This window comes from Gambusia affinis, linkage group LG05 (assembly GCF_019740435.1).
Source record: "Gambusia affinis linkage group LG05, SWU_Gaff_1.0, whole genome shotgun sequence".
NCBI lineage: Eukaryota > Metazoa > Chordata > Actinopteri > Cyprinodontiformes > Poeciliidae > Gambusia > Gambusia affinis.
This window is the reverse complement of record NC_057872.1, coordinates 15924435-15996139: the sequence shown is the minus strand read 5'-3', so window position 1 is coordinate 15996139 and position 71705 is coordinate 15924435. Positions and strand designations below refer to the sequence as shown.

The window sequence follows — 71705 nt, the reverse complement described above, 5'->3', positions numbered from 1 at the left end:
CGGTAGAAAAAAAAAGAAATCAAAATCCATGACAGTATCCTTTATATCACTGGTGTTTCTACGTTTTGCAGGACATACGTAGTACGATGGAAAAATCATCATGGAAAGTTATCAAGGAAACCCTTCAACTCACTAAAATGCTCATCGTTAGGGGAAGCCTATGCACCTCTATCACTCTAACCCACAGGTGTTGAACTCCAGTCCTGGAGGGCCGCTGTCCTGCAACTTTTAGATGTGTCTCTGCTGCGCCACACCTGAATAGAATAATTAGGTCATTAGCAGGACTCTGGAGAACTGATCTACACAAAGAGGAGGTAATGAAGCCATTTCATTCCAGTGTTTTGTACCTGTGGCACATCTAAAAAAACTGCAGGACAGCGGCCCTTGAGGACTGGACTTTGACACCCCTGCTCTAACCTAAGACACAAAAACTCTCAGTCTCCTGTGGAAATGAGTGCAGCCATCTAAAGTGAAATCCTGAGCACTGTCAAACACTGATGGGGTACACAGCGTGCTCTCACACCACAGTGCACACCATCCAGTGTCCACCTCACTCCATCACTGTGACTGTGCCGACTTACACACATCATACACACATACATGCACAGAGACAGCCGTGCCAAGGTGGTAGACAGTCAGCAGGGAGATGGATGGAGGAGGTAAATAGGGGTGTCATGACAGTGTGATGGAATGAGGCAAAGGAGAATCCATCCCGTGTTTCCTGTAGCCTCTGTCCTGCTGCTGACAGCATCCTGAAATAGGGCCCTCTGTGTCTGTATATACCTTTGTGTGTGCATGTGTGTGTGAATGAGTGCATCTGTTTTTTTGTATGTTTCGACTCCTCTGTGAGTGTCTGTGTGTTGTGGGTATCCACAGCAATGGAAGCAGGATGAAAGCAGCCAATGTGGAAAGAGATAACAAAAAGAGGAGAGAAAAAGAAGGAGCTCCCTCGGGAAAATGAGACATCCTTTCTGTTTCGTTTTCATGTTCAGATCTGACTTGGAACTAAAACCCCAGTGGGGTCAGTAAAGTGGTATTAGAATCCATGGGGTATTTTTCTGTTTTCTGAGCTGGGAGTGCGTGGAGGTAATCATGTTAAGGATCTGGCTGCCAAACCCAAAAGGGACGCAGCTGTAAGTGTGTCGGAGATTTAGTGGACATTTATCCTTTATGTGCCGCCACTGAGACATGCTTGGAATAATGTGTTAAGAATGCAAAGAAATCTAAAACATTATTTGAGTTAGAACGCAGCGTTGCCATCATTTTTGTGCCTGTCCACCTTCTTCCGCTGTCTGAACAATATCTGTGGAAAACAGATTCATTTCTGCTGTGTGTTATTCTTTCCCTGACATCCTTTCCACTTTTATGACCAAGAATGACTGTGATGTTAATGAATTATTTGTGTTTGGCAGACATGCCTATGCCCTCTTGAAGTGTGCATGCCAAAAGCAGCATCAGTGAAGCAGAAAAAAGGATTTAATGGAGCAGCTAAAAAGTGCAGATGAGTGAGACACCCTGCAGAGGCAGAAGCAAAATTTGGCTTCGGGCAGTACTGTAGGAATCAATAAGAGATTACTTTGTTGTTCAGTGCTCTAAGCAAATGGGAAAAAATGCCCTGGAGGCACCGATGTGTAGGAGTTTTTGATCGTTCACAATGGGCACATTTAAAATTAACAGTAGAAATAATAGGGCTTTTGTTTTTCATATTTAGGAGGAAAATATGTAGTAATATGACCCAATATATATATATATATTTTCAGAGAGACTGCTACATTTAGTCCTTTACACAACATAGTTCAGTTATATGGCTGCAAAGACAAGCTACTTTCCAATCCACTTTTGCTCTCTGACCATCAGTCATTCAAACTATCCATGTTTCATAACACTGTGTGTGGGGAAAGAAAATCACAGAACCAGTGACTGACAGCAATGCCATTACCTCGTGTTGCAGGCTCTTTACCCCTCTTTTCACTTAGACCTCTTCATCAACTCCTTTATGTGGTTCCCAGTTTCTGTTTGCCGTTGACCTTGTGGCATGAGATCTTGCAATGTGAATATGCCGTTGAGAGACTTTTGTTATCAGAATGAAATATCAAAGTGAAACATTTTAGGTGAAAATACTTCTGAACCATGTCTGAATGGTCCATGTGAGTTTAATAGTGAAGCTTTTTCCAACATCTACAGTCGCTTTTAGATGTCTGATATTCCTCAATATAGGCCTGTTTAAGATGAAAATGAAGCATTTAAAAGAAAAAAATGCATCTGCCAGCACTTCGTGGCTCGTACCTAAATACATTTATCAGGTAAACCACAAGACTTTTTCAAATAATATCTACATTTAATATGTCAGTTTTTAAGACTTTTGGTGTAGTAGTTATAGTTTTATCATTGTCATGACTGACTTGAAGGCTAACTTGTACAATTAAACGTAATCTTTTTCTGAAATTGTTTGGAGATGCATCAGTGCTGCATAATTTCTAATTTACCAAGAAACTTTGTCACAGAATAGCTGGTGCTGTATGAGGAAATCACAGTTCATGCAGATCAGCTGAAAATGTTATTCGTATGAAAACAAACTGACCTTCATCTATGGTGGCATAAAAAAATAAGTATTTTCCTTCACTTTAGGTCAATAATAAGAACCGGTCATGTTTACTGCTATTCTCTCAGTTTTGAGGGTTGGCTTTGTCTTTATTTAGCCCAGCCAAAAATAAATGTTGAGCTTTTTAGCACAGTTGATTAACAGCTGCCAACTCACAACCATATTTACAGCTCAATGGATGATGGATCATATTTAACCTTTCACTGTCAACCACATTTTTATTGCTGTGAAAATAGGTGGCGCTATCTTAACAACTATTTCAATTCAATTCAGTTCAATTTTGTGTGGGGTTACATACCAAAATGCAAAACGCAAAAAGGTTTCAAGACTGATACTAAAGGGTTTTGTGAAAGCAGATTTTGTTGGAGCATGTCTGTCCTTTCTCTGTACCTGGAAAATCTCAACACACAAAAGAAGGAGAATAACGTGGAGAGATCAACAGAACCAACACTGGGACAGAAGACCAAAACACACAAACAGTCCTGAACATCACTCTACCAAATGAGAGTTTAGAGTATCCAATTAATCTAAACTGCAGTTTTTGGACAGAAGCCAGATAAGCAGACAAAACAGTAATTTACATTTTGTCTTCTTATTATAATCAGAAAAAAATCCATTAGAGTTCTTTTTTTCATCTCAGTTTACTTATAACCCTGTGTCATTTATATTTTTGCGTGATCTACTTTGCTGCCATGTCTTGCCAAATGACATAGGCTTCACAACTTTTAAATAGCACTTTGAGCTTGTCTGCTACGGTCATTTATAAATATAAGCATGCAAGCCTCTAACAGAAAAGTGCTGAAAGAGGAAGTGCACTTAACCCTCCTTTCACTCTTAACTTTTCTGCTCCTGCCTGCCTTTGTCTTCTGAGCTCTGAGCTTTTCCCACCCAGGGGATAAAGACCCGCCCAGTCTGCAGCTCACTGAAGCTTGTCTGGAGTAATTAGAATTAAAGTATTAGAGTTTAAAGGGAGGATTTGGGTGTAATTTTTATGAAGGAAAACTATATTCCAATAATGCCATGAATTTTGATGGTTTTCAAAGTGATTCTCCACCGCAGATATTTTAATTAAATTCTGTTTACTCATACAGGAAACAGGAAATCTCAGGAAACTTAAGAAAAAGTAAATAAATTAAATGTTAATCAAAATCTTACAAATCAGTCAATCTGTATCCCAATTTCACAGACATGTGTTTTTGTATTTTAGAGCCAGAAACCCTCAAAATATTAAAGGGATGAGACATAAATGTTTTGCAAAATATATATATATATATTTCTCTTGTTTTTCTAGCCTAATAAGTTATTTTAAAATGCACTTTGCTGACACAGAAATGGCTTTTTTAGTCACTCCCTTAAAACCATAAGTGCACTTATATATATGGCTGTCACTTTTTATAGCTGTGGACAAAAAAAATCTATATTTTTCCTTGTTAAGAATACATTTCTAAAAGGCAAATGTTGAACTGGATGTGTGACCATTTATTGACAACACACAAAAAAATGAACAGACAGAGCACTTCTGCTATAAAGTCCGCCTATTCAATAAATGGGGATGAGTTCTGTAGAAACAAAAAGGTGAAGTAGAAACATTTCTCCTGATGTTCCAAATAGGATACTGCCTGTGTTGGAAACTCTTTTGGGCTCACCATTATGGCCCAAAAGATTTTGAGTTAGAAATCTTGTAGGCCAGCGACATCGTTATCACTGAATGTTTTCTATGTGGAGATAGTTTTATGCACTGATGACTGAGTTCTGTTCATCAGCATTTTCTAAAACGAAAATGAATATAACTGGGAAATACAAGTCTAAAAGCAAATGAAAAAGAAATGTAAAAATTAAAATATACATTTTTAAATACTGTTAAGTCATTTAGATAATTTAGAAATGTTCAATGCCTTTCATGGGAACAGTTAAAGTATGAGCTGATTTTAATAGGATGTGAAAATGTGTTTGGTTTTCTGAAAAATACAGCTACTGTCCACAGGTTTGTACGGGAAGTGTTTCTGTGTGTAAGTGACAATATGTCCTCTTGCCTCTCTCTTGTCAGTAACCCTGACTTCTCCTCTCGATTAAAAATTAATTCACTCTTGTCTGCTGCCTGTCACTTTTCCATATCTCTTCTCTGGCTTCCTCCATTTTTTGTCGTTATTCATCTTATAGCCCTCTTATTTTCTTCAAGGTAGCTATATATATATATATATATATATATATATATATATATATATATATATATATATATATATATATATATATATATATATATATATATATATATATATATATATATATATATATATATATATATATATATATATATATATATATATATATATATATATATATATATATATATATATAAGGTCTCTTTATCTTATGTCACACACTTTTTACACATCAGCCCTTTCGGGCCCCTCTCCTCCCATCTCATTCTCAGTGACCTCTCCCCTCCTTTTGAACATCTTTCTTCAGACATTCTCCTCACAGGTAACGCTCACCAAGAGCTAATTAACTGTTGCTAAGTGAAGAAGACATGAAAGACCACACATCTTCAAACACACTACACGTGACACTGTGCGTGTGCAACCCCAACAGTTGAGAATCAAAGACAGGGGACGTTCCACATGGCTTATGTATTAATCTTAAATTGAGAAGAGTTGTAGCTATCTAATGATATCAAATTACAAGAGCTGACATGGGCCATTAAGCTGCCAATGTGTGCTTGTGCGAGTGCATTCTGTGTGTATGCTCATCCTCCTAAGTCTTTATCCTGTCCAGTAGCCATTCTAACCTGGTTTCTCTGCCCCCCTGATCGGTTTAACCACATTAGCTCCCATTAAGTTTTATTACCCTCCTCATTACAAACATTGCAATTTGCGTTTTCTTATATTCTAAATGGCAGGATAGGCATTAGGTCAAAGTCTGCTCTATCCTACCTAATTCGTTACCAGTAATTATGAGCTTTTGTATGTTTTATTGAGAAAAGGAAGAGATGTGAAAGCTGAGTTGCCACGGGAAAGCAATTGAGCCACCTGACAGCTCCAGCAAGACGAAAAGATAGCCTGTAATTCCAAAGAAAGCATTTTTCGAGGGCTGAAGGTCTGTATTTGAAAAAAAACCCCAAAAACTACCAGAGAGGGAGGCCCTGGAGTGACAGCATGACACAAAGTCAGCTATAATTATACACAACTTTCAGAGTGAAATATTCAGCAGTGTGTGGTCATGGACTGATAAATTATAGATTCTCTACCACCAGGACTTCTGTTCAAGAGCGGGATTTGATGTTTCAAGGGCCAAGACTGGATGGGATCTGGAACAAAACAGAGAGAGAAGCAGAAGAAGCACTGAATGGTGTTATTAAAGACAACAAGAGGGGGGCAGCAGATTGGTTTCAAGCAGCAGGAAGTGAAGTTTATTCTGAAACTCACTGAAGTCTGAAGCACCCAAGGTACATGAAAGATGGATGCTGCACACTCCTGGCTTACAACCTTAAAAATTTATTTTTTATTATTCCCTAATAAATGTTTTATTCTATAATTCAAAATGTAAAGGTTTTGGCCCGAATATAATTGAAGTCAGTCAGATTTAAGTGAAAAACTGTTGCTGATAAACTGTTTATGAAATGTATTTAAGGTTCTATCTTCATGTTTTTGTGCAGATTTAGACATTTGTTGTGCAGCTCTTTTAGTTCGGCTTTATTTTTGCCTTAAACCGTCTCACTACTGACCTCGTCGGTCAAACGGTTCTCAGGCGGTTGACTTTTTCTATTGGTTGCAGTAGTATAGCTTGGAACAACTTTATCTCTTCATGCATAAAAGCACTGCTCTTCCTCCCCAGGCCAGTGGTGAGTCAGGAGTTGGCGTATAGTGAGCATTGGTGATAGTGTTACTTAGCTTCACAAATGTGTGATTCATTTGCAATGTGAATATGTCTCCTCTGCTCTGACTGTTAGTGAAGGTATGGTGCTGTGTCAGACTGACTGCAGTGCTGAGGAAGCGGGAGAAGCTAGTAGCCCCGCTCTCTGCTCGCTCAGGACAGGCAGGTTGTCTGCAAAGCTGCAGAGCGCTGTCACCAGAAACGACTCCAACAACACAGAAGAGTTTCTCGATTTATCACTAGTTGAGTAGGAAAAATCTGGAAAAAATATTGATACAAAATAAATACAAAATGGATCAGTTCACGTTTATTCTAACAAGTAATAAATAACAGCAAGCAGTAGGGGGTCATGTAGACACCTATTCAGTTGAAATTTGGAAAATTTAAGTCCTTTCCTTTTAGGTCAGTTAAATTAAATTAGCTGTCCATTTATTTCATCTGAAATTAAATTTATTGAGTTGAAGTGAATAAAACCTGAGTAAATTTGAATTTAATAAAGTGAATTTAATTTTCTCTGGTTAAAATGTGAACTAAGTGTTTGCATTTCGAATCAGTTCACTTTGATTTAGTACCATTGAACTGCATTTACTGAATGTCATTTAACTGTGTCCAATGTTCTGAATTCAACTTATTTAAGTTTTTGTACCATTTTTGCAAATTTTCCATACAAAATATCTATTTAAAACTTGACATATTAACAATTTTTTAAACTGATTTGTTTTCTCCATTAAACGTTATGCTCAGAGCCTCCAAGTAAAGGTGGTGTAAGGATAAGAATTTGCAGTCAGAGCCCGTCTAGTATTACACATTTACAGTAAGTGCTATGAGGACGATAGCACAATCTTAAATTCTAGTTTTATTATTGTTGTGATTAGGACTCACATAAAGCTGAGACCATATCCTGATGATGCTCTGCATTGGGTGGAAACACAAGAGCCAGGATGAGTGTGATTGGAAGGATTCACATGTATGTATTAGAGAGACAAAGGTGACGTGTGCTACACGGAAAGATTGGATGTGATTTATTAACTTCACAGTCCATTCGTTGAGCACCAGAGCAGTTCGGGTCAGCAGGGAGGATTCACTGTAAATCTCTTCAACATCACGGTGCTGGACCAGAGTGGTGGGACAGAGAGTGTTTGCAGAGAGGAAAAGCACAGCTTGCAGTATCATTCCCAAGTCCTTCCAAAGCCATTTTAAGTTTCACTATCATATCATCTGCTGCAAACTAGACAGCTGGACTTTAATCCCTTCTGATATTAATGTTTACAAAAAGGGGCTTTGACAGCCTAATCATATCCTGGCAACATTATGAACGTGTTACTTGTTTGTTTTTCACCCTGATCTTGTGCTCCTGCCAAAAAAAATGATTCTAGACGTGGCCTTTCTGGCTGTGCTGGCTTATGGCCCAGAAAGCAAAACATGACCTAACATGAGCGTTGAGGAAGTTCATACGAGGACATTCAGCCCCTTAAGGGGAAAAGAACTCAAAAACAGCAGACATGTCATGCCTTCAGAGAGAAAGAGGGAGAGAGAACAAGAATACAACACATAGGATCTTAACAAACTGAAAAAAATAGTCATTAGGACAAGGATTATCATTTAAAACACATATAAAACACAATCTATGCATTTATATGTTTGCAAAGGTCAATTGAATTGCACTAATTGCTTTGTAGCATAGAATTTTTTCCTTAAAAATCTTGCTGGATGTATATTCATGCACCACCTATTTACCCAGAGCTCCACCTTGGTGCTTCAGTCTCCAAGCCAAGCCTTCCCCTCCCCACCAGATTAGCAACAACCGCAATTAGCAAACGCCTGGTAGAAATGCACGTCCACTGAGCTTATCATACAAACAACAACATTCCTATGAAGGTTGTAAACATCATCACAACACAGGCTGAAAAAAACATTGTTGTGATGATGTTCTGAGGGAAGAGTGTTGGAAACAGTAGGAGGCTCTGAAAGAGACAGAGGACTATTTCTTGGTGTCAGATATGGTTATGACGTGAAGTCCAATTTCTTTTAAGTTGTTTTCACACATACAGCATTTTCATAACAACTAAGAGCAACATGGCTGCTTTATTGTGCTAAATGGCACCAAATGACAGGGAACTACATATTACCCTCCCTTTGGGGCTGTTCCTGCAGCACTTGCAAGAAATCCCTTGTGTAAAAGCAGAGCAAGCCGGAAGCAAGCCTGCAATGAGCCCACATGTGGTTTTTTGTTGCCTGCGATTTGTGGTGGAGGAGAACAGTGTGCCCTGAGTACCAGGGTTGGCAACCTCTGATGGCAGGTGCAAAGCAATACATATCATATGGGAGACTTCAAAGAAGACTTCTTATGGCGTTTAGTCAATGGCAGCTTTCTTCTTGACACTTCTCAATGAAGACAAGTACATTACTGACAGTTGTCCTATCAAGCTATTTTCCCACCAGAGCTGTGGATCTCCACTTCTTGATTTTGTTGAGGGGTATTCAAATATAGAGAACAAGTGCTAAGAGGTCTCTTTATCTTAAAATTTTCAAAAAGTATTTGTCACTTTTGTTTTACTCCACAATTAAGCTCTACTTCCTGCTAGATTTTCAAATAAAATTTCTAAAACCAGATTTAAGTTTATGTTTGTAAATATGCCAAAATGTGAATGGAGGATTGATACTTTTGGAAGACAAGAACTATGTCCTTTTGCCCTCCCACGGAGCCATGGAAGAAATTGATACGCCATATATCCAAAGTAGGAATGCACAAAACAGATTAAAAATTTAGAAGAAACAGCTGAACTGGGAGTCTGTCTTACAGCAAAATTAGTCCTACTTCTTAAAAGGTGTTACTGAAACATGATAATGAATGGTAATCAATTCCTGTGTTGGTGTACAGGTCAAAGATATATAGAAAGCAGGACTTTACTGTAAGCCTCATTTCATGCACTAGAATGCATTAGCATCTGCTTTGTAGCTTTTATGCATTTTGCTTATACAACCAGTTACTGAGCCGTGTGAAGCCAATCAGGGTAATGGCTTGTGCCTGGGAAAACTGGACAGTCCAATCATCACTCTCGCCTGAGAAGGTCTGTTTCCATACTTGACATTTGATATTTGATTGCTGCCTCCTCTCACTTTTGTTTTGATAATCAAAAAAAATCCCACGCTGTTTTAGGCCAGATTGTTTAGAGTACTGCCGTGCAACTGTTATGCTTGCTGAAATCTTTTCTTGTTCAGGCCTGGTTGATCTTGTGAATGGCTTCATAAGCCAAGGAACTTTAGGTCATGACTGTATGTTTGCTCTATGTGGGGGAAAGTCATTGTACCATGTGCCAGACCAGCCTGATTTATTTCAAGAAACACAGTCCTTGTTGTGCTTCTCTTCTTCTTTATTGATGGAATAAGACGTTTTGTGGTTCTTGTTATTTTTGTGAGTTGTATTTAAAATGGAGACTGTTGAACCTTTTGTGTAAGGAAAATAATAACTAATAATATCTATTTCACTATTGCTACAAACAAAGCAAACAAAAAAATTATTGTTCACTAAAGAGCAAATATCAGAGCTGACTACTCTAACAAACAGATCCTTTGGAACCATGTTTATATCAAACAGAAAAGCGCGGCTATCGGGATGACAACATTGCGTGCGACAACAAAACACATCTACAAAAATAAATTGATTTTTTTTTTGTCAAAAACACCTTTAAAATGGGAAAATGCTCATGGAAGATGTGGTCTCACATGGAAAAGAATGAAGTGAGCACTCTTAATTTTCCTTAAAGAGTCGTTGGAAACACTTTTGGTCCTAAAATAATGAAATGATTGGACACTTTGGTTTCAAGGAAAGGATCAATCTGAAACTAAGAGACAAGGACACAACATAGTGCATTTTAAAGTTTCAACACCATCACCAGCAGTCAGACCATCTGTTTACAGTTAAGAAGAAAAATGTGCAAGAAAATGTGTTTCCGATTAGTTACGACTGCATATCAGTACATCAGATGATTTCCAATGAGTCATGGGTTTGCAGTAAAAAAAATGTTGTTCCTTCTTGGAGTGTTAGCACATACAGAAGCACATTTGTGTCAGAAGCAGTCAAACGTTGACAGGGGTTGCCAGGGAGTGCTTTCAAATCCCTGGCTATGGTACTGTTCATAAGGTCAACAAGCCACTACTACCAAATTGTTTTCCTAAATTATCGGAAATGTTTTCTCTCTGTGAAGACAGATTGCAGTTGAAGATTAGCCTTCATGCGGACTTTGTATTAAGTATTATGTGTTATGAATTGATGCCCAAGTTGAGTGTTCATTCAGTCATTACTCTTCTACAACTCCCGTGAGCTTGCATAGCCTCCTTGTGTTTGTTTTGTGTCAATTATTTCCACATTTTCTGACTTTGGACTTCAATCCCAGCCATCACTGAAAAAAAAAAAAATTAAATGATGCCTTATGACTTTGTCAACATGTCTTTTAACTTCCACCAAATGTTTTGTGTTTTTTTTTTTTATTACACATGAACTTGCACAAATGTTTACTGGCCACTGAGTAAGACAACAGAGCACAAGGCCTAATTACAGTTTAGGGCAGATTACGAGATCTGTGGTTCACCTTGGCTCTGATCACCAGAGCTATTCTCATCCTCTGGGAGCAAAAGAAGGGTTTACGGCCATAGGCCAATTTGAGTTACAGGGTTAAGAACATTAATTACTCATAGAGGGCAACATAAAAGTGCAGATTAGATTGTAATTGGTGGGTTTTCCTGCAAACTCCATGATTCAGTGAGCACCTCTGCTGACCAATGCATCAGTGGCTGATTATAGGACTGGGTTCTTTTGCTCCAAGTGCTCCACAAATAACCTCTTGCTATCAAAAAATGTGTGCTATTTGTTTTGCCCTCTTGTCAAAGTAATTATGAGCTTGGGGCAGGCCATGTGGATTTCATGTTGAACTGAATCTACACAGAGAGGAAGGGCAGTTGCAAGCACCCCAGCACACTGTGTTTGCACACTGTGACCTGGAATTTGCTTTGATTGTATGTTTTTGAAGAGCTCAGTGTCACTGATCCACAGCCAGGGATGACAGGCAAACCCATTTTTGTCTGAACAACAGAGCTGCACTTACTTTCAAATTTGAACATGTTCAGAGCTCTGATTCATTCATACTTGACTTTTTTGACAGCTGCAAAAAACTGTTGCATTTTAAAATGTGCAAATATCTAAAAATCCCATCTTGCACTGATTTTTACCATCTAAACATGATCTATTTACAATAGTGATTTTGTAAAATTGGAAAGAACCAAAACATTTGGGCAAGTTGTTGGATGTTAAAGTGTTCTTTCCCAATGTTGCACAACAGCTCAGAGATCCTTTTGTCATTTCCCAGAAGAAGGCCACGACAGAAACATTTCCAGTTCTTTTGCTAAACAGAAACACACTTGCATGCATACAGAGAAAAAATAAAACACAACTCATAACGAAGAGTTTTGCCAGTACTTGCACAGATGGCTCCCACCTTAATCCGTGGAGTTTCCAGACTTTACACACTGCCCATTCTGAACTGGGAGGGGGGTGGGTAAGTACAAAAACTGCCTCAAGACCGAAAGTTCCTTCAGCTCCTGCACTTTTCCAAGACAAACACGGTAGGCTTCCAATTCAAAGGCACATTACATTTTTTCTACATCTGTCTTTAATACAGACACTTTACTGTCTCATATTTCAGTTCAGCCGACCCTGAAAGGAGAGACCCTAGTAGGAACAATTTGTTCTGTCAAATCCACACGACCGATCTGGTGTTAGATTGCTTCCACGTCGCCAGTCAGGCAGTGCAGCATGTCGGAGGAGGTGAAGCCAGAGAGCCTGTCGCTGTATCCTGCGAGTGCTGCAGCCACCCCTGAACAGGAGGCGGTGTGCATCTTTGGGACGGGAGACTTGGGGCGCTCTCTGGGTCAACGTCTGCTGCAGTGTGGGTTTAGGTTGGTGTATGGCAGCCGGAGACCTCACAGCTGCGGCCCCATTCCTCCAGGAGCTCAGGTATGTGCTACAATGTCTGGTGTGGACTGAGCAAAAAATATTATATAGTACTGTGTTTTGTTGAGGTTTTGTTTTTGGTAACAGCACGTTAAATTGTGAAATTTAAAGCGAAAGTCTCTTCTGTCTTTTCATTAACTAAACAATGTTACTGATTGGTTGTGTGTAGACAGGCATTAGCACAGATGATCCATGGGTGCAGTGTGGTGCAGACTGTTCCCATCTTTTATATTACATAAGGACACAATCATTTAAACTCGACACATTCTGGTGTGCTGAGAATGTAATTTTTTTTACAATTGTTTCCATAAAATTGTGTCGTAGTAAATACTAAGTCTTCCTTTTCAGTTTCTTGTTTTTCTCAGCCTAAAGAGGAAACATCTATCTGATCTTTTAATGGCAGGCTGAGCAGCATCAATCAGAACTATCAACTATCAATCGTCTATCAATCAGAACGAGGCTGTTCTGATTGATATGGGCTCATATGGACTCCTTAGCCAGATGTTTGATGTCTTTCAAAGTGACCTCAGTCTGACTGGTATACCACATTTCATCAAACCTGTATGCCACTGCATTTGACAGACTCATCATTTTGAGCCAAAGAAAGCAAGAAGTGGCCAGACTAATTGTAAACAAAGGTTCAAACAAGCATGGAGATGTGTTGACTGCCTGCACTGTTTAGTAATTCCTTTCACTCACTTTAACACTCCACTGCCACAACAGTATTTACAAATATTAAAGCAGACACACTAATGAGTTAGTCATAATTTTGTTGGCTCTGATGGCACAACAACTTCAGGGAGGACACACACATGCTGCAATGTGTAGCATCCTTGTTTATTTCCACAAATGCTGTGAGCTTCTGAAAATTAATTTCATGTATTCATATTCTGTGCATGTGAATCCCAGTAACGAGTGGTGAGATTTATGACTGGTGAGGCACTGACTACTCTGGAATGAAGCTCATATATTTGACTTTTAATTGTGATGTTTTTAAAACCTTTTTATGTTTAATTCCATTCTGTACAATTACTTACAATAATTAAACGTTTTCTTTGGCTAAGCTTTCTCTCTTTTTACTAAAATTGAAAATTGTGTATGATCTCACCTGCATTTGTATATCAAGTTCACCTATCACTTCCCATTAGCTACAGATTCATGCAGCACATTTATGGCTGACCAGACTAAATATGTCACATACATTTTTAAAAATATATTACATTGTGGAACATTAACATGTATAGTACATGTGTAATCACATATTGTACAGCAAAAGGTATGTGCCAACTGTTTAATTCACCCTGTGATAAAACGCCACCGGAGCTAAGACAGCATACTGCCTCATGTACTACATTATAATACATAAGTTAATTATTACATTATAGAAGTTCAGCAATTTTGACCATGAAAATGTAGAAATTATACAGGAAAGAAATTTACACAACAATGAAGTGGACAAATTGATTTTCACTTGTTGTTAAGAGAACAATGTCTATACTGGAGTCTGATGTTGAACAGAAATTTTAACCACTCTGGTGAATATGTCAGGGGCCATCTTCAAGATCCTGGTCTGATGATGCTTCAGGAATAAAAGCTCTGCAGGGAGGACTTCAGTTGAATTTATTTCACACTGCAGCCCAAGTCAGAACAAACAAATCATGAGAAAATCTTGGTTAAATTGTAGAAAATGATTTCCCAATCTCTAGACACAGTCCCTTTTAAAGGATTGTAAGCCACACATATTTAATGCCATATTTAATATTCCACATCAACTAACAGAGCATTTTCCACATTCACACTTTCCATGTGTGGTCCTCTTCAACTCCAGGTGTAAGCCATCTATTTATTGTGCAAGAGTTGATCAGTCCCAGAGCAAAACCTTTTGCTTAGAATATTCTTCAAGGACACCAAGAGTTCTCTGTATGATGAGACGCAGCCCCATAAACAAGCTGTTCCAAATCCTGGGAAGATTCAGAACGGTCTCTGGGGATGGGCTCATCAAACTGAATGCATTTTCCCAACCAATTTGGTTAATCACAGTTAATGACCTGAACAACAAAGAGTGAGGCTTATCATATTCACAAAAAAGTTATTTTTGTACGATTTGATTTAATATGTTTGATCATTATTCAAGTGTGACAAAAAAAAAAAAAAAAAAGCAAAAGCAAATGAAATCTGTAAGGAGGAAAACACTTTTTTGAGATGGACTGGCGACCCGTCCAGGGTGAACCCCGCCTCTCGCCTGAAATGTCTTCCTGGAGATAAGCACCAGCAACCCTCCTGATCCCACTAGGGACAAGAGTGTAAGAAAATGGATGGATGGAAAACACTTTTTCATAGCTCTGTAACTTCCAGCAGTAATTCATGACATTGAGAAGTTTATATTTGTGTTTGAACAACTCAGTTAATTCACTTCAGATAAATGACACCCACAAAACCAACAGAAGCACCACTTGCACCTCTGTACATGCAATTTTTTGTCCTTGACGGTCGTCTTGTTTTTGCGTGTCTGACTTGTACAGGTGATGAGCCATGAGGCAGCGGCGCAATCAGCCAGCTTGGTCTTTGTTTGTGTCCACAGAGAACATTATGACTTCCTGGAGACCCTAGCACCTCAACTCAATGGGAAGGTGCCTTACTGTGCAATCACATAATGTCGTGCATCATTAGTGTTGTTTATTTTCTCACTTTTCAACCATTTTCCCGATTTTCATTCACTGCAAGGTGCTTGTGGACGTTAGCAACAATCTCAAGAAGAATATGTACCCAGAGGCCAACGCTGAGTATCTGCAGAGGCAAGTAGAGATTAGGTGGTGTCTTATGGATGCGGTTAGAGCCTTCTGTGGCTGGCAGAGCATGAAGCTAAAGTTTGTTATTCACTGTCCAGGTTAATCCCTGGGGCCCATGTGGTGAAAGCATTTAACACCTTGTCAGCCTGGGCTCTCCAGAACGGACCTTCAGATGCCAACAGACAGGTACCAGATCTGTTGTGACACTAACAAATTTCTCTGTGGGAAAAAAATACACAGTCTTTTTCTTCTCCTGCTCATCAAAAATGCAGTATTTCTCTTATTCTGGCGTGATCTTTTATTTCAGTTTTAGGGGCTTGTTTGTTTGACAGATTTCTTATTCCATCAGAGAAAAACAAGTTTTTCTTTTTTCTAGATCTCTGGTGTGTTTGCACAGTGGGTGCTACTCAAGACTGGAAGAACTTCAGTCTAAATCATAATCACACACTTTGAAGCATTCATTACATTTAAGGAAAAGAATGTAAATTTAGGTAGTCAACCTAATGTTTTTGTTCTGTAAGCCACCTGTGATGTCTCTTTGAATCAGTGAACTCCATCGTTTCTCAGATCTAAGCTCAACATCACATGTTTTGCTCTCTCTCTGTAGTGCAAAGCTGCAGCACATGTGTTTTTTTTCCCTGCTTTGTTTTGATCTGTTTGTTAGGTCTCAGAGGATGGTAAAAAACCACACAAGTGTGTGCATGTTTATGCATTGGGGTGCTGTGTATTTGGAGCACCATCAGCAACATCACAAGGTGTTAACTGAGCATTGTTGCTTGATACCTGCTTTCCTCGCCTAAATTTAGTATTTCATACAAGAAGCTTTGCTGTCTTTGTTCACTTTCATATTCATTTCTCTAGAGTCAAACACATCCTTTCATCAATGTGTGTACACATGCATATGCACATAAATATTGCATTAACATGGCTGAGCACTATGCTTCTCACACGGGAGATTTTTTTTTTAAGAGTTGTAAGAACCTTTTCATGCTCCAGGTGTACCTGTGTGGAAACAATCCTGAGGCTAAGCAGGCAGTGGCAGTGATTTCCACCAAACTGGGCTTCACTGTTCAGGATAGAGGGTCTCTGTCTGCAGCCAGAGAGCTGGAGGACTTCCCCCTGCAGCTGTTCCCCGAGTGGAGGCTGCCCATGCGCCTCACCATTGGCCTCACTGCCTTCTTCTTCTTCTATCTTCTCACCAGAGATGTCATCTATGCGTACGTTAACGAGGGGAGAGACATCTCCTTCAGAATCATGATGTCCTTGGCTAACAAGGTGAAGACAGATTATTATTTTTACAAATAGTACGTTTTCTTTAAAGCTACTAAGCCCGAACTAGAATGTTGTCGTTTTTTTTTCTTCTTTTCCAGGTGTTTCCAAGTGTATCTCTCATCTTGCTGTCTCTCTGTTATCTGCCTGGAATCATAGCTGGCTTCTTTCAGCTCTACAGAGGAACCAAATACAAGTAAGAAAAGGAAATTCACCAACATGTAAACTCTCTAACGACACGCAGTAGAAAGCACGTTTAATAACATACAAAATGTTTGTTTCAGGCGTTTTCCTGACTGGTTGGATCGCTGGATGTTGTGCAGGAAACAACTAGGTCTGATAGCTCTGGCCCTTGCTTCCCTGCATGTGCTTTATACTCTAATCATCCCCATAAGGTAGGTAATGATCCATACAAATATCCCTATTGGGAAAGTTCCTTTAATTGATTTTTTTTTTATTATTGCTTTCTACTTCAAAAGGTATGACAATCTATATCTATATCTCTATGTCTAACCCAAATCTTTTAGGTGTTTCCATAGCAACTCCAGATATCAACCACTTTTTTAGACAAAGCATTGTTAGTCAAATTCAGATCTCTTTTAATGTGTACTCAACTTTGAACAAATTGCTATCAAAGAATAAAAAGTCTTATAACTCCGTCTGGTTAATATTCAACAGATTGACATATTATTGTCACAAAAATAATTTATTCTTCTCACAATGTGTTCACATATCTGTGAAGCATTTTTTTTATTATTTGAAATGTTTTGTTCAAAATAATTTGTCTTTTGTGCCCAGGTATTATGTAAGATTCAGACTTGCAGGAAGTACCATCTCACAGGTGAAAGATTTACAAAACATTTCTTTGGTTTTACCAGTGGAGTTGCAATAAATATTTCTTTCTTTCTTTCTTTTTTTTATATATTGTTTCACTTTCAGATCAAGAGTAACAAGACATCTTCATTTGACACAACCATGGCCTGGAGAACTGACTCATACTACTCCATAGGGGCTCTGGGATTCGGCTTGTATCTCCTTTTGGGAATTTCTTCTCTCCCTTCTGTCAGCAACGCTCTCAGCTGGAGAGAGTTCAGCTTCATTCAGGTGAAAACTTATATGTTTGTCTTACTTACAGAACAGGTTTTTCTCAATGGGATTCAGTGTCTTCGACCACAATCAAATGTAGATACTAGGTTTTACCTAAAGTTGTCATGTATTAATATTTAGCTTGAGCAAATAATTAACAAAGGGGAATTACTTTTCACACAATGCCAGGTTGATTTGGATGACTTCTTTCCCTCAGTGAATGAAATCATCAAGTGCAAACTTATTTTTTTGTATTTACTCTTATTATTATTATTATTATTATTATTATTATTATTATTATTATTATTATTATTATTATTATTATTATTATTATTATTATTATTTTTGTCTATTATTAAGATTAATTTTAAAGACTGAAAATATTTCTGACACAAAAATATTTTTTCACTCAACAGTAACTTTGAATCATCTGTTTTATATTTGATATGGCAGCTTCACTTTTTGGATTACATATAAGCCACTATATATGAAAAATACTAAACAATTAAACACCTCAAATGACAGAACTAAGAAGAAGTTGTATCAGAAACTAATGCCAGACGCCCCAAAAGCTTGGATATTACATGTTTTGAGTGTGCTGCATTCATAAACCTTCCCTCTTGGGCTCAGATTATTTCAAGGCGAGTTGAATGTAATCCAAAGAACTTGTCATTAAATGCAGAAATGCTAAAGATATGCTTGCTTACTTTGTGCCCACCTGTATGGAGATATTTCAAAATTTGCCACAAAACAGTTAGTTCAGTTGTTCAGCTGATAGAAATTAAAAGATAGGATACTGATCCTGAAAAAGGAATATGGATGCATATCCCAGAAGAAGAGCCTTGACTAACACCGTGACTGATGAAGACGACTCTGTGCTTCAGCTCAGATGGAAAATGGTTACATCATGCAGATGCCTATTTCAGACCTCCTGTTGGATGAAATTCAGTGAATATTTTCCTTTGTCCTTTTCCAATTCTTCTGTTGGATGTTTAACTTTTTTCCCTCATGTTGACCATTGAGAGTAAGCACAATCACACTGCAGGAAATGAACTCATTCATAAATGTATCTGGGTCAGATCAAGCTCATTTTCTCACTCCACCCTACTCCTTATCTCCAGCCCAAATTAGAGCGACTCTAAATGTTAAGTTATTCATCAAATATAATTTAGGAGCACACATTATCCTGAGCTACAGTCCTAAAGTTTTCTTTGTGCAGATCGTACTTCTTGTAAATCTCCAGGTACATTTCTGGGATTACCTCTATGAAACTCAGACATGTTGGTGCATATGTCTCAGTAAAGGTCACCTTGTTACTTGCCGTCCTTAACCTGGGACACTGAAAAGCTGTGGGGGAGTTCAAGTGAGTCAATGAGGCTGAAAACGTTAAAATATAAAACAAAATTTATAAAATTATTGATTAACATAGTCACAGTCCCATTAATAGTAGTACTCCTCGCAATTCCTGTTGAAAAAGATTACAGCATTTTGCATTTCTAATTGATCACAGTTTTAGGTACATTTAATTAGTAATGTCTGACTTTCTTCTACTCAGGTGAAATAAACTTTCATTTGTTTTAGCCACTTGCTTCTAGGCCGGATGAGAAATCAGGTTTATCATCTTCACCCTGTAAGCAGGATGGTAAGGGAGGAAGAAAAAAAATGTCTAATGCTCACTGTCAAAATATTTGTAGAAAAAAAACTGAACATATAAGTAGATCAACACGGCAAATATCACCAGACACAAAGTCAGTCTTTGCACATAGCTACTACATCTCCATATTTAAGTCCTTGAGTAAATCCACATTGAGTAAATGTCTTTAAATTAAACATTTGATATCATTTTCCTAAATTCCTCAGTCTGAGTTCATACAACTTGAATAAAAAAACATTTAAGGTGGAATCCATTACTTTACCAATAACTGTTGAGGACCCAGTAAATGTATATCAAGACGATGACCTTTCTTTGCTTTTCTGTTTTCCAGTCCAAGTTGGGATACCTGACGTTGTTCTTCTGCACCTTTCACACCTACCTGTATGGTTGGGACAGATTTCTGTACATCTCGCAATACAAATGGTACACTCCCCCCGGCTACATGCTCTGCTTGGTGGTGCCCACCCTGGTGCTGATGTTCAAGCTGCTGCTTCTTCTGCCTTGTGTGGATAAAAGCCTCAGCCGCATTCGGCAGGGCTGGGAGAGGACAGATCCTGAGAACGACAGCAAGAAGTCACTGTTAGCGTAGGATTGTCACAAACTTATATAGAAACATATTGTCTGTTTTCAGAGCACTCTAAATGTTATTCAACCACTTCAGTTTTAATGCAGAACAAAATAGTGCACAACAGTAAAGGCCTGTGTTAAGTGTTACCATATTTACATCCACAGTTTGAACACCCTCACTTTGTTTATTGTAAGTATTTTTTTTTGTATCAATTATTAAGGAATACTTTTGTATAGCCAATGCAATAGGGGCAAACAATAATAAAAAAAAAGTAAATAACACATGAAACCGGTATTTTATTGTTTTTGTACTAAATAGAAGTTTTGAATTTTTCTTTATATATATATATTCCATAGATGAACAACACATGTTATAATTTTTTTTTTAACATAACATGTCATAAAGATATATTTTCAGTGTTCTTGGACATCTACTAGATCTATTTCTTCAGAATCTTCACACCTAGCATTTTAGCAATAAATAATCCTATATAATAAACATTCTTACTTAATAACAGTGGACAAAAACAAATAAGAATTATGTACCTAAATAAATTACAACAATCTGCAAGCTCAATTAAGAACCCCTTTAAAGAGGCAACTCACCCGTATAATCGTGACACGTTTTGTTTTCCTGAGGAAGATTAATGATGAAGAGATGATTAAACCCAGAAAATCCTCAGAGTCTGCAGAACTTTTTCACATTAAATAATAATTTTAGATGAACAGTGCTGATTTGGAGTGAATCTTTCTTGAAGTAAGACGGACGAAACAGTTGAACATGGGATAATTTCTCATGTCTTTGTTGCTTTTATATTTGTAATTTTTCATGTGATCCATTTGGTCAAAGAAGTATGTCATTGTTGTTGCAGTGACTAGCTAGCAAATTATACAATGGAAAGAAACAAGTAGTTGGATAAAGAAAATATCAGTTTTACAGATATGGTCTATCCTCGTGTCTCCAAGAATTACTGCAAAACAGAAAGACTTGCATTCCACATATAAAAAAAGCAACTTTTGAATCCATGTGACTTCATTAAAGCAGTTAAGTAATTTAAGCCAAGAGTTAAATACTTCTAAGTATCAATACAGAGATATTGGAAATAACCCATTTTTTGCTATTTCGATTCTAATGTTTCTCTTGTACTTTTCTAAATTAATTCAAATCAGCCATTTTGGACTTGCATTGAAAACAATGTACAAAAAGTGCTGATGAGTGCATTTATGTAGAGCAGAAATCACTGAATCAGCAGTCAGAGGGCATCAGAAGGACTCCAGTTTGATGTAAAATGTGATGACTGTTGAATTGTCATTTATACTTCTGTATTTTTAGTCAACTGAAAGGTCTACTTAAAGTACTCTGTCTACAGTGGTGTTCACACAAAAAGGATATGTCTCAAAAAATTTAATATCATTATAAATCAATGAAAAAAGTTACAAGCTGCCTTTTCACAGAATGCTGTATACTAATGAAAGTGTGAGGAAAAATATAGGTATAAAAAGGTGCACAAGAAACAGGAATAGAACCTTCACACAATGCAACAATAAATCATAAATTCATATTATTCATAGTATTAGGTGTATAGACTGAACAATACAGTCACCAGGCTGACATTTCTGAAATCAAATGTAGTTTTTATTGGTTTAATGAGAAATTCACATTTTCCAAGAAGTTAAATGTTGGTGTTTCATTTGCTGTAAGTCATAATAATTAAAATAAAGTAGAACTAAAAATCAGAGTCTTTGTCATGAGTTTCATGTTTTCAACTAAATTACTGAAATAAATGAAATTTTCAGGATATTGCTACATTTATAAAATTACATCTCCACTGACCTGTATTCTGTATTCTGATTGTGTTCTGAAGGTCGGATTACAATCAATTTCTGCAATAATTTCGGCATATTACGAACTCTTATTGTGTTTGCTAAATAGTTACAATTATGTGTTCTGCTGAGTCTGTATTTGTTAACGTTTCATCTGTCTCTTAACCGGTTAAATAAAAACACAATCGGACCTGCTGAGATGTAAAAAAATTTATTTCAGTTAAGTTTTTATCTATTTTTTGCTGAATTTTGTCCTATGAAAAGTTTAAGAAATTCAAAAACAAGTTTTGCTTAATAAAAGACTTAAAACTTGACAAAACACATTTTGCTTTATCCTTCAGTGAAGGTGTTGACTTCAACAAATTGTCTAAACCCCCCAAAAATCATGAAATACAAATGAAAAGCCTTAACATGACTATTTTACAAGAGTAAGCTGAAGCACTTCCCTTTTAAATTTCCCCATTTAAGAAACTGCTGAGCTGGAACAAATAAATCAAGTTTAGTGTTGTGTCTACATTAAAATAAAAATAAAAAAACAGACATAAAATTAGTCATTTAAAAAGCATTAAAGCAAGAACTTGAGAGGGTAATGTAAATGTTTCATTAAGAGAAGAGAAGTATATTTCTGTCATCTGAAACATTTAATTGTAATGACAACTAAGAAAAAAAATGTTGTTTTTTTTTGTCTAGTTATAAGATTTTCAGTTGCAGTGATTCACATGTTATCACTAAAGAGTGATTTGAATCTCTTCAATGATAGAATAGTGATTAAATTTCACTGAGTCTTAACTTTATGTGCAAGAAAATACTGTGAATAAACAGTTAAATCCATAGTTTTTCATGCCATTTGTATCAAATCATATGTAAATCAAGAAATGCAATATATGTGTTTAATATTGTGTAGGATGGAGCACTGGAGACTGTAAGCCTGAAAGAGTGCAAACACAGCAGTTTTCATTTAAGCTACACACAAAAAAAGCAAACACTTTTAACCTAACTTAACCATTCACTTATTAAAAATAAGACGATCATGTTGAGTTCATCTAGCTGTTGAGTTTTTGTCTTTTGAAATACATGCAGCTATGAATGAGAACTATCTTATCAAGTTACAGGTTAAGGACCCTCTAAATTTGTGCGTGATAAGAGCTAAAAAAGTGCACCGTTGGCAGGCCTGATAAAAAAAAGAGAACTAGATCAAGGAAGTTCTCACAAAAAAAAATGCCTGGATAAAGTTGTGATATGACTGAGTATAAAAGCACAAACCTCTCAGAGCTGCATCAAAGTCTTCACACAGATTGTTAAGGTAAGACCGCTATTTTTAACTTTGGCAAGAAATTTCATGGCTGAACATTTTACAAAAGCCTCTGTTTCTTTACAGTTTCTTTTCAATTTCCATCAGAGTTGTTTTTGTAGAAATTCAAACTGAATTGAAAGTGTTGTTTTGGACCAGATGTTCGGGATTTCTAAAGAGCAATGGGATCTTAATGTTTTCCACATATTTTTGTCTCTTTTGTCAGATGAGGCTGCTGCTCTTAGTGGGAATGCTGACAGCATGTGCTGCAATAACCCAAGGTAAACTGACTTTTATTAGAGTAAACTGTAAGAATTATAGCTGGCTTATTTTAGATTTGCTTTAAATTTTGAGGTTGTTTGAAGTTTTTTTTTTGTTGTTGTTGTTGTTCTGAAGGTTTTTACAGCCTTTATACTAAATGTAACGTCTACCAAACCTGTCAAAAATTATTTTAAACATATCCTTTAAAAAGAGACAACTTCTATTACTCTCTGTTGTTTTTCTTCCAGATCTGTCTGGCAAGATGTTCACATTCCCACTTGAAACCAACACAACTCATGTGAAGCTAAGAACTACAAAACAGGATTTTAATGCAGTAACTGTTTGTCAAAGGTGTTATGCTTACAATTATTGTACTATGCACAAAGTTTTAACCTCCCCTCTGCTAAATTCATTTTAGCTCGTTTCCAAGCAACAAAAATTCATTGACATCTTTCAGATGGTCTCAAGCTGTTTTGAGTTTTGAATATTTGTCAAAGTTTTTTGATTGCCTTGTCCTGTACCTGGTCGTGACCACAGCACTGCAATAAATGTTTAATAATTCGAAAACAGTGAAAGGTGGATGACAAAAGAAAAGGTTTGGAGTGAAAAAAAGATCGTTAGCAGATGACCAGTGTCTCAAAGGTCTTTGTTTAAGAAATGTGAAAAGAAAAAATAATCCAGCAAACATGCTGTATCTTCAATCATGCATTTGATGATACTTTAGTTCATCATCAAATGAAAGGAAGATCTCAATTAAAAATAGCAGAGGTCTTGATTCTGTTGCACAGTTCTGTAAAGGAACCTTTTTTTCCATCTCTGTGAAGTGTGTAACACAAGTTGCATTTGCTTCCCCTTCAGATCCTTTACAGATCTCAAAAGAATCCACGTCCTATTTTCTTTAGCCGTACCCACTTTTGCAAACGGCTTTATGCTTCTTTGGGATGGCTCTGACGAATTGGAGTTCTATACCCAGAATAAATTTGCAGTATTTGCAAAACTTGACTACAAGCTAAACACATGGCACTCTATCTGCATCACATGGGACTCGGCGTCTGGATTGGCACAGATGTGGTTGGATGGACTCCCATCAGTTAGAAAATTTACCATCTCTGGATCAAAAATCAGAGGAGCTCCCATAATTATGTTAGGACAGGTAAATTGCCAGTCATCCTCCATATTCCATAATTCTCATTAAATTCTTATTGATATTGAACTTTACAAATATATTTCAAAATAGTCCGTTTTTTTAAATCCCTTTAAAAATTGTTTTTCCAACAGGAGCAGGACAGCCACGGTGGCGGGTTTGATATAAACCAGTCTTTCGTTGGGATGTTGTCTGATGTCCACATGTGGGATTACGTCCTCTCTGCCTGTGAGATCCAGAAGTATGTGGATGAACGAAACTTCACTCCAGGAAATGTGCTGAACTGGGCGGCTCTGGATTATCAGATAATAGAAAAAGTGATGGTAGAGAATAAAGCAATGGTTTGTACTTAAACTGTTCAATTAATTCCATCACTTACAAAAAATCCCAGTCATAAAATAATGCCTGATATTCAATCATTGCTCTTTTTATTCTTTTTTTTGTTGTTGTTGTTGCTTTTTTTGAGACATGCTTTTCATAGGAAAAGAATAACACACTCCCCACCCACTCATTCTCCAGTGAGACACACACTGGTATATAATGAGTATGAGACACTGTCTTCCTGTCACACAACCAGTCTAACAGAATGCTTTATGTGAGGGACAGGAAGATTGTAACTATCTGTTCTTATAAAAGCTTTGTTTTGTCTATTAATAAATGAGAAAAGCCTGTATTGCATAGATTTGTGTCTGGTGCTTTTCTCCCTCAGCAGAGATACTTGATCGTCCAAATTCGCTCTTAGACTTGAAGAGTTAACTTGGGCATCTTGCTATTTGTTGTGTGATGGAAGAAAAACATAGTCTAGAGCCATAACAGATAACTCAAATGATTCCCACTAAGATTAGCAATTAAATGATCTGGTCCAGCAGATAATTGTTTTTAATATTACAATATTATTGTCCTGTTCCTGGCCCAATAATCAGATGACACACCCTAACTCAGTTTGCTTAACTTGATCTATTCTGTAACAACTGAGTCCTGATTAATTTACCACACTTCTCTTTATCTTCTTTCTTCCTGATGGCAAGTCCCATGGAGACTCCACACTTGCTGGTACCAAGTTTTTAGAAAAAAATCACAAAAGAAATCCTTTTTCTTTAGTTTACATTCAGAGTTAAGATTGTAGTGTCCTTCTTCTGTGATCTTAAAAGTTTTATAATTAATGTCAATAGTTATCACCTATTCACCCTTACATTAAACAAGGAGGCCAAGATTATTTTATTTGATTATTTCATCCAGTAACTTCATTTGTCCTCGATAGACATTGAAATGGCCTGCATCTAATCTTAATGTGAATCTGATGACTGTCTTCACCCTCCACCAAATGAGAAGCATTTTCTCTACTTTTAATTTGCTGTAGGACAGTAGGAAGCTTCATAAGGTTTAATCTTTGCTAAAGGATTTTAGATGGTATTTCTGTAGAAATGTGAATCAGCTGTGTGACATTGGTCTCTGTGGAATGTCATTATGTACACAAGCGCTGATATTTATTCACAAAAGCTAAAAGGTATTTAAGGAGCACCCGAGTTGTTGCCATCTCAAACAGACAGTGATGCAGTAGATACATAGATACTTTGTAAAATGGTGTGATGTAATAATCTAGACTTTCAGCTATTCTCAAAACAGGCACAAATACAAACTCAAATGAAAGCAAATGCAACATAGGGGAGAAACATAGATATTAAAGAAATAAGTACAAGTCAGTTCAGCTGATACATATAATACAACTTCTTAAGATGGCTAAAAGTGATAAGTTAATTATGTTGAAGCTGTGCTTAGCACCAATGATCCATGTGCTAATGACTTGATAAAGTCAAGAAAAAAAAGAACTAAATTCAATAGTCGCAAAATGTGATAATGGTAAGCAATTTCACATCAGGTCAAGATAATTATAACTGAAGTTATTATTTTTGGACCTAAAGAGGAACGATCTAGAGTCAATGCACAGCTTCAGTTATTACAACTAAAAACCAGCGATCAGGCCCGAAATTTGGGAGTAGTGATGGACTCTGACCTGAACTTTCAGAGCCACATAAAGACAGTCACAAAGACGGCCTTCCATCACCTGAAGAACATTTCCAGCATCTATGCACCACAAATCTGGAAAAAACTTCCAGAAAACTGTAAAACAGCTGAAACACTGACTTCCTTTAAATCTCAACTAAAAACCCACTTGTTTAGAGTTGTATTTGAAACGTAATCAATTGCAAATTTATTGATGGAACCTGACTTGATGTTGTGTTTTTGTTGTTGATTCTATGTTGCATTCTGTTTCTGTGTTTGATATGTTGTAAAGCACTTTGAAATGCCTTGCTGCTGAAATGTGCTATACAAATAAAGTTTGATTGATTGATTGATTGATAATTTGAATGCTAAATGTTCTTTCTTTCTATATTCAGGAGGAATTTGTCTTTGCAGTTTTTCCCCAAAAGCCATTAATGCAGTGACGTGATTGATTACTGACAGGAAGTTTTCTTCTGCAGCAGAAAGCCCTGAAGGGATATTCACACTTAAAACTGTGTAGCATGTGTACAAAAGGGAATTTTTAAAAAATATGAGTAAAGAACAATGTCTTTTTTTGCCACATTTTACACATTTCCTGGATGTGCAAGAATTATTTCGACATCAACATAAGCAGCCCATAGTTTGTGTGTCTTAAACAAGAGGATACGATTTCTGTGTGACAGAAAAGAAGAACTGGTTTCAGGAAGTTCACAATAAAAACTTTGTTGAAATAGGGAGGATGTGTGTAGAAACATTGACTCTACCCATCGGTGCCAACACAGTCACTGCACAGGTTTTAAGGTAAGAGCATGAATTCAAATTCAGCAGAAAATTAGTCATTGTCCATATCTACTATTTCCTCTTGTGTTGTTTATTGAAGAAATTCAAAGGGAACTTTAACTTTCAGATTTGTGTGATGAAAACTTGTCGGTAATGTTAATTTTATTCTTTAATCAGATGAAGGTGCTGCTTCTGCTTGTGATGATGACAGCCTGTGCTGCCCTAAAACAAGGTATTTCTTATATATACATATATATATATATATATGCCTTTACTTTATGCATAATGTATATGGTTTGCCATTAAATCATGTTTTACATTTTGAATATGTTGATAACCTGAAAGATATTACAAATTTCTCTTCCTATTTTCCATTATTTTCAAAAGATTTGCCTGTATTTGACGTGCAAATCAGGCATTCAAAGGTGTTTATGAATAAAATAAAGAAATATGTATACATTTTATGTTTTCAGATCTTTCTGGTAGGATGTTCACCTTTCCACTGGAAACCAACAGAGCTCATGTGAAGTTTAACACATCAAGAAGAGATTTTAATGCCGTAACTGTTTGCCACAGGTACTGTAATTTTCAAAAATGAACTATGTAGAAGAGCATTCTTCATCCTTGTGAGTGAGATACATTATGAAATGCCTTATGTCTGTCATTGTAACAGATCATTTACAGACCTCAAGAGAGACCACATACTGTTCTCCTTGTCCACACCCAGTAGTGCCAATGACTTTTTGATTTTCTGGGATAACACCAATAAAGAAATGGAGGCACACATTAAGAATAAAAAGGCTGAATATGGAGGCCGTGACTACAAACCCAACACGTGGCACTCTATCTGCACCACATGGGATGCTGAGACTGGGCTGACACAACTGTGGTTCAATGGACAGCCTTCGATCAGAAAATTCACAATCTCTGGGTCGAACATAGGTGGACCCATCAATATTATTGTGGGACAGGTAAAGTTTCCTTTATTCACTGAAGAATGGAACAAACATCTTGAACACCTGTCATTTTTAGCCTCTGTTCAATCTATGAATCTCTTTATCCAATTTATTTTTACAGGTTGATAAACATAAAAACAAACTTGAAACAAAATAGAACTAAAGTTGGGTAAATTTAGGTTAAACTGGGTAGACTTGGGCAAAATTATAATATATAAGCAGATAATTTATAATTTGTCACCGTGTCTGTGTTGAGAAGATCTACATATGACATCAAAACTATCCATCCTGGCTTTGTCACAGTGAAATGCTTTAGATCATTTAGATCGTATATAATCATGAAAATTGGTAGTTTTGACCTTAAAACTCTCCCATAGAGGCCATTTTGGCCCAGTCTCTTTACTATTATTGAATTATGAATAATAACCTTAACTGAAGCAACCCGAACTTCCTTCAGGGCTTCGGATGCTGTTCTTAGTTACTGTATGGCCTCATAATTAAATTGTCAATTTGTTCCTGGAGGAGATTAGGTAGGCTGGCCAGTTCAGGGAAGAATCACGACAAACCCATGTTTTCTCTGTGGATAATGATTCTCACTGTAGTTTGAGTTTGCTCCAAATTGCTATACATTGATTTTGGCTTTCCAGAATCACAAATATCAATGGCATTCCTGGCTGTGCTCGTGATTCTGTAAATAATGGGGCAAAAATTAGATCTTTTAACCTACTTGATGTTTGGTTTTTAGTTGGAGTCAAGCACAGTCAGACCAGAGGAAGAAAACTGAGCTGAAGAGCTTTAACAATGTCACAATAAAGACTTGTAATTCTGGCACAACGAGAACAGAGCATGAACCCAGCATGAGCATAAAAGAAGAATCCATTTCAGAAAAAAAAACAAGGAACTTAAATACTGAGAAAGGGAAGCAAATTTACATTACCTAATAAGAGTGGTGGTGCCAGAGAGAGTTCTGTTAAAGTGATTTCTTGATTGTACAGAAAATCACACCTAGGGTTTGGAAGTGGAAATTTGTGAATCACAAAACATATGGCACTTTAACAATTATGTAGAGACTTGTTTTAATCCAAAATATCATTAGTATGCAAATGATACAGTGGCCTTAACATAGACCACTGTGATATAAATAATGTTAAAATTTCAAAGAAGCAGGAACGTAACCCAAAATCAGTAAAAACCTCTGCATAAAACAATGTAAACCTAGCCTTTATTCAATAAAACCATAAACCCAATAAATAAATAGAACCAAATAGGTAACATTTTACTCATGTCATTATGCTTCTTAGGTGTTCAAGGTTCTGGTTACAACTAATGTACTTGGGAAGTAACATCTGAGTGTTGACTATTTACTAGTTATCGACCAAAAGGGTAACCTTTACAGACCAGTTGAAAATGCATGTCATAATTTTGATGACATAACTTTTGAATCAAATCATTAATACCTTTTTATGTAGTTCTCAATCATAAAAAACCCCCAAAAAAACATTAAAACTTTGCATTTCCAACAGGAGCAGGACAGCCACGGTGGCGGGTTTGACTTGAAGCAGTCTTTCGTTGGCATGATGTCTGATGTCTACATGTGGGATTACGTCCTCTCTGCCTGTGAGATCCAGAATTATGTGGATGACCGAAACTTCACACCAGGGAATGTGCTGAACTGGAGGGCTCTGGATTATGAGATTGTAGACAAAGTGTTGCTTGAACATAAAGTAACCGTTTGTTACTAACCTTCATTTGGGGTTTCTGCATTTCTGGCTGATGCAGAAATTAGCATCTGATTCACAGCTTGAAAGTTAAGTGAATAAAAAAAAAAAAAAAAAAAAAAAAAAAACATTCAATGAATGATTTCAATGTAATTATTACTGAAGTAAATTTAATTAATGTTCAATATTTTGTATTTTTACAATTAGAATAAAATGTCACAAGTCATTAATGAACACTCAGACTATAATAAGTCTGTTTGTGCCTCTGCACACAAATACAGACTTGGATTCATGATAACAGGATTTCTGCTGTTTGGAAGTTAATTTATCAAGTTGGCTTAACTTGATTGAATTATTTGTAACCAATTGAAGCAATTCAATTAAGTTAATTGAATCTAATTTATTAAATCATAAATTCAATATTTTATATTTTTACAATTAAAGATGTCACAAATTATTAACAATTACCCAGACAAGCAAGTCTGTATTTGTGCCTGTGCACACACACTATGGGTGTTTATAGCGGGTAAAAGTAAGACATGAACTGCTCAATGAATTAATGTCAATGTTTCATGTTGAAAGAAAAACTCTTTATAAAACAGAATTGACAATGGAAACATTTTGATTTGTGTGGGATCTTTTTATGCCAGATGTTGCTGTTTCTTTTTCTGGTGCTATCATGTGCTTCATTATCTATTAATATTAAAATTATTGGGGCCTGCCCCATAGCAATGCATAAGGAGAGCAGTGACTGACTTGCGAAGCAAGTCAGTCACTGCCTCCATGCATTGCATGGCAGGCACCTATTGTTCTACACCCAATAGAACGCCTCTTTATTGGGGCCTGCCCCATAGCAATGCATAAGGAGAGCAGTGACTGACTTGCGAAGCAAGTCAGTCACTGCCTCCATGCATTGCATGGCAGGCACCTATTGTTCTACACCCAATAGAATGTCTCTTTATATATATCTTTATTTTTCTTCCATCACCGTTAATGCGGCTCGTACCGCTGCGAGCCCACCCACAAAAGTGGTATCAAAACGTGCGGCTCGATGCCGAGAAGGGAGCTATTATTTTTATAAGGAATCGGACTTACGATGGCGAAGTAAAAAGCGAAAAACGAGCAAAATTTCCAACTGCCGAAACGCAGAGCATAACTGACACCAACTGCCGCTTTTTTAGAGTGAGAATTTAAGCAGATTTCTGACCCCAAAACAATTTTGAAATCGCCGTCACGCCCACAAATATCGCCCGATTGGTATCAAACTTGGTCATGACATTGATACGCATGCCTGCTCCGGTAAAATGTGTTCGATATTTCTCTAGCATTTACGGTTTTCCGTCAAGGTGCTTCAGAGCAAAATCATGGGACAGGGTAACTGACGCTCTCCCAGATTCACTTCCATGTATTTCTGAAAATTTTCTGAGCCCTGCACACACTATTTTTTGTCTCATCACTGCAATTACTGTGAATGAGGTAAAAATATGAATTGCGGTACTATCGGAGAAGACAAATAGCCCTCTTATACGCTTCAAACGGTTTTCAAATATGTATTACGGTTCCTGAACGGCAAAGGTTTGTTCGGAGTGCTTTTTCCATATTAATTGGCTGGGTGTCTCACAAAGATAGAATTTTTTTCCCCCCTTTCTGTCTCACACAGACATGACAGTTAGCAGCTGATCCATTACCATAGCAACGGAACACATGAGGTCAGAGCAGCTGATTCATGGGAGGACACTCTGGAATGAGCTGGCCTTTATAACTACTTGTGTTTTGGGCATGTTATAACTGATTTTAACAAACCATTGTTACACACAGGATTAATGTGTAATTTTTAAATAAAGCTTAATGGAAATTTCCCAATAAAAGCCCCAATATCTCTGTCAGGTGAGTGCAGCGCCGTAAGGCGCTGCAAAAATCTCTGCCTATATTATCTTTTCCTCTCAGGTTATGGCACTGGCTTGCGCAGCAAGCCAGTGCAATGGCATTAACCTTTGACCTTATGATATTAAATAGGACTATCAGAACACCATATCTGTAGTTCTAACTGACACTCAGAGCTTCCATTTAGAACTACTGGCTGTTTAGGCCAGTAAATAAGAGATTTAACCCAAACACTGTTAGGCATTGGATTAGTGTGTGCATTTAATATGAAGCTTATGTTTATTTTTCAAAATAAAAGCCTTCATATTGCCCTCAGGTTAATGCATCGCCGTAAGGCGATGCAATAATATTAGAATGCTTTATATTCTTCTCTCAGGTTAGGGATCTGCCTTGCGCAGCAAGGCAGTCAATTAAGATAAGACTTTTACCTTAAATAAACTATTAGCTATTTTTCTGACTTAGTCATTTTAAATATACTGAATGGAGTAAATCAATTACAGAAAACATTCTAATGATACCCCACATGCTATTGGCAACACTTAGGTAAAGATATGTTTGGCCTGCTTTGATCAGAAAAAGTAACTGCTTAAAACTATTAGGAATCTCTCTCCCTGTGTTTCATTCTCATGACAGTTGAGCTGCTCTTTAGAACTACAAAGACTGAAGGTTAGAACTACAACATGGTGGTACTGTCAGTTACTACAGAGGAGGACTGAGCTGGCCTTTAGAACTACTTGCATTGCACTGGCATTAACCTTTGACCTAATGATAATAAATAGGACTATCAGAACACCATATCTGTAGTTCTAACTAACACTCAGTAAAAACAGAGCTTCCATTTAGAACTACTGGCTGTTTAGGCCAGTAAATAAGGAATTTAACCCAAACACTGTTAGGCATTGGATTAGTGTGAGCATTTAATATGAAGCTTATGTTTATTTTTCAAAATAAAAGCCTTCATATTGCCCTCAGATTAATGCATCGCCGTAAGGCGATGCAATAATATTAGAATGCATCGCCGTAAGGCGATGCAATAATATTAGAATGCTTTATATTCTTCTCTCAGGTTAGGGAACTGCCTTGCGCAGCAAGGCAGTTCATTAGCATTAGCCTTTTAGCATTAATAAGCTATTACAAGTTATTGCACTGTCTTGCGCAGCAAGACAGTGCATTAACTTTAGCACATTAGCATTTTACTGCCCCCACTAGTGGACATAGGCGGTTCAATAAGATCAGCTTGCATAGTTTTTTCTCTCTCAGGTTAACTTTAGCACATTAGCATTTTACTGCCCCCACTAGTGGACATAGGCGGTTCAATAAGATCAGCTTGCATAGTTTTTTCTCTCTCAGGTTACGGCACTGTCTTGCGCAGCAAGACAGTGCCTTAACCTGTCAACAGTGCAATGCTATTGCACTGACATTAGCATTGCACTGTGGGCTAATATTATTGCACCCTCTATGGCGATGCAATAATATTATTCTGCAATATCTTTTCCTCCTAGGTTACTGAACTGCCTTGCGAAAGGCAGTTCATTTGCATTAACCTTTTAGCTTAAATAAGCTATTAGCTATTTCTCTTACTTACATATAGTAAAAATAAACCTTTTTTTTTTTAAATAAAAATTTTCTATACATATAATTTTTTTTGTTTTTTCAAAGCTGACACGTCAGCTGAAGCATACACGCTGGAAAATGTCAATATCTGATTGGTTGACACATAACATCTTGTATCTAAGCCTGTGATGTATGGTGCAGAAGTTGCCAGCCAGCTGCTATGATAGGTGGGTTTGTGTTCCCTCCATTAAAAAAAAATTATAATATTAAATATTATAATTAAACAGAATTAAACAGAATTAAATTAATTAAATTTAAATTTAAATTAAATTTAAATTAAATTAAATTAAATTAAACAGAAGCCCGCATCAGCTTGCACTGTGGAAGCTGACACTCAGCTGAAGCATGTCATACACATGGAAAATGTCAATCACTGATTGGTTGACACATACCATCTCGTCTCTATGCCTGTGACGTAAGGTGAAGAATTTGCCAGGCAGCTGTGATGTTTGCATTTTTTAAAATCGTTGCTATGCGAAGCTGACTGGTCAGCAGCAGGTTACGTCATAGAAGCGGGAAAAGCACCATCTCTGATTGGCTGCCACGTACTACCAAGTCGTCGAAGCTTCTGGAACTTTCTGCTTCCGAGTCTGCTTCGGTCAAGGTAAGACGTGTTTGCGTTCTCTCCATGAAATATACTATTTCAATATTTCATTTGATTACAGTATTATTATAACTGCTTAGACATAATGTGTTCTTTGAGAAATGTGCTCAATTTTAAAAGTTTGACTGCTGTGGAATATTTTGTTGTGGCTCTGATAGCATACCTGATAGCTTGATGGAACAGGAGTTTTGTAGATTTAGCCAATTTATTCCTAGCCCTCATGATATATGATATAGATCCGCAAGTGCATCTTATGTCACTTACCAGTCAAGTTGCTCTCTATAACAGGTTAATGTGTTGTTCGGTTCGGTTCGGTTCAGTGTAGTAAGGTCTGAAGCGCAGCACCTGCAGTCATTTATCTGTTGATTTTTAGCGTGACTCAGCAACGGAGAACATCGCGGTTCTGGTTCTGATGGACTAATCAAACTTAGCCATTTTATTTTAGCTTGAATTTAATAAAATAAGTTCATGATCTGAGATTTTATTATTATGTTTGGCCCAGGAATGACAAAATAAAATATCTAGGTTTATTTTGTGTGTAAGACCTTTGACGAAAGCCGGTTAGCGAGTTGCTAACATGTAAACAAATGATGGTTCCGGTTTGCTGCGGAAGTCACACCCATAAATCACACAAAGGGAATTTGTAAAGGTGAAGATAAATGTTTTAGACCCACGGGAAGCTAAATAATTAAATGTTGCAGTGTTTTTAAGTCTCGTAATTTTGTTCGTATTTGTCTATGTGATATACAGTCATACATTGGGATTGAATGAGATATTCTTCCGGCTGGGAGAGTGTGGCTTTATTTTGCGTGTCAGAAGAACATTAGTGGTTAGATTCAAACGACTTCATACTAATGCTGAATTCACATCAATTTGATTTGAGTGTTAGGGCCGTCGACTTTACATTCATTACTTTCAGTGTTTGGGATAATTGCTTACAGTTTAATTTGAGGTTTCATCACACAGGATGAATCCCATATTTAATTTGCATTGGTTTGTAATTTTGATGTTTAACATGTTTTAACAACTTTTATCTTTTACTTTAAAGAGCTTATATAGTAAATGACTTGGTTAATTTGGTTAAAGTTTATTTTTTCAATTTGCATAAGACAAACCTGTTAGATTTATTTGTTTAATCTGTTTTTTTAATTACATTTTTGATAAAGTTGTAAAATGCACGGATGTTTATACCAGTTGTGAAAAGTATATTGGTCCTGTTTAGAAGCCTCAGAATATTTTGAACTTTGTCCTTATATTAAGAAAAAAAACAACCTATTTTTTAAAAATATATATTTTTACGATACTTTATTAATTGAAATTTATTTTTCTTGTATTTACAGCTTTTCTCTTGTGCGAGACTTGGCGATTTGGAAGTTTTCCACTGCTGCCTGCTGCGATTCTCACCTCTGCATCACCACATCATCTCAGACCTCTTTATCCTACAGACACATATTTTATCTACATATTCAGACAAGTTCTTTTGCACATAGTAACATTCAGTTACACGCACGCACACACACACACACACACACATTTAAATAACCACCTTTCCCCCCCCAGGTGTCTTCTTTTTTTCTACTGTGGTCTTATAGGATGCCCCGTCGAGGACGACGCTCGGAGGCGGCCAAGGTGAGATGGAGGAAGCTGGAGAGTGTGCCGGTCGTCGCCAAGGTATATCAATTACAAATTGCAGTAATTGTTTTTGTCTAACAGTAGTTTTTACTGTACTTTGGACTTTAAGCATGATTATAATCATTTCTGTGTTTATAGCCTGGGACACCAACGCTCGCACCCAGCGCTTGGAACCCGACTCGGTCTCCGCCGACGAAGGTAAGGCTGTCATTTTATATTTTAGTAACTTATTGTTGGATGATAACAGTCATTTGGTTTACTCATTTTATTTATGTCTTTAGACGTCCCGACTGCTGGAGGGTGGCCTGCCCTACCAGGTATGTTCATGACAAGTTCAGTTTCTTTTATGTAGAATAGCCCAATCCAGTTATGTTTGTACTTAATCTAAACATTTTTTAAATAATTCTTTTGCAGATGTCGCCCGTGGTTCGTCAGGACGAGGAGCCCCGTGGGCAGTCGACTTCTCCGGAGTCGCGTATGTATATCAGATCTTTGTTGTTTTCTTGTTAAATTTTCAAAGCCATTAAATCCTAATCTTGATAAATGCACATCTCTAACAGGTCGTGGGACGGGGCGTCGCCATCGCGTGGAGACGTGGCCAGCTTCCCGGGTGACCAGACGGAGCTGCAAGTTGGTTCTGCCTACTGCCGAGGCTCTGGAGAAGAAGGTACTTTTTTTATCGATTTCATACAGAAATCTTGGTTTGAATGATAAAACTCTATAAGTAAACCTTAATGTTTGTTTTATTTTTCAGTTTGCTCTTTTGGTTGGTGATTCCCATCTGCGTGCTATTGTGGATGGGTATTGTACCATGCCAAAGGGCAACTTCTTCTTAGGGATGCTTGCATCTCCCGGAGCTTCTGCGGAAGAGTTGCGGCTTGAGGTGCTGGATGCAGTTCTGCCTCGGCCCCCCGAGGTGATCTGTCTTCTGGCCCCAAGTAACAACTTGACCGCCAGCAGGACCTTCGTGGAGGCCGGAGCGGCGTTTGACGCTTTGTTGCGTGCAACTCTCTGCTAATGTAAGTATAATATCCACTGCATTTATCCATAATCAAATATATCAGAAAACCTGGCATATGTTAATTTGTTCATTTACTTGTCTCAATTTTTACAGGTGGTCGTTGTGGACTTTCCCCCACGCCTTGGCGTGAAGGAAAGTGTGCAACAGCTGCTGCGGCAGGAGTTTCAACGTGTGGCTGCTCAGAGAGGTAAGTGACTTACACAATTTGTGTTTAGAGTAAAACTTCAGCAAATTAATGTTTTATAGTTTTCAGGGTTCAGATGTATGAAAAAATTATTTATTTTTCCTTTTGTATCTACTTTTCTCAAATTACGACATTGTTAGTGTGATTGACATTAAGAATGACATTTTTCTTTTTTTCTGTCTAGGTGTTCGGTACTTGCCTGTCACTGAACACTTCCCGTTGAGCAGCCTAGCCTTGTGGAGCAGGGACGGCGTAAGTTGAATTAATTTTTAGAATTGTATTTTAAAAATGTTACTTAGGCACTGTATTTTATAAAATGTGTTTATATCTTCAGGTTCATTTGAGCGATCGTCCTGGGATGGAGGTCCTTTCTCAGTTGCTTGAGGCGGCGGTCTCTTCGCAACTTGAGTTAAGTGCACCGAAATCTCCAGCTCCTGTGATGTTGGCTCCTCCCCCTCCTGGGACGGCATCCCCCCCCGCGGTGAGACGTCCCCTGCCCCGGCTGGTTGTGGTTGGTGAGGTGGCTGCTCCTCGTCGTTCTGACCCCTTCGCCTGGACTGTGGTTGGTGGTCGTAAGGTACTGGATACATGCTTAGTTGATTTAAGCAAAATCTTGCATGTTTAATTTTTTAAGAATCCATGAATGTGTATATTTGACTTTTTAACATGTCTGTTTTGTGTCTGCCTACCTGAGTGTCCATTTCAACTTTTCCTTAAAGTACAGATCATAAACTAGATAGCAGTTTTTTTATTGTGTTGAGGGCAAGTAAAACTTTTCAGAAGATCATGTAAATGTCAAAAACCACCTATTTTGAGAATGTGAAAGGGAATTAGTTTTCAAACATAAAATATAAAATGCAACATGACATCCTTTTGTTATTTGAAATTTCATCTTCAAACAATAAGTATGGGCTGTATTTTCTTGCTAAGAAATGGGGGAAACTTGTGCAAGTAATGGTGAAAAGAGCAACTGTGACAAGAGGGACCAGAATAATGGCAAAAACAGTGAGATAGTGATATTGATTGGTGTCACACACACTTCATAATTTATATGTAGTTTGTAGAATCTAATATACTTTATTGATGTCGAAGGGGAAATTGCTTATTTGCTGAAAAGGTGGTTCATCCAAGGTGTAAATATTAGTTAATACAAATGAAACCATAAGCAATATAAAATTTATGAAAATGTATAATAACTGTGATGTTGTAAGTAGTTTAAAAATGTGACTAAATATAAAATAAGTAGACAAAATAACAAGCGCACACTTATGTTAATCTATAAATGAGTCCAGGAAAAACTTGGAGTAAAGACACTCACAGTCTGGTCATTGTATATGAAAAATTGTGTTACTAATAAATGTGCAGCAGGCAGGTTTGCTATTTTTTTAACTATAAGTCAAAGAGGGAAACTTGGAGCCGTATTGTGAGGCACAGTGAAGATTAAAATGATGTTGTTGGCAGTTTTATTAGAAATGTAGATAATCTGAGGCATAAAGGGTAAAATGAGGTAATCATAGAGTCAGAGGCAGGTACTCAGAGGTCCAAGCAGAGGAATGGCGGCGCTGTACAGCTGTAAGAAGTCGATCACCAGGGGTAGAGGAAGAGCTACTCCCCCACCAGCTAGTAAGCAGCTTCCAGCCATGGTAAACTCCAGGAGTTAAGGTAGAAACCCTTTGTGAGTTTCACAGTGAAAAAATAAACATTTTCCAACTTGAATTTTTTTTGTAACTCCTGTATGTGTAATAACAGTTTATCCAAAAGAGAAAAAAGTGACAATTTAGGTTGTGCTGGAGGAAATGCCACACAAAACACTAAGATAATTTCTTTTGAGGAAATGCAAAGGTAAAATCCAAGTTTGTTAAAAATGACAATATATATATATATATATATACCTGGCTTCCACTGAATATAATTTTTCATTGTTTACAGTCGCCTCGCGGGGGCCAGGTTGGTGATGGCTATCCACAGGCCACTGGGAGGATGGTTGACCAACAGGTATGATTTTCTTTACCTCAAAGCAAAACATGTTGTGACCTCGGTGTACAAATGAATCTATTTTAAGCTATTTTTTTGATTTTACAGGGAGACCTGCTGGATTCTTCCATCCCCCCGAATCCTGTGTGGTTCAGCCCAACGTTGCTGGAGGAGATGGACCGGATCGTTCCTGCGTCTGGCCTTGACGCTCCGTTACCTACACGTTCTCCGACGAGGAAGAAGGTATTTTATTTTATTTTTTTTTTAAATAATCATTTGAATTTGATGTCCCACAGTTTGTTTTAACAATTATGTAATTTCTTCTATTTTTTTTATCAGAAGACGAGTCCGAGGCGTCGTCCAATTTCCGATCCCTCCAAGCTGAATCCGGTGGAGCGGCAGGTGTGACACTGTCTCATAAAATATATCAGTCTTTAAGATAATAAAGTATATATTTTCACTTTGCACCAAGTTTTGATAGCTTCTGTTGATTTATAGATGGAGGGAGCGCCGAGAGAGACCACCACGCCAGCTCGTCGCCAGGCACGGAGTCCGGTCCCCCCGATGGACGTCGAGTCCTCTTCCGTGCCACTGGAGGACCATGTCCGGGATGGGAGCTGCCAGGTAACTCCTTCCTACCATCTCAGTCACAACAAATGGGTGGAAGAGTGCAATGTGTTGTGGAGAAAGTTGACATACGTGGTTCTGTGTATGACGAAGATGCCAAAGATTATGTCACTCACAAAAGCCACAAATGACTGTGCAAAGTGATTTTATATATTTTAAAATATGTGTTTTCCAGTTTTTAACTTTGTGGGTGTGCTGCTTTATTATTTGTGCCTTTTTTATTTTTATTAAAAAAGGCACAAAAAACCAAAATTTTTGTTTTTTCAGATTGGCTAAAAAAGTGAGCTAATATTGTTAACAGATTAATTTCTGAAGTACAGAAAAATAAATTTTAGATGCACAAATATGAACATATGTATTTCTATTGAAAACTGATCCAATACTGTTGTAATAACAGTATTTACCATTATGTTTATCAAAATTGTATTTCAATTAATTTATTTATCACTTGAATAATTGATTACTCAATTACAAAATACTTGTGTACAATTGGCCTAATTGGTGGTAGATAGTCATCAGGTGAACATTTGTATAAATACTGAGCTTTTATTCTTTTGATATTATAGACTTCTGCGCTGGAACCCGGTATCAGCGGTCCACCTGTCCTGTCGGTAAGTGCCTCACATTCTCAAGCCGACAAAAGGTATGCTGCATTTTCCCGCAATCACCAGTGCACATGCATGGCACTCACATTTTTAGCGTACCACAATGAAGGATTGCAGTTTGACACAGTGTTGCTTGACAGAGTGATTGAAAAAGGAGACCAACTTTATGTCGGCGTTAAACAGCAACTGATCAGTGATGGAACGTTTCGTGATGATCACTTGACCTTTGAAGAGATGCCTGACCATGTGCTGACAGACAGGAACATCTACGCAGTACACACAACTGGTTTAAGGGTAGGTCATGTTTTTGCTGGTAGCGGGAGCCCTCAAGGATCTCGACAATTGGGTTTGCCTCTTGCCCTGCAACTGGAATGTCTGTCGGAAAATGTCACCCATGCTTTTCTTTTGGTGACTCCAGAATGCATTGCAGTTTTCAGGGACAGATGCGGTCGGTTTGGAGTTTTTGATTCCCACTCAAGAAATTCAGCAGGCCTGCCCCACCCCAGTGGAACTGCAGTAATGATGACTTTCTGCAAACTGTCTGACATGGTCAACCATCTGCTGAAGCTTTTTCGAAACCGCGGCCCCAATGCCACCTATGAGTTTGTGCCAGTAGGTTTTGTCAGGGAGAATTACAACCCCTCTGAGGATTTGGCCTTTCAGAACGTTTCACCTGTAGCCACAAAGGTAAGTCCAACTGGTTTGAAGCAAAAGAGTCCCTCTGATGAAAAGGAAATGCCTCCTTGGCTTAGAGAAATTGCAAACATATTAGAAGAGACAGTTCCAACCATTCCAAATGTGTCAAAAGCACCAAAAGCCAAGAGAAGAAAGATTAGGGACAGGGTTAAAGCACAGCAAGGACAGAACGTAGAAACAAAAATAAAACAAAGTTCTTATGGAAAAGACAGATATGTAAAATCTCCAACATATAGGACCAAAAAACTGCAGGCCTTGAAAAAAACATACATTCTTAAGCAGGCAGAGAGAAAGGACCAGCTCAACAAAAGATACAAATTAGATGCACCATTCCGCATAGCTCGAAAAAATTATGAATATTTAAGATACAACTACATCCCCAGCTACAGAGCCAAACATAAAGAATACATGCGTGAGTACATATGGCAACGATTCAAAACCGATCCCGTTTTCAAAAGCCAAAAAAAAATAAACATGAGTGAGCGTATAAGGCAACGATTCAAAAGTGATCCTGATTTCAGAAAACGACAAAAACAAATTATGAGTGAGCGTATGAGGGAACGATTCAGAAATGATCCCATTTTCAGAAGCCGACAAAAAAGAATTATGAGTGAGCATATGAAGGAGAAGTATCACAGAAAGCCTGATTATCGGTTCAAACATAATAAGAAATGTGTTGCCAACAGGAGAATCAGGCTATCAAGGGAAGTAATTTCCAAAAAACTCAAATTGGAGCATGCTTTGCGGATCAGAAGGAAGTACAAACGAAATGTAGGCTTCCAACTAGAAACACAACGCCCTCTGATGAGTGACAAAATGAAAGCTGCGATACAAAACTTTTATAAGAACATTCAAAATGGACCCACATATGTTTGCACTGTGTGTCACAGAGCTCTTTTCCCCAATCAAGTAAAGCACTGTAAACGAGGTAAATATACTAAGAATATGCGTGTGGTAGCTGATTGTCTAACAGGTACGTATGTTCATGTGTGTGGATCTGCATGCTCTACCCCATGCTCTGTACCCGAAGAGAGGATGGGGGAGTGGATCTGCTACACATGTGACAGCCATCTAACTAGAGGAAAGATGCCATCGATTGCTGCTGCCAATAACCTTCACCTGGCTTCGGTTCCCACAGAGCTTGCGGAATTGAATGTACTTGAAAGGCAATTAATTGCAAAGATTTTACCTTTTGCAAAAATTGTTTCCTTGCCAAAAGGACAGCAAAGGGCAATTCATGGAGCTGTTGTTTGTGTTCCTTCTGACATGGAAACAGTTGTAAACAGTCTTCCAAGGCCCCGTGAGGAAGCCCAGCTTTTACAGGTGAAGCTGAAGAGGAAAACCAAGTACAAAGGGTACCAATACTTTTACACGGTCAATATGAAAAATGTCTTGGGTGCACTAAGAAAGCTTAAAGAGAGTCACCCAGATTACAAAGATGTAACTATAAATGAAAGTGCAACATTTGAGGGTTTCCAAGATGACCAGCCAGTTGAGGATGCTGATCTACAGGCAGAGGAGGCTGAAATGGATGCAGCAACAGACCAGCAGCCTGACCACATAGGGGCAGAGCATCAGGCACTTCGCCCTGGTCTGATCTTGGACACCTGCATGCAGCCTCCTGACATAGCACAGGAGGTATTATCATATGGAGAAGGGATTTTCAGCATTGCGCCGGCTCAGGGGAACAAGCCCATCTCCTTCTTCAGTGTTCCAAGACTTGAAGCCAAGGCATACCCTGTGCATTTCCCAACTGGGATAAATACATTAGATGAATCCCGCCGTGTTGCACTTTCACCGAGTATGTATTTCAATGTACGGCTTTTCTCAATAGATACTCGGTTTGCCAAAGACCAGAGTTACCTTTTCTTTGCTCAGTTTGTGACAGAAACTCATATTGCCAATGATAGTATGTCCATTCAGACAAGAAAAGGTAAACCAAGCACCAAAGATGGGAAAAATATTTCCAGCAAAATGCTCCAGAACAAAGAGGAGTTGGAAAAACTGATCCAAAATAAAGAGGCCACCCGTTTCATGCAACCCTTGAGAGGAACTCCTGCTTATTGGGAGAAAGGATTACGGGATTTGCTCGCCATGGTGAGGCAACTTGGAAAGCCCACTTTCTTTTGCACATTCTCGCTGCTGAAATGAGATGGCCAGAAGTCATTGAGGCTATCAAAGGTCAACATGGGGAGCAGGTAAGTTTTTCTGAGCTTGACTGGAATGCAAAGTGTGACATTCTTAGAAGTAACCCTGTCACCGTCATGCGCATGTTTGAAAAGAGAGTGGATGCACTGTTTAGAGACCTCATTCTTTCCCCTGCGCAGCCCATTGGACCAGTTGAGGATTACTTTTATCGCGTGGAATTTCAGGCAAGGGGTTCACCCCATATCCATGCTGTGATATGGATAAAGGATGCACCTGAAATGGAAGACCCCTCATTTTGCGGTGAAGTCATAAAGTTCATCGATCGTTATATATCCTGTCAGTTGCCTGATGAAATCAGAGATCCAGAGCTTCACAAAATTGTATCAGAGGTTCAAATGCACAGCAAAAACCACTCAAAATCATGCAAAAAAGGTAATGTTGAATGCCGATTTGGATTCCCCAAACTACCAATGGACCGCACCAGAATCACGGTCCCAGTAATTGACTTTGATTTTGAAAATGATGACGAAAAACCAAAGCAAAGTAAGCAAAAAGGTAGGAGAAAGTCCAGAAAATCTAGATCACCATTTGTCTCAAACCTACAAAGAGAGGCAAAGAGAAAACTGAAACCAATTAGGGATTTACTGAAAGATGACAAATCATCTTTCAGGGATTTGTCAGAGTTACTCCAGGCTTGTAACATGACCAAAGTAGAGTACAATGGCCATGTTGATGCTCTCACTTCTGGAATGGTGGTAATGATGAAACGCGATCCTAAAGATAGCTGGGTTAACGCACAACCCTGATCTCCTCCGTGCATGGAGCACATGGACATTCAGTATGTGCTTGATGAGTACAGCTGCATTGAGTACATGATGTCCTACATAGCCAAGCCAGAGCATGAAATGGCGCAGTTCCTCAAGTCTGTTGTAGATGATTTAAAGACGGCCAATGTTAGCCAACGCGACGAGATGAAAAAGATCATGCAGGCTTATTCAAAACAGAGAGAGGTCAGTGCTCAAGAATCCGTTGCGCGCACTTGTAGCCTACCTCTCAAAAAGTCCTCACGCAGCGTTCTTTTTCTTCAAACAGACGAAGACGGTGTAAAAATGAGCCTTCCAATGAGTAAACTCATGAACCTGTCCCCAGATGAGGAAAATGTGTGGATGACAGGATTGCCGGAAAAATATCTCAACAGACCAGAAACGTTAGAATTCGAACACATGTGCCTGGCAGAATTTGCGTCAGAATACCGGGTTCTATATGGCAGACAAATTGAAGGGCCAAACGCAATTCCCCTCCTTAATGATGCAGGATACATCCAGAAAAGAACTATGGGCAAACCTGCAGTTATTAGATTTACTCGTTTCTCGGAGAAAAAAACCCCCGAAAAGTTTTACAGGCGGCTTCTGAAGTTGTATTTTCCTCATAGACGAGATGAGGACCTTAAAAATGAGGAACACACAACCTACGAAGCCTTTTACAACAACGGGTTCCGTGGTAGATATCGGGCTAAACATTATGTGGATTTCAATCGCAAAAGGTATGAAGGGCAAGGTAAAAAAATTGACAAAATTATGGAAGAACTAAAAAAGCAGGGACCGGTTCGAAATGCGTGGAACACTTTTGCACCCGAGGTTGAGGTAGACCGTTTAGAATGCGCTGCTGAACGACCACCATTGCAAGAAGATGAAGAACAAGACCCTATTCCAGATTATGAAATTGATGTCAGCACTGTAGACATGCCAAAAATCGAAGCTCCTAAATTGAGCCCTGATTTCATCAGACAAATGTACAGGAGTTTAAATGAGACTCAAGCGTCCGTGTTTTATGCCATTCGCGATTGGTGTTTGAAGCGCGTCTGGGGTGACGACCCAGAACCGTTCTTTTATTTCTTGACGGGAGGAGCTGGTTGTGGTAAATCTCATGTCATCAAATGTGTTTACCAGGAGGCAACCAAGCTCTTGCGACAGCTTCCTAGACTTCTTGAAATTGGTGACATGTCCAAGCCTACCGTGCTCCTCACAGCTTTTACTGGTACTGCAGCGTACAACATTTCAGGGAAGACTTTACATTCCATCTTGAAACTACCTAAAAGTTTAAAGCCACCATACAAGGGACTTGGAAATTCTTTGGATGACGTGAGGGCAGTTCTTTCTAATGTAGAAATCTTAATCATCGATGAAATCTCCATGGTTTCCAAAGACCTGCTTGCATATGTTGACTGGAGATTTCAACAAATCAAGGGGAACAACAGGTTCATGGGTGGGGTCTCTGTTTTGGCTGTGGGGGACTTCTTCCAACTTCCACCTCTTGGACGAGCTAAACCTCTTTGTGTCACCGAGGATGGCATGCTTGATATCTGGAATGAGAATTTCCAGATGATAACCTTAACGGAAATCATGCGGCAGAAAGATGACCGAGCGTTTGCAGAGCTACTGAACCGAGTTAGAGTTAAAGGTAAAGCGGATTTGCTTTGTGAGGATGACAGGACTCTTTTGATCCAAGCTGTTACTGACCCCAAAGAATGTCCAATGGATGTCCTACACATTTTTGCAACAAACAAACAGGTGGACACCCATAATGCAGCAGTTGTGGCCTCTTTAGGTGCAGTAACAGTTGATATTGAGGCAGAGGACTACAAAAGAGTTACAAAGACAGGAAACATGATTTATTTGGGCTGTTGTATAGCGGGCAACAAACGAGACTTGTGTAACAACATACAGGCTGGTTTGGGTTTTAGGGTAATGATTATAAGAAACTTGGATGTAGAGGATGGCCTTGTGAATGGAACGTTTGGCACCATTTCTGATATTGTCACTAGTACCAAAGATGGAAGGACTAGTGTAAAATTAATTGGACTCAAATTGGACAACCCCCTTGCTGGACATACAAAAAAAATTCAGGGTAAACCAAACGGCTTCGTTTACATTGAGAGATTTGAGGAACAGAGTAGCGTAAAGGGAGTGGTACGACGGCAATTTCCAATCAGGTTAGCCTTTGGGTGTACGGCACACAAGGTCCAAGGGATGACTATGAAGTCTGCGGTCATTTCCTTGAAGCGTATTTTTGAACCTGGAATGGCATATGTCGCCTCAGTCACAACTTCCCTGGAAGGACTTAAAATCATTGATTTCGATGAAAGTAAGATCTACGCTGACGAAAACATCAGAGCAGCTATGGAATCAATGAGACCAGCATCGTTTTTGCACACCAGACCGCTCTTGCATTTTCAGTCTGGTCATCAGGGTGCAACATTAACAATTGTCCACCACAATGTCGAAGGTCTTGTCTGTCACTCTGAGGACATGAAACAACATCATGAACTCATGTTGGCAGATGTCTTATGCCTAACGGAGACTCATTTGTTTGGATCTTCTGTTCCAGCTTCTTGCCAAATAGAGGGCTATTCTTTCTTTTCACGGAACAGACATGTCTCCTACTCGAACAGAGTCGACATTGCTACCAAAGAGGGAGGGGGAGTAGCGACTTACTGCCGGAGTCTTCTCCAACCGCAGGAACGTAGATTCTTTAACCAGGTTACCGATCTTGAATTTAACGTCGTCAAAGTGGACACCCCAATCAAAACCCTCATCGCGACAGTTTACAGGCCTCCAAGTTATGATCTTAGAACATTTTTAAGAAATCTGACAAACCTCTTGGATGGCCTGAATTCAATGGATATTCAGCCCATTGTCGTGTTAGGAGACTTCAATGAGGACCTTATTCCTCCAGGGAAAAAAGCCATCAGTGAGTTGTTTAGAGCCAAAGGCTTTATGCAACTCATCTCTCATCCAACCACAGAAAAACGTACTCTTCTTGACCACTTGTACATCTCCAATCCAGAATACTGTGTCCAGTCGGGTGTCTTGCAGGCTTACTACAGCTACCACAATCCCATATACTGTGTGTTGGCTTCAGTCTAAGCTGCATCTACAGTGGATTGCAAAAATAGTCATGTTTCTTGAAATTTTCCATATTTCATCACATTACAACCACAAATGTGGAAATACAGTGGAGAGATCAAGTATATAATATACACTGTTGATTTTTCCAGGTATATACTAAGTAATACACACTTTTCAGTTTATTTGCAAAAAATTCATTCAGTCATGTATATTTTTAAGCCTCCCTAGTAGAGTCTATTCTGGGGTCCTGGAAAAGATGGTCCGTAAGGCCCTGGAGAATGCATAGGAGTTCATCCAAACAATCTACATGTGTTTTATGTACTCGTAGAAGGCTTTTGACAGTCTCCCTCTGGGAACCTTGCAGGGGGGGAGGGTGGCGGGTTCTCTGGGAGTATGGTGTCCAAGGTCTTTTGATATGGGCTGTAAGGTTTCTGTGTGATTGGTACTAGAGTCTAGTCTGCATTGCTAGCAGTAAGTTGGACTCTTTTCTGCTGAGAGTTGGACTCCGCCAAGGAAACGAGCCCGACTCTGCTGGCAATGCACACCAGACTCTGACATCAGTCATAAAGGGACCTAACAGCCCCTATCACAGGGCCTGATACCCCATACTCCTGGAGAACCCCAGCATGGTTCCCAGAGGGACACAGTCGAATTCCTTCTCCAAGTCCACAAAACACATGTAGAGAGGTTGGGTGAACTCCCATGAACCCTCCAGGACTCTGCTGAGGTTATAGAGCTGGTCCAGTGTTTTATGACCATGGTGAAAATCACACTGCTCTTCTTGAGTCCTACTTTTGACTATTTGACAGACCCTCCTCTCCAGGACCCCCAAATAGACCTTGCCAGGGAGGCATTACTGCCCACAAATATATTTGTGGTTGTAATGTGACAATATGGAACAGTTCAAGGGGTATGATTACTTTGTTAGCACTGTACATCTTAATCCCGAATTCATGACAGGAAATTCTTGTTGGAGAAAATGTTAAGATCTCATGTCATTCTTAATATCACTTTATCTAACTGCGGTCTCTTTCATACATGCAGCAATCAGAAAGCAGTGTGGATTATATTTTTTTATCATTGTTACAGAGGGTTTGATATGTATTTAATCATTGTACACATTTGTGAATCATGGTGTAGCTTGTGGATTTTGTTGTAGGCATAAAAATATTTTTGTACAGTTTGTGAATCATTGAATCATACTTATTTAGCTCCGTAGAAAGGAGAATTTATAATCAGGTTTTGTATGTATGCATGAAGGTTTGAGCTTTGAGAATACGAAAGTGGCTGATCTTGAAACACTTATCGGTTCTCTGTAAGAGTAGTTGCTGGAAATATTGGACCAGGAAGCAGCAGATAAAACAATCAGTTACTACACGAATATTCAGTTCATTTTGAAATCAAAATTAATTCAAATAGATCTTCAATCTGGCCCAGAGCATTTTCCTTATTTTTCTAATCCGGTTACAGTAACTGTTACCCTTCGAATTAATCTAATTATTTGCGAAACTCGTTCTTTATTTTGTAGCATTCAATTAAAGCTCTCCTTGTTTTATCTCTCCCCAATCAACACTGTAGTTTTTACTGCTGCAGCCCCCTAGTGGTTACTTCACTACAAGGACAAAAGTTCAACTCACTTTTGTCCTATTTGGCTCCCTCCACATAGTCAGAATTTGTCCTGTCTTGGTGGAATTAACCCTTTTTTCTTCCAGTTTGAGTCTGTTTTTGCAGGTTATTTTGCAGGTTGTTCCACACAGAAGCTATCCTTGGAGGCTGCCAAGAAAAGAGAGAGGAAACGAGAACTGGAGGTTCAGCCCATGAAAGGTAGCAAATGTATCTAAATTGTAGCAGCCTTAAAAGTAGTTACTTTTTGTTTTTGTTGATAATATCTGTTTATTGACGGAATGACTTGTCTATTTTTAGTCCAGAACACTCTGGCCTACCTCATGGACTTGGACCCACACCTAATGAGAAGATGGAGTTCTTGTTTCTTTAGAAAGGTACATGACAAATTAAGCAAATTTATTTTAACTTGAAATTGATATAGGTTTTATAGAAGGAATCCAGTGCATATATGCCCTTTTTTCTTGGGTCACATTGGTGTTTATATCTATGTTAACCATTCTTAAACCTTAGTTTAAACAAAGTTTAATTTTTACTTCATTCATTCATAAATCAAATAGATGTTTAAAAATGTCATGTAAATTAATTTGGTTTTTGTCTGTTTTTTACTACAGTTTGTGATGTGTAACTCAAGATTGGACGCCGAAGAAGTTGGACAAACCGAAGACCTTTGAAGAAGGAGTTCTTTATTGTTGTTGTTTATAGTTTATTGTAGTTTATTATAATATAGTTGTAAATAGTTTATTGCAGAAGCATCAGATTGTCAAATTTATTGTTTTCTTTAAATGTTGTAATTTTAGTTCATTTTAAATGTTACCTGAAAAATCATTGTAGAAATCTTTAACACGTGTTCAATATATATTTAAACTGTGATCTGTTGTGTGTGTGGGTTATTTAATTAAATTTTTTTACTTTGTCTGTATTATGAAGTAAATGTTAATGAACTGCCTTCCTGCAGTTCATTAACATTGAACAGTTCAATGCAGGGCTCATTAGAACTAATGAGCAAGCCAGTGCAATAGCATCAACCTTTGACCTAATGATAATAAATAGGACTACTAAAACGCCATATCTGTAGTTCTAACTAACACTAATATAATTCTGCATTATCAGTTTCTCTCACGTTAGGGAACTGCCTTGCGCAGCATTAGCCTTTTAGCTTAAATAAGCTATTTTCTATTTTTCAGACTTATTAGCCATGTTTAGTATGCTGAATGGAGTAAGTAAATGACAGTAAACATTCTAATGATATCCCACATGCTACTGAAAGTATTTATGATTACATTAGCATATTTGCTCATTTTAGCTAATACAATTACTTTATCAAACTGAATGTTGCATGTCCAGTTTACTTAATATTCTTGTGATTGTATTGATTACATTGCAGCTTTCTTTAGCATTGATGCAAATTTTTAGCATCAGAACGCTGGGTCTTCTCTCAGGTTAGGGAACAGTCTTGCGCAATAATCTTTTCCTCTCAGGTTATGGCACTGGCTTGCACAGCAAGCCAGTGCAATGGCATTAACCTTTGACCTAATGATAATAAATAGGACTATCAGAACACCATATCTGTAGTTCTAACTAACACTCAGTTAAAACAGAGCTTCCATTTAGAACTACTGGCTGTTTAGGCCAGTAAATAAGGAATTTAACCCAAACACTGTTAGGCATTGGATTAGTGTGAGCATTTAATATGAAGCTTATGTTTATTTTTCAAAATAAAAGCCTTCATATTGCCCTCAGGTTAATGCATCGCCGTAAGGCGATGCAATAATTTTAGAATGCTTTATATTCTTCTCTCAGGTTAGGGATCTGCCTTGCGCAGCAAGGCAGATCATTAAGATAAGACTTTTACCTTAAATAAACTATTAGCTATTTTACTTACTTATTAGTCATTTTAAATATACTGAATTGAGTAAGTCAATTACAGAAAACATTCTGATACCCCACATGCTATTGGCAACACTTAGGTAAAGATATGTTTGGCCTGCTTTGATCAGAAAAACTAACTGCTTCAAACTATTAGGATTCCATCTCTCCCTGTGTTTCACTCTCATGACAGTTGAGCTGCTCTTTAGAACTACAAAGACTGAAGGTTAGAACTACAACATGGTGGAACTGTCAGTTACTACAGAGGAGGACTGAGCTGGCCTTTAGAACTACTTGTGTTTTGAGCATTATAGAAACGATTTAACACATTCACTGTTACACATGGGATTAGTTTGACCATTTTTTATGATGCTTACTGAAAATTTCAAAATAAAAGCCTTGGCAATTTTTACATCATATATTTGCTCATTTTTGCTTGACGTGATTGGTTTATCCAAAGCACTCTTAGACACTGGATTAGTGTGGGCATTTAATATGAAGCTTACTGCCAATTTCAAAATAAAAGCCTCAATATGACCCTCAGGTTAATGCATCGCCGTAAGGCGATGCAATAATATTAGAATGCTTTATATTCTTCTCTCAGGTTAGGGAACTGCCTTGCGCAAGGCAGTTCATTAGCATTAGCATTTTATCTTAAATAAGCTATTGGGTATTTTTTTGTCTTTTTAGCCATGTTTAGTATACTTAATGGTGTAAGTCAAGTATAGACAACATGCTAGTGAGCTGATTATCATGCTTAATCGTGCATGTCCATGTTAGTCAACATTCTTGTGATTCTCCACATGGTTCTTTGGAAGTTTTTAAGCTTAGCATTGATGCTAATTGTTACCATCAGAACGCTGGGTCCAAACCGACGGGCACACTTTGGCAGGCCCCAGTTAAATTTCTTCAGGAATTTTCTAGTTACGTATTATTTATTATTCTTCCGTCACCGTTAATGCGGCTCGTACCGCTGCGAGCCCACCCACAAAAGTGGTATCAAAACGTGCGGCTCGATCCCGGGAGGGGTGCTATTACTTTTATAAGGAATCGGACTTACGATGGCGACGTAAAAAGCGAAAAACGAGCAAAATTTCCAACTGCCGAAACGCAGAGCATAACTGACACCAACTGCCGCTTTTTTAGAGTGAGAATTTAAGCAGATTTTTGACCCCAAAGCGATTTTGAAATCGCCGTCACGCCCACAAATATCGCCCGATTGGTATCAAACTCGGTCATGACATTGATACGCGTGCCTGCTCCGGTAAAATGTGTTCGATATTTCTCTAGCATTTACGGTTTTCTGTCAAGGTGCTTCAGAGTGAAATTATGGGACAGGGTAACTGACGCTCTCCCTGATTCACTTCCATGTATTTCTGAAAAGTTTCTGCACAATTTTTTGTCTCATCACTGCAATTACTGTGAATGAGGTAAAAATATGAATTGCGGTACTATCGGAGAAGACAAATAGCCCTCTCATACGCTTCAAACGGTTTTCAAATATGTATTACGGTTCCTGAACGGCAAAGGTTTGTTCGGAGTGCTTTTTCCATATTAATTGGCTGGGTGTCTCACAAAGATAGAATTTTTTTCCCCCCTTTCTGTCTCACACAGACATGACAGTTAGCAGCTGATCCATTACCATAGCAACGGAACACATGAGGCCAGAGCAGCTGATTCATGGGAGAACTCTCTGGAATGAGCTGGCCTTTAGAACTACTTGTGTTTTGGGCATTTTATAATTGATTTTAACAAACCATTGTTACACACAGGATTATGTGTAATTTTTAAATAAAGCTTAATGGAAATTTCCCAATAAAAACCCCAATATCTCTGTCAGGTGAGTGCAGCGCAAAAATCTCTGCCTATATTATCTTTTCCTCTCAGGTTATGGCACTGGCTTGCGCAGCAAGCCAGTGCAATGGCATTAACCTTTGACCTAATGATATTAAATAGGACTATTAGAACACCATATCTGTAGTTCTAACTAACACTCAGTTAAAACAGAGCTTCCATTTAGAACTACTGGCTGTTTAGGCCAGTAAATAAGGAATTTAACCCAAACACTGTTAGGCATTGGATTAGTGTGAGCATTTAATATGAAGCTTATGTTTATTTTTCAAAATAAAAGCCTTCATATTTCCCTCAGGTTAATGCATCGCCGTAAGGCGATGCAATAATATTAGAATGCTTTATATTCTTTTCTCAGGTTAGGGATCTGCCTTGCGCAGCAAGGCAGATCATTAAGATAAGACTTTTACCTTAAATAAACTATTAGCTATTTTACTTACTTATTAGTCATTTTAAATATACTGAATTGAGTAAGTCAATTACAGAAAACATTCAAATGATACCCCACATGCTATTGGCAACACTTAGGTAAAGATATGTTTGGCCTGCTTTGATCAGAAAAACTAACTGCTTCAAACTATTAGGATTCCATCTCTCCCTGTGTGTTTCACTCTCATGACAGTTGAGCTGCTCTTTAGAACTACAAAGACTGAAGGTTAGAACTACAACATGGTGGAACTGTCAGTTACTACAGAGGAGGACTGAGCTGGCCTTTAGAACTACTTGTGTTTTGAGCATTATAGAAACGATTTAACACATTCACTGTTACACATGGGATTAGTTTGACCATTTCATATGATGCTTACTGAAAATTTCAAAATAAAAGCCTTGGCAATTTTTACATCATATATTTGCTCATTTTTGCTTGACGTGATTGGTTTATCCAAAGCACTCTTAGACACTGGATTAGTGTGGGCATTTAATATGAAGCTTACTGCAAATTTCAAAATAAAAGCCTCAATATGCCCCTCTGAATAGTGCACCGCCTTGGCGGTGCAATGATATCATTCTGCATTATCTGGTTCTCTCAGGTTAGGGAGCTGCCTTGCTACGCAAGGCAGTTAATTAGCATTAGCCATTTAGCTTAAAAAAGCTATTACCTATTTTTCTTACTTATCTGCCATGTTTAGTATACTGAAGGAATTAAGTAAATTACAGAGAACATTCTAATAATATCCCACATGCTACTGAGAGCATTCATGCTAACATTAGCATTTTGGCTAATTTTAGCTGATTCATTTAGTTTATCATGCTGAATGGTGCAAGTCCATGTTAGTCAATATTCTTGTGATTCTCCACATAGTTCTTTGGAATTTTTGAACTTAGCTTAGCATTGATGCAAATTGTTAGCATCAGAACGCTGGGTCCAAACCGACGGGCACACTTTGGCAGGCCCCAGTTAAATTTCTTCAGGAATTTTCTAGTTGTTGCTATTATTTATTAAATATAAGACAAGAAAAAAGTCTAAAAAAATTTCATCCAAGATTTTTTGTCATAACTGTTCTTAATGCAGGAAGTAAGGAAGGAAATACTAGAAACAAATACTTAATTAACTTTGATGCATTACCTAGAGTAATTACAACATTACTCTAGGTAATGTTACAATTTTAGACTTTTTGACTAGGTTCTTCACAGAGCTTATCAAAATTCACAGGCTATTTTCCCTGACAACACCTCAATATGACAACCATTTCACCATATATAAGGACACAGCTGCAAATACACTTGATCTCCATGTTAGAAATCAGAAAACTCGTTTTTCTGTGTTTGACACCATGTTTGTTCCACATGGGACAGTGAATCTGGACTGGGACAAATAAGGTTTGAATTACTTCAGTGGATCGGTGGGCTAGAAAGTTCTTCAGTGGATCACAGATCAGTCAACCAATTGTTATTCTGACAGGTATGCTGACAGTTTTTATAGTTCTTAACAGCTTGATAAGTTAAAGTTGATATTTATACAGATATGTAGCATATTTTTTATTTTTCTTGTTATAATCCAATTTTCCAAATAGGACAGGCATGGTGGAATTTTTGAAAGCAGGCAGTCTTTTGTTGGCATGATGACCAATGTCCACATGTGGGACTCTGTCCTTTCTCCCAGTGGGATTAAGAGTGGGATAATCTGCATCTCAATCAAGGAAATGTGCTTAAGATTGGAATTTAAAACTACAGAAAAACACTGATAGAAGTTAAGGAAATGACATGTTAAAGAAAAACAAAACACTTTCAAAGATGTACTTCAAATTGGAAAATGTTTATTCTAAATAAATGCAGGTTGCAAAATTACATTTTCTGGTGCTTTTTTTCTTCCTTTGGATAAAACTAGATAAATTAGATTTCAAGCTATTTGAACAGGGTAAATGGTAATCATTTACAATGAAAAATAAATTTGAGATGTTAACCTAACAGTCATGTTTTGGGACTATGGGAAGGCAATAGAAGAGTGAACCTGCACAAGCAGCAACATTTACCTATTGAAGAAAGACCTTTGGCTGATGGAACATCACATCTGAGTTCGTGGTGCAATGGAACGGTGGAGAGACTCGTTCCACCGTGTGCAGTAAAAGTTTCAAACATGACTTAGCAACAACTGGTCAGACAGTGAATTTAAATGCATTTTCTTTAGTTAAAAAAAACAATGGGAGTCATAGTGGTCAAAGATATTTGGATGATGGCATAGCTATTAAACTCAATAATAAGAAATAACTGAACTAACAGAAGGAATAAACCAGGACATGCAGATAAAATAAATACTAAATGCAAAGAACAAGTCCAAAACTCAAATAAGAAACTGAACAGAGGGAATAAAGTAGAACAAGGAAAAATAAGGGAAAATCAGAGGCGAAAGTCCAAATTGATAAGGCATCACAACAAAACAAGAAGGTAATTACATCCCTTCCACTAAACTGTAAAAAGATTACTCTGCAATTCATTAACTTAGATAAGTGAAATGATTAAAAAATAAGACCAAAAAAAGAAGAAATAAAATATCCAAACTGAAATATTTAGTCATATCAGAAATATGACGTGTAATTCCATTGGCAAAATGCAATTGAATTTAATTGACCTTGTTTCTAGGGCCTTTCTAAATAAATTCAATGGTGTCTTCCATCTGCTAAGTTATATAGAAGATAGGTCAGGTAGGGTGGGACACCAAGAGAACCAATGAAATACGGTTTTCTACTGACATCTACAGTATAAAAGTGACAGTCGGATAGTTTTACACACAACAAGAATCAACATCCAAGGTAAGAATTGACAAACTTTACACGGCTTTGAAGTAAAATCTAACATACTAAAAGGACTAAGGATTCATGACAACTATGGTGAGTGAAAAGCTTGAATAAGTCATTATTTTTGCTAAATATTGAGAGTTTTATCACTGTTAATTTTTTACAATTAACAGATGCTGCTCTTGATGCTGCTGGTGACATCATGTACTGCCATTCCTCAAAGTGAGAAAACACAATTATTGTTTTTTTAACAATATAATAGTAGACATTAAAGGTTTATATAGCAAGTGTAGTAGTTGTTCTAACTCCTATGCAAATATAGAATGGAACATGAGGAGATTTTTATCCCTTTCTACCCCGAATAGAGGGATAAAACATATCGAATATATTTGCAAAAGAATAAAAACTAAAAAAATGTTGGTAAAATGTTGTTGCTGTCTCTTCAGTTAACAACCTTTAGATTTCAGATTAACCAGTATGCAAACATGTAGGTTAGCTAGCTGGTTGACTTGACCATTCTAGCTAGGAGTGGATTTATTTACAATCCTGAAATAAAATTGAGTTAAAGTCACATGAAAACACTCACAGGAGTGTTTCCGTCTCACCAGTACTAGTCCCTGTTTTGGACTTTGGTTTAGTTTTTGATCTGTAATAAAATAATGTTGTACTTTGACTGTAATAAAATGCTGGATCAGCTGCAGAAGAACAAAGGTGTATTATGATATCACCTGAGTTTAAGTAGGTCATTAGTTGATGGGAACTGTGGTCACAACTGATTATTTCCCACTGGCTCCATAAATCACATTTCAGACTCAGTTCTTCAAACACTGTTAAGTGATGTTCAACAATATTGCTCTGAAAGTTGTCCTTTGCTTTTTTAACTTTAGAATTAAGCAAATTAGGATTGTGAAGTGATTTCAACGATGTCGTTTTCGGTTAACTCCAAAGTCTGGTGTACTCTTACAGAGTATTATTGTCTTTCTTAATCATAAGCTATCAACTAGTAGCTTACAGCTATCTCCATTGTAAGCGAATCAAAAGCCATGTCATTTGATTCACTTATTATTATTGAATGGCCGAAGGTATTTTGAGTTTACATTGTGTCTCATTGAAATGAATTAAATGTTGTGCCTTCTCATTCACATCATGTCAATGAAAAGGATCTTGACAAAGCAGCTTTGATGTAATCTAGTTGATGGAATAACAGATTTGTATGTCATGGTACAATTTTTTTTTAATTCAAAAATAAATGAAATAGCAAAATAGACGTTTTCAGAGTTTTTAATTTTTGAATGATTTATGCTGACAAGAAAAAATTAACCATCTGGTTCCAAGTCAAAGGGTTAAAGTGCTTTATAACTTTCAATGTGACTCACACAAGCTACTATAATAACAAAAAAACCAAACAAACAAACAAACAAAAAAAAAATCTACAAGATAAAATTACTTAATTTGACATCATAGCAAATTTGAGGAGATTTTGTCAGATACAAGTTTAGCTATGATATTAAAGCCTAATTTCCAAGTGGACTATAAATTAAACGGAACTACAAATATTTATTTTGGAAAGTATCCATAACTTTAAATTAATTTTTTTAATAATGTATTTAAATTTCATTAATAACTCCTTTGTTTAAAAGATCTTTCAGAGAAGATGTTCACCTTCCCACAAGAAACCGACACAGCACACGTTAGGTTGACAACATCAAGACAAAATTTACAGGCTGTGACTGTCTGTCTCAGGTAAGCACTAACCTTTTTAAAAATTTTAAAACTACATTTTTTAAAACAGAGAAAGCAATCTACAGAGTGTATGACTGTCTAAAGCTAAAACAAAATTCTTCATGTCTTTTGCCTCAAAACAGGTTCTTTACAGACCTCAAAAGAAATCACGCCCTTTTCTCGTTGTCTCTACCCTCTTTTCACAATGCCTTTTTGTTTTACAATTTGGCCAGCTTAGATTCTTTTCAAATGTGGGTAAGGAACATATTCACAAGTTTTGAAGGCCTGGACCTCAAGCTGAACAAGTGGCAATCAGTTTGCGCAACATGGGATTCTACGTCTGGCTTGGCTCAACTGTGGGTGGATGGAAACCCTTCAAGCAGGAAATTTACCAGCTCTGGATCCAGTATCAATGGACCAATTATAATTGCTTTAGGACAGGTGTGTTTTAAACACTGTAAATGCAGAAATATTCATACATTATGAAAAATATCCCAAATTGTATCAAGTTTATGATTCAATCAAAGTTAGCCACATATTAAACTTGGTGGCTTAGCTTAAACTAACCTTTCAACTAAGAGCTTGAGAATGGCTGTGTGCAAACTTGTTAAGCAGAAACAAACTCTGGGAAAAACAGTTTCAGTCTGAAGTACTACTGTTTTCTTCCTTCTCCATATATTTTAGCATTTTATAGTTTGTAATAACTCAGATAATAAGCAAAGACAAGGTTGAAATAATCTGCCCCATTTAATAAATTGTGTTTCAGGATTTAGAATTCTGACAGACAATATGAATACAAATCATATCATCTTTAATCTGAGTTTCTTATTAGTTTAATTTTCTGATTTTTAAGGTGTCAAATATTTGCTGTTTATGTAGTCTAATAATGATAGATGCCTCTATTCCTTACCCTACTTTAGTCAGGGTACAAAGTATTGAGATATATCTTTAATTAAACCTGTGCATCACCATAAATCCCCCTAAAATGTTTATAGAATAGCCACTCTAGTGGTTTGGAAAGTTGTAGATGTTTGTGAGTTTACGGTTTGATTATTGTGTTTTCTCTTCTTACAGGATCAAGATTCACACGGTGGTAGATTTGATGCCAAACAATCATTTATCGGCATGATGTCAGATCTCCATATGTGGGATTACACACTTTCACCCTGTGAGATCCGGAAATATGCGAAGGACTTTTGTTATGCAGAAGGAAATGTGTTGAACTGGAATTCACTGGAATTCCAGATTATAGGAAGGGTGCTGATCGAGAATAAACAGAATACTTGTCAGTAAATCCTCCTTTCTATAAATTTATGTAGCACACAATAATTGGTCAATTGTATGTTATGAACAAAAATGACTCTATTCTTTCTATTTCAACATGATTAATATGTTTAATTCATTAGACTAATCATTTTGTTACATGTTGTCAAATTCTTTAATACTGTTTTTTAAATTTCACCCCAGATTCAATGCTGAATGTTTTACCAAAAAATATGGATTCAATTTGTAACTGAATAGAGTATGTCATTAAGAGCTTATGTATTTGTTTATTTTGTTTTAATAACTACTTTCAAGACAGGTGTTCAAAAATCTGATAAGGGTTAGTGCATGTGGGAAAACAGGGTGTGTTTGATCAGGGTGAATTTCTACCAGGAACTATAATCATTAAACTATCTATAACTGGGGAATGGATTATGCAACACTGTTCTAAGATTTCCATATTGTCTAAGGTTCTTCCATGGTATTTACTCAATATATATTTTCTTCTGTTGCAGTGGAATTGTGTGTCCTGTCTTTATTTGATTTATTTCTCATTTTCTCCATACGCATGGAAAGGAGAAACATTTCTAGTTCCTGACTTTATAGCAGTTAGATTTTGCAAACAGGTATCAAGTTGAATACTTAACCAAGCAGCAAGATAACACTTTGAGCTCTTTTTATTGGGAACTAAAAGAGCATTTTCAAAGTGCTGTATCTTCATGTACTAAATATCTAGACATGCACAACGTTACAATTTTTACAACTAATTGAATGTCTTAATGGTCCAGATTTGACCATAATGTTCATTCATGTATTGTTGTTTTTGAGATCCCAATTAGCATCAGCAGCATGCTGCATCCACTAGGTCAGTTTACAAAGAAAGACAGATTATGTTTACAAAAAATCATATTGAAATGAAGTATTAAAACAACACATTCTGCCTTATGCTATGATGCTCTCATACATACAGCACATACATTTACTATCCCATCTCTAACTTCAATAAATACATATGTATCAGTCCAATAAAAGTGTTTACGCACATCATTTACATGCTGTATAATTTCATCTGATGTCATTGACAAGCTCAATTTAAATTATAATAGTGAATATTTAGGTTTGCTGAATATATTCACTCACATTTTACTGTACTCATGGTATCTTCAGATAATCAAAGTCCACTTAAAGAAGAGAGTCCTGGCAGTGCTTGCGCTCTTCTTTATGGTTGTTAGCGTGTAGACAGTGAAACATCAACATCAGCACATGTTGAGTAAGAAAACAGCTTTTGGATACGTAGGTGACAACTTTATATGAAAGGGTTTGTACTCATTTTTTTAAGTTACCGAATAATAACTTTGAAGACCAAACTAATTAACAAAATAATTTCTCAGTCATGGTGGACAAGATTTACAAATGAGTCCTCTGAACTTTAGCAGTGCAACTGAGCTAATCTTCTGGTTAAGTTAATATGAGTAATTCTGTAACTGATCCATGAGTTTAGCAGCCTACAGCTCTACTGAGGAATTTGAGTATTGGATTTTTGAAATGAATTATGTTCATGGATCTTCAGACTATTCAGTTGTCTTGTGACTGAGTGGTGAGCAATCATGCACCCTCCCTCTCACCAACTGATGGCTCGAGATTGGCTTCAGCCCAAAGAATTAAGCAGGTATAAAAACTGAATGCATGGATATTTAGATTACATGTGACTAGCTAGATTAAACAACAGTACTTCTGAAGTCATGGATAAGGCAAAAACATGAACCTACACATTTACACACATAATTGGCTGCATGGTACTGATCTCCTTAAGAACAACGGACGCAGTAATAACTTAATTTTCCCTTTTCCTACTGAAAAATTACAGTATAGTTGAAGCTACCATAAAAAAATTTAATCTTTGCCCTTCCTAGTTTTTTTGCTTCATTTTGTGCGAAACATCATTTTGATTTCTTTGCATTTTTCTTATTTATTCTGTTGTTAAAACTGTCAAGTTGATGTTTTAAAGATTTTACAAGTCTGATTTCACCCAAGACCTGTTAACATTAACCTTTGTGAAAGACACATTGAGTGGAACTACATTAACAACAAACTCATGCAGTTAAAGAAGATGGGATCAGCTGGATCCTCAGAAGGTCAATATCCTCGCTGGTATGAGTGGGTGTACTGAATGATCACAGTGTTAACCACCGTTTTGAGAAGGACACAGAAGGACCTCTCAACACATAGCTCATCTTGAATATGTGCATTAGAAACGTTTGCTCTTCTCATCTCAACATTTAAACTTAACTCTACTGCATTTTACGGTTTCGTTTTTTAGTTTGTGCCAAACATTGTGATATTCTGCTATAAATTTGTCAATGCATTGGTCTGCCCAGTTCTGTGTATCATTGAAAAATACACTTTCACAAAATACCCAGAGGGAATTGCTTTAAATCTAGTTCACTCTTGCTCACAGATGAGCTGATTAGAATTGCTGGTCAAAAGTCAAATTCACTGACAGGTTTCCGGGCTATTCAAGACTTTACATGGTAATTATGACAAGATTTTCCTCACAAGGGCCTAATAAGATGCTAAAATGAAGTGAGCAGGAGATGTATCTCCGCAGTAGACAACGTGCCTTGCATGTAAAGAGCTTGAAATTCCTGATTCCAGCAACCTCTTTGTCTGAAAAATGGCTCGAACAGAAAACATGTCATTAAGTTTGTTTTGCATGGGACATTTACCTTGACCCATGGAGCAGTTCTTTGATGGGAAATGTTTGGTTTGGATCTAACAGCCAGCAGACTATTGCTGTATAAAGAAACTGCACTAATAGTTTTAAAATACCAAAAGATAAGCATAGAGTTTCAAAGATTGTTTCACACTGATACTACAATATATACCTCTAAGTGTTCTTTAAAAATTGAACATAACATATTAATCTATTTCAGGCATGTTTCAAGCAAAGAAAATACCCAAGAAGATTTCTGATACGGCTGAAATTAGTTTAGGAACAGGCAGACATTATTATCAGAGTTTTTTCAGTCTGAAAAACCATCTCTTCATTGTGATGTGCATAGCTGCAACAGAGAAACGATAGGGGAGTTTGAAAGAGCCTGAAAATAATTTTAGGTCAAAGGAAATTTAGGCTGGGTAAATAATCTGAAGCAGTTCGTCAACAGGTTTGTCTCCAGCCCAGTTCCCCAGGATACAAACTCTCCAATCTCTGAATCTAACGTTGTCAGTTCATCAGAGCCTCCACTGCAGCACCTCTGAATGACTGGAAGCCCAGTTCTCCAAAACTTGTGTCAATGTGGTAATCCAACAATATCCAGTCCAATGCAACATGTTTTTAGACTGTGATGGACTGGCAACCTGTCTGAGGTGTATGCCCTGCTTCTTGCCCAGTGACAGCTGGATATGGACACCAGCCCCATCTGCATACTACAAGTGTAAGCAGGTACAGATGCTGGCTGGCTGAATGGCTGGCTGGCTGGCTGGCTGGCTGGCTGGCTGGATGGATGGATGGATGGATGGATGGATGGATGGATTTATTTTTAGATAAACCAAAGGCCCCAGGATCAGTGATCTGATCTTCTTCAGTCATAATACACTTCTGATAACTCAAGTCTGTTGCCTTCATTACAGCGCCATGTCATAGCACAATCTGTAAATGCCTGAAGAGAAAAGTCTAATGTTTTAGAAATTATCTAGATTCTTATGGCTGCCCAACTATGTTGGATTACAGTCTCAGTCAATAAATTAGATATTATTTAAAATCTATTTCAATAGCCCAATTCAGATATGTTTAAAAAAGTACTTTCAATCTGACAAACGTGCCACATCAGAACACAATGTAATTCATTGAATGTGACTGTAGCAGTTATTTAAAATAATACATTTCTGAACAGACCAAACTCTTCAATGTTGGAAGCGTAAGCTTTCACAAGCTACTGCTCTGGCAACAGTGTAGCCTACTTGCAAGTTTCAAGGGACTTTCACGATAAATTAGGCTGCCCAGAGAGGGGCTGCAGCAGTAACACTTCTCACCTCACACACCTCTCTTTTGACATTCCCGCTGAATCAATTAAGCACCCTGTGCTGCCTGGGAACTCAGAAAAAGCCCCTGGTGATCACGAAACAGCTTCCTGATGTAATGGAGGGCAACTTTTATCTCTGCTGACTGAGACTGAGACTACTGTAGGTCTATTTCAGCAGACACCAAGAAGCACTTATTTGACTTTCAGTTTGCATACAATAAAATTCTAGGCTATAATGCATTAATTCCTACAATAAACTGAAAGCCCATAAAATGCACTGCTGAACCTTTTTTTATGAATACTAAGGTTAGCCATTTGTTTTTCAAAACGTCTTGCATATTTTCTATTTTTGTTTAAATTTTGTTAGAAACAAACTTAACAGAGACATAGAAACCCTCACTGTGCAAACCCAAAGTCTTTTCTTGAAGAAAAATGTTCTTTCTAAAATCTTCTACCGGTAATTCACAACTAACCCAGTGGTGGTTGTTCAGTGTATTTGTTATTGAAAGAAAATATTTTTGAAACACAAGAATGTGGAGTTGAAAAATTGTTTGTATTATCACCTTAATCTTCTGTTTGAAACTTGTTTACAAAAAAAGTTTAGCAAACATAAGTGTTTGGTGTTTTGTTCACAATGTTCTAAATTAAGCTTTTAAATTAAGATTTGCAACTAGTTTACTTTACATGTGCAATTTTGTGCTAAAATAACTATCTTGAATAAAAATTATGTAAGAACTGGTTTCATCAAAAACATCTCCAAAATGATTTTGCAAAATTATGGCTTTTGCTTTTGACACTTTACTCAACATATATTTTCAGTTTTCAGACATATCTTAGGAGAACCCTTCATTAAATGTTGACCATGCTGTTTATATTCATACAGAGCTGAACATTAATGGTCCTTGAAGGTTTTATGTATTTGTCAGGCTTATAAACTGAAATAGATAACAATAATGTGTGTATGTGAGCTGCTTTTTTCACAGCGTTTCTGCATGTCGCCACATTGTAATTCTTTCCCAAGGACATATTAGAAGATTTTTTTCTAAGGCGCTGACACACACATACACACAAACAAAGCAGATAGCTTCCTGACACCAGGAAGTAGGCCATTATTAACAGCAGTTTCCTCGGTAATGAGAGAACAAAACAATGCGAGAGGGTGTGAGGGACTACAGATTGTGTGCTCTGATAATATTTTCTAGATGCATGATAACAAGATAACTGAGTAAAAGGGATGCTGTGGGCATAAATGGAGAGGAAAAATTCTTACTCCAGACTTTGTACCCTTAATAACAGATACTCTTTGTTCCTGCCTCTCCTCTTCTACCTCTGAGTCATTAACCTGGAACCAACTCTCGTCTACAAGCCATGTTGTGCTTTTTTTTATCAGTCGCTAATCTTTCGTTTATCCAGTCCCAAGACTTCCCCTCCTCTCCAACACACACGCCGTGCCCCACTACACCTATTTCTGTCAATATGAATGCACTAAGCCAGTGGTGTCCAAAGTCAATTGTTTACACATTGAAAACATTTTCCAGCAATGACTGTGTGTGGCTAATTTAAGACGTGAATTAATACGTTGCATACTCTGCCTTTTGAGAACACAGTTCTGAGGTTTTTGGTTTTTATTTTACCCATTTGCTTTGGCTGAGTCCGTTCTTAGCCTTGTCGAATTCGGGTGAGGGTGCGGTCCACACAAGGAAGGAGAAGAAGTAACTTGAGCACCAACACCACAGAAGGTACGATCAGATAGAGCATGTAGCCTGGAGGCCTGTACCATTTGTAGGTTGAGGGCTGAAGAAATTTATTCCAGCCATAGATGTAACTCTGAGCCGTGGAAATGAAAAGAGTGAGATGTCCTAGTTTGGACTGAAAAATAGCACATATGAAGGCTTTACTTAAAACGCTGCAAGAAGAATAGGACATTTCAAAATATAGATGTTTTCACTAACATGATGACAGAGAGACCACAGCAATCAAAAGTGTAAGGTTCCATGTATGAAGCTGGGGTTTGGTGTTTATTTTATCAAATAAATGAATAGATAAAATACAAACTTTTTTAACATTTTCTGGTTATTTTTAACAATAGTTTTACTTCTACGACACCCTGCTTTTGATGAAAACATTATAACCTTTAGATTTATGGGTCAATAGAAGCCAGAAAGGAAAAAGAAATGTTCTTGCAATTTTAGAGACAAATTCTTTTTTAAAAATGTCAGATTTATTTTCTAAAATTTACTAAGGTTAATGTGTGTTTTCTGTTTGCATTTACCATACCGGCTGCATGCCTGCTAAAAGTATGCGTACAACCCGAAAGTGTCCCGTAGAACATCATCTAATATTTACCCATCTAAATGTTAACAGCACACTATTGCAAATCTTGCACCAATTATTTCTACATCTCAAATGACTCCATAGCATGAGTGTCACAACTTAAAGATTTCATATATACTTCATGATATATACTTTATACTTTACATATGTACCACTGCTACAGAAGAAAAACTGAAGTGCTCCACAAATGCAGCAATAACCTAGCAACAACCCTTTCTAATCCAATTTTAAAGCATGCTCTGTCCACACTGATGAAGATTCACTCACTTCACCATGCTTAAAACAATTGCAGTGAGAGGGAAGTCTGACATTGTTTCTGTTTAACTTAAGGAGTTAAGCAAATAATTGTTTAACCAATAGGGAACAATCATAAAATTAGCACAACGCTTTTAAATTTGAGGCCAAGATGATTATACAACAGAATATGAGACAAAGTCTTGTGCACAACTTGTTCTGTCCTGAAGGTGAAATAGTAACAGATTGTACTATTTCAATTTGTTTTTCTCACAATACACAAAGACAATGTAGCATCATGAGTTGAACACATACTTAAAGACAGCAGCTGTTTCTTCACAAATTGCTCCATTGAGAATATACTATTACAGGCCAAATTAATTGGCAAGTTAAGAAATTGTGTCACAGATGATTTAATTTAATTAAACAAAAAATCTATTCTTGAAAATAATGTTTTGCCTTTTCATAAACAGAGAGCATAAAGATCAATTTTCTGTAAAATGAAGGGGCACTTCAATCATTGTTTATTGTTGTGCATCATTTATATTTTCCATTCAGTAATTAAGTAATCAGTAGTGAAGCTGGTGTCAAGGTTAATTTTTCCATGCATATTAGCATATCTAAATTGTGCTTAATCATTATTGTAACATGTTCTAGAAACAGTCTGAGTGCCTCCCAGTGGTCAGACAGTTATCAGCTGCATAAATAAAAAAAAGGCCAAACTCTGTAGCAGTGTCAGCCACTTCAAGCATTTAGCATGCCAAGGAGAGTGTAAGACGACATGAAGAAATGTCATTATCAGGTCGTTGCTGCAACATTTGTGTAACAAATAGAATAAGTTGTAAATGTAGGTGGCTTTACATATAGATTAACAGCGTTTTTGCAAAATACATTTGCTTCAGACTCTTTCATTTAATGAATAAATAATTTTAGTTTTTCCTAGAAATTTATAGTTGCATGTAAACTTTTTTTTCTTCTATTGATAGAATCAACAAGTGCTAAAAGGGACAGAAAATGCAGATTAATTAATTTCACAATGGCAAGATTTTACGTAATACCAGTGGCCTTATTTGAAGCTCAATTTTGAGAATTACTTGGACAACCTGCTTCCATTCAGAGTTTTAGTTTTTGGCTGCATGATTTCACACCCACATTTGCATACAGTGAGCTCAGACAGCACAAACAAATGACTTATATTGATTTTAATGATGATCAGGGCATATCTCACTTAAATATCAAATCCCTCCATTGTGTGCATCAACATGCATACAACCTTTGAGTCACACAAACCATGTCTTTTATAAATATTTGCTGAAAATTGCCATCTCAAGTGCAATGTTTTTCACAACTCCTTTCGCCAGATCATAAGGATTATTTTGACCTATGCGTCTTTCTGTGGGCCTCATTCTGGTGTCTACTTATGGATCTGACCTTTACATAAATAGGCTTGTGACCTGTATTAACAATGTCCCTGCTGGGAATTACACCAGGTATCATAATTCTATTTAATGAATAACTTAACATTTAAAATCCCAGGCAAAAGTCCACCAGGCTTTCACTCTGGGAAACGAGTGCCAGCTACTGCTTTTGGAGAATTTTAATTGCAATCGTAAAAGAAGTTGGAAAGTCAAAATATAACCCTCTACAAAGGTACTTAAAGATCTTTTCTGCTGATTGATTTACTCCACCTGTCTGATAACGTTCATACACGTAAAGGTGAAGTACACACTCACACACACATTCACATTTCCAACAGAGCACTGACCTGAATAAAGTTGAATTCTCTCCAGCTGAGGGATCCGCCTACAGAGGGCAAGGATGTTAGTCCTAACAGGACAAAAAAGAAAAATCCCAGGATTCCCAGTGATATAAACGAGTCTGTGCCCCACGCCTCAGTATTATCAAAGTAAAATGGGGCGGTTTTATTGTTCTTCATCGAAGAAAGAGAGAAAGAAACAAAGAGGCCAAGGAAGAAAGAAAGGATCAATGCAAGTTTTATGCCATGTTATTCTTGGTACATGACAGTTAAAAAATGTGATAACTGGTTTGGGCCAGCTTGCTGTACCTCATCCACCACCCCTGAAATGAGTTTGTGCCTGACAGAATAGCAAATAGGAATGATGAATGTATAGATGACATGCAGAAAAGCACAGCCAAGTGCAACAAGACCCATCTGCTTCCTGCAAAGCATCCAGCGGTCCAGCCAGTTAGGGAAACGCCTGGAGAAAGAAAAACCAAAGGCAAATAGTTTAGCATTACATTTCTACAACATTTCTACAATTTACCAAATTGTAAAAATAATATATTTTTCTTATTATATTGTTATTTGTATGATGATCCGACCTGTATTTGGTCCCTCTGTAGAGCTGAAAAAAAAGCAGCAATCGCACCAGGCAGGTAACAGAGAGACAGCATAACAAGTGTCACAATTGGAAACACCTAGAACACAATTTTACAAAACACCCTTATTATACCAGAAAAGACTTGACATCAAGGACAACTCATGACCTTGTTGGCCAGGGACAACATGATTCGATATGAGATCTCATCTTTCTTTTCAACATAAGCATAGATCACATCTCTAATGAGCAGGTAGAAGGAGAAGAAGGCAGTGAGGCCAACAGCTTTGGACAAAGGCAGCCTCCACTCCGGAAACAGAGAGCCTTTATCCAGAACAGTGAGGCCCAGTTTGGTAGCCAGCTGTGCTACTGCCTGCTTTGCTTCTTCACTTTCTCCACACAGGAAGACATGCACACAGTTTAGGTAACTTCAGAAATATGCAGGAGGAAAAATATTTGGAAGATGTTGTTGGCAAGAATTTAAACTCCGAAAAAGATTGAAGTATCCTCAGCTCTTACAGTTTTATTCTTATTATTCTTATATTTTCTGTTATATACAAAATAAATACATAATACCCGAAATTAAAAGAATCATTTTGTAATAATTTACAAGTTTCAATATTATTTACCAAGTGATTTAAATTATGTTTGTGTTACAACAAATAGTTTTAAACTTAACATGTGATCAGACATATTTAATTTGTTCAGATTTAGATGCTAAAATACTCGTAAAAATATCAGAGATGTATATATGTCTTGTTATGCAGTTGTTGTTTTTCTTGTTTTCCACCTGGGCATCAATTCTGCAGGAAACTCCACTTCCCAAAAAGGTATGCAAGGTTGAACATTTCTAAACTTTAACGTTTGAAATCAAAGCTTAAATTGTGGGTTTCTTAACATATTGTAATCTGATCTCATTAACCTAATGAGTTAACAATGGTAGCAGTGCTAATAATAAAACAAAGGAAGACTGGAGCAATTACAACAAGTGCAACTATATCTAATCATCATTACCAATATTCGTCATACCAAATCATGCTTTCAACATAAATAAGCTGTTTTCTATTCAACTCTAAATGACAGTAAATGTCTTTGTTTTGTTTTTCCTGCAGAACCATTTTTGTTCATTTTGTTTATTTGCTGAAAATGTCAGTTGATCTGTTTAGAGTAAAATCTAGAACATACCTTACAAATAAAGTCTGTCTGAGGACAAACCCGTCTTTTGTTTATCTGCCAGTCTTGTATCACTCATTTTGAAACTGCTTTGCATTGTTTAACTCTGTAAGGACACGTGTCTGCTTCATAAATACTCAGGATTTAATCCCATTTTTAGATCTTACCATGCTGACGCTGATCATTTTTACCTCTCAGCTCTGGGATAAGATGATTAAGCTGTTTGTAAGAAACTGAGCACTGCAGAGCATTGGAGAGAGCAGTCTGACAGGCGTGTGTGAGAGTCGGAAGGATAGAGCACTTTTCCCCAGGTGTGTGTATAAGTGGACTGGGCAGTCAGCCATGTCTGCCTACATTACTGCACCAGTAACAGCAGGGGACGGCCGACAGACTAAATCTCCATCTGAATGTAAATGTGACAGCGCCACAGCCCCGCTGTGGATCTAATCAAATTGCTGGCCAGGGAATAGTGCACATTTACAAGCATGTATGTGTGTGCATGAATACATACTGTGACTACATGTGCAGTAAGAAAGACATTTGGAGACACATCTTGTGTTCTTTACCTGTTTTCAAAGAAACAGAGTTCAGCAGAGGTGTGAGTGATTGTGTGCGTGTGCGTGCTTGTGTGTGTGAAAAAAATGTTTGCGCTAAAGAGGATTTGAGGCAGATTCAGGTTTGGTCTCCAGAGGTTCCGGCATGTTTGTGTTTCTCCCAAAACAAACTGAAATGAAGGCTGCAATAAACAGTGGGCTTTCAACTTTCTAACATAATAAGGTGTGTTTGCGTGTGCGTGTTTTTTTTGTTGTTTTTTTTGTTGCTGTTGTTTTTTACAATGTCCTCATTTTCTTTACTCCTCAGATGGAAAGTTGATACAATCAGATATCAGCAGGAAGGCAAATGAAATGAATTCCATTTCCAAGTTGTGCGCAGCGTATGACGAAGTAATCTTTTTTATGTTTACAAATCGGAGAGGCACTTTTCCCAAAGTACAACAAGGGATGAAAGCAGGCACTGTTTCCAGGTTTGATGTCAAGTGTTTCTCATCTTGAACAGATCAAGTTGGTAATCTCCTCCCTGTTACTGCTCTGTCTTTATATCTTTCCTTCCTGTCAGCTAAAGTGTTTCTTAATGCCTAGCAGCTTCCTGGTGTTGTTTTGCCTTGATCCCACTGATGATCTCTAAAAGATTACTTCCTTTTTACCTGTTTTCCTGCTAAAAGTCCATTCTGCAGGGCCCAGGTAGACGGCGTGTTAAGACCTTTCACCACAGCAGCACTGGGAACCAGCCTGAAGAGCACACAGCATTTTACTTTTCATGGTTTCAAAAGAAATCTGTCTTAACATTTTTATGTTTTCCCTGAAAGTCACAGTCTGGCAAATAAAACCTTTAATCTTTTAATGTTTTTCTAACATAATAATACATTTTGTGCATCATTTCTTATCATTTCAAGTCAGGGATATATTAGGACACCCCCATGTTTTTCCCACATAAAACGACTAAAATCCCACACAAATGCATATCGCATCAGGTGAAAACGATTACTTTTACAACATCACTACACGGCGTTGTAATGGAGGCTTGCCCTGTTTCAACTACAGTTTTTGTTCCTGACATTTGTTTTGCAAGGGAACACTGTGGTAGGAATAAAAGAGCAGTCTGAGGACTTCATAAAGAAGAATATGTTAGCCTAAGAGTCTAGCAAGGAATTTGAAAAAGGTTTAAAAGAATCTCAAATCTCATTTTCACTTCAAGGTGCATGTAAAACACATTCTGAGCAATTCCAGCATGCCCATGTTTAACCACCATAATAACCTGAGAGCAGAACATAAAACGCTCAAGCAAGTCTCCAAAAACTAAAATGTCACATGAAAGTTCATGTTTGTAAAGTCAGAAAGAGACTGAACAAGTTTAACTGCCAAGGATGGCATGCAACAAGTAAAACGCTGTACATGGTGGTCAGACACTGAAGTTTTATGAAGAAAAAGCAAAGGCCATGTAATTGATAAAAGAATCTAAACTTAAATTATTTGCTTAGCAATACGGCTAACAGCTGTCTTATCATGCAGAGGACATTATAATGTACAATCCTAAAATGTATTAGTTTTTCTACTGCATTCTTTTTATAGTTTGTTACCTCTGCAAGTAGACAGCATTGGCTTCTGGTTTTGCCTTTCTTCAGGTTGTTACTGAGATCCACCAATACCTTCAAAACAAAATACATTTGAAAGGTTTGTTTCAGAAAAAAGCCACCTTTATAGATGATCAGCTTATATTTCTCAATAAAGAGGAAAAAATCAAGGAGAGTGAATACATTTGATAGCAACCGGAAATATAAGCAATCAAGCCATATTGTTAGTTTGTGTTTATTTACCTTCCTTTTAAGATCATGCTCCATTGTTGTCAAGAATTCATAGAGTTCACGATGAACACAAATAAAGATTAGGTGAGAGGATTGGACTGCTTCTACATAGGTCCTCACCTGTACAAAACATGTATTCAGCTCTTCAACAAATAATTTGTAACATAATTACATGCATCACACACACATGTTTGTCCCCTTTTTCCAGTTTTTGAGAGAAAAACTCCAGCTCCAGTGATGTGTACCTGAGCTCCCTGCGGCAAGGGGCCACAGCTGTGTGGTCTTCTGCTGCCATAGCCAGATTGGAGCAGTTGGAGGCCCAGAGAGCGCCCCAGGTCCCCGGTCCCAAATATGCACAGCAGCTCTGGCTCAGAGGCAGCTGCCATGTCCAGAGGATGCAGTGATATGCCGTTTTGCTTCGTCTCCTCAGATTGGCCTCTCATCACACTCATGTTTGGATTTTTAGAGTCTCCATGCTGTGTAGATATACTGCTGTGGAGTCTGACCTTTACTCCACCTCTCCCCTTTCCCCTTTGACCTCTGTCTGCATGACATAAGAGACATGGGTTTATATTTATTACGCCCACAATCTACAGCCAAGTGCATGTGTGATGGAGTGTGCCAGCAGAGCAGCCTCAATTTCATTAGCAGTTTTCTTCTTATTATTCTGTTAGGATATAATAATAATAATAATAATAATAATAATAATAATAATAATAATAATAATAATAATAATAATAATAATAATAATAATAATAATAATAATAATAATAATATCATTATAACATCTTGGTTATTTTAAACTGTGCTACAAAACAGCACAATGTTTTAGCAGTAATTGAATGCAGAACCCTCTACACTCCTCAGTGAAAATAATACCTACAGATTCACCATTTTCTTCTCTTTAGATATTTATCCCTTCTGAGAAACACAGACTGCGTTATCATCCTTG

The 71705-nt window shown here is 37.5% G+C and overlaps 5 protein-coding genes, 1 long non-coding RNA gene and 1 pseudogene across 6 annotated transcripts; 6 read left to right on the top strand and 1 right to left on the bottom strand.

Moving 5' to 3' along the window:
• Positions 1 to 11952: 11952 nt before the first annotated feature.
• On the top strand, positions 11953 to 21869 carry LOC122831494 (metalloreductase STEAP4-like). The gene is made up of 11 exons (XM_044117712.1): positions 11953 to 12097; positions 12178 to 12488; positions 15008 to 15115; positions 15210 to 15280; positions 15373 to 15460; positions 16271 to 16549; positions 16645 to 16739; positions 16828 to 16938; positions 17342 to 17384; positions 17483 to 17647; positions 19615 to 21869. The coding sequence occupies exons 2-11, from the start codon at positions 12288 to 12290 to the stop codon at positions 19870 to 19872; spliced, it is 1419 nt and encodes a 472-aa protein (XP_043973647.1). The 5' UTR covers positions 11953 to 12097; positions 12178 to 12287; the 3' UTR covers positions 19873 to 21869.
• Positions 21870 to 22477: 608 nt separating this feature from the next.
• LOC122831493 (female protein-like) lies at positions 22478 to 25050 on the top strand. Its single transcript, XM_044117711.1, has 5 exons — positions 22478 to 22977; positions 23192 to 23246; positions 23475 to 23577; positions 24085 to 24379; positions 24505 to 25050. Exons 2-5 carry the CDS (start codon positions 23192 to 23194, stop codon positions 24721 to 24723), a joined length of 672 nt encoding a protein of 223 aa, XP_043973646.1. The 5' UTR covers positions 22478 to 22977; the 3' UTR covers positions 24724 to 25050.
• Positions 25051 to 26812: 1762 nt separating this feature from the next.
• LOC122831492 (serum amyloid P-component-like) lies at positions 26813 to 30448 on the top strand. The gene is made up of 5 exons (XM_044117709.1): positions 26813 to 27175; positions 27332 to 27386; positions 27628 to 27730; positions 27828 to 28125; positions 29634 to 30448. Exons 2-5 carry the CDS (start codon positions 27332 to 27334, stop codon positions 29850 to 29852), a joined length of 675 nt encoding a protein of 224 aa, XP_043973644.1. The 5' UTR covers positions 26813 to 27175; the 3' UTR covers positions 29853 to 30448.
• Positions 30449 to 33747: 3299 nt separating this feature from the next.
• LOC122831108 lies at positions 33748 to 43924 on the top strand. Its single transcript, XM_044117058.1, is given in 16 exon segments — positions 33748 to 33930; positions 35271 to 35601; positions 35701 to 35760; positions 35844 to 35879; positions 35977 to 36037; positions 36123 to 36229; positions 36317 to 36770; positions 36952 to 37019; positions 37102 to 37344; positions 38697 to 38762; positions 38850 to 38984; positions 39081 to 39143; positions 39240 to 39365; positions 39935 to 42409; positions 43642 to 43827; positions 43910 to 43924. Coding segments are annotated over 15 exon segments (4173 nt in total). The 5' UTR covers positions 33748 to 33930; positions 35271 to 35523.
• A 1999-nt stretch (positions 43925 to 45923) lies between these two features.
• Positions 45924 to 49300, top strand: LOC122831491. The gene is made up of 3 exons (XR_006370704.1): positions 45924 to 48549; positions 48649 to 48725; positions 48963 to 49300. It is a non-coding gene; the product is annotated as an uncharacterized LOC122831491 (long non-coding RNA).
• A 5996-nt stretch (positions 49301 to 55296) lies between these two features.
• Positions 55297 to 58801, top strand: LOC122831490 (jeltraxin-like). Its single transcript, XM_044117708.1, has 5 exons — positions 55297 to 55397; positions 55478 to 55526; positions 56945 to 57047; positions 57170 to 57467; positions 58101 to 58801. The coding sequence occupies exons 1-5, from the start codon at positions 55386 to 55388 to the stop codon at positions 58317 to 58319; spliced, it is 681 nt and encodes a 226-aa protein (XP_043973643.1). The 5' UTR covers positions 55297 to 55385; the 3' UTR covers positions 58320 to 58801.
• Positions 58802 to 63970: 5169 nt separating this feature from the next.
• On the bottom strand, positions 63971 to 71205 carry LOC122831107 (annotated as a pseudogene).
• Positions 71206 to 71705: the final 500 nt, after the last annotated feature.

Excerpts from the sequence above, each read along its gene's own strand:
- LOC122831494 (XM_044117712.1), top strand. The coding sequence starts at position 12,288 with ATGTCGGAGGAGGTGAAGCCAGAGAGCCTGTCGCTGTATCCTGCGAGT. Across the intron at positions 17,385-17,482 it reads CAGGAAGTACCATCTCACAG|ATCAAGAGTAACAAGACATC; the intron begins GTGAAAGATTTA and ends TTTCACTTTCAG. Across the intron at positions 17,648-19,614 it reads GAGAGTTCAGCTTCATTCAG|TCCAAGTTGGGATACCTGAC; the intron begins GTGAAAACTTAT and ends TCTGTTTTCCAG.
- LOC122831493 (XM_044117711.1), top strand. The coding sequence starts at position 23,192 with ATGAGGCTGCTGCTCTTAGTGGGAATGCTGACAGCATGTGCTGCAATA. Across the intron at positions 23,247-23,474 it reads ATGTGCTGCAATAACCCAAG|ATCTGTCTGGCAAGATGTTC; the intron begins GTAAACTGACTT and ends TTTTTCTTCCAG. Across the intron at positions 23,578-24,084 it reads GCAGTAACTGTTTGTCAAAG|ATCCTTTACAGATCTCAAAA; the intron begins GTGTTATGCTTA and ends CTTCCCCTTCAG.
- LOC122831492 (XM_044117709.1), top strand. The coding sequence starts at position 27,332 with ATGAAGGTGCTGCTTCTGCTTGTGATGATGACAGCCTGTGCTGCCCTA. Across the intron at positions 27,387-27,627 it reads CTGTGCTGCCCTAAAACAAG|ATCTTTCTGGTAGGATGTTC; the intron begins GTATTTCTTATA and ends TTATGTTTTCAG. Across the intron at positions 27,731-27,827 it reads GCCGTAACTGTTTGCCACAG|ATCATTTACAGACCTCAAGA; the intron begins GTACTGTAATTT and ends TCATTGTAACAG.
- LOC122831490 (XM_044117708.1), top strand. Across the intron at positions 55,527-56,944 it reads ATGTACTGCCATTCCTCAAA|ATCTTTCAGAGAAGATGTTC; the intron begins GTGAGAAAACAC and ends TTTGTTTAAAAG. Across the intron at positions 57,048-57,169 it reads GCTGTGACTGTCTGTCTCAG|GTTCTTTACAGACCTCAAAA; the intron begins GTAAGCACTAAC and ends GCCTCAAAACAG.